The sequence below is a fragment of the Ylistrum balloti genome, unplaced genomic scaffold (genome assembly GCF_031769215.1).
Source record: "Ylistrum balloti isolate Yb309-2 unplaced genomic scaffold, AGI_CSIRO_Ybal_v1 Utg370782, whole genome shotgun sequence".
Lineage (NCBI taxonomy): Eukaryota > Metazoa > Mollusca > Bivalvia > Pectinida > Pectinidae > Ylistrum > Ylistrum balloti.
Window position 1 is genome coordinate 121,385 of NW_026782457.1, and position 72,089 is coordinate 193,473.

The window sequence follows — 72,089 nt, forward strand, 5'->3', positions numbered from 1 at the left end:
AGGTACAGAGGTACATAAGTTGGTGGATGTTGGCGTGATTCATAAAATAAAAAAAAAATTAACAATGGTGTTCACGTGTGAAAAGACATTTGGAAACTGAAGGAGGGCTCGACTGTGTGAAAAGACATTGGGAAACTGAAGGAGGGTTCGACTGTGTGAAAAGACATTGGGAAACTGAAGGAGGGTTCGACTGTGTGAAAAGACATTTGGAAACTGAAGGAGGGGTCGACTGTGTATAAAGACATTGGGGAACTGAAGGAGGGTTCGACTGTGTGAAAAGACATTGGGAAACTGAAGGAGGGTTCGACTGTGTGAAAAGACATTGGGAAACTGAAGGAGGGGTCGACTGTGTATAAAGACATTGGGGAACTGAAGGAGGGTTCGACTGTGTGAAAAGACATTGGAAAACTGAAGGAGGGTTCTACTGTGTGAAAAGACATTAGGAAACTGAAGGAGGGGTCGACTGTGTATAAAGACATTGGGGAACCGAAGGAGGGTTCGACTGTGTGAAAAGACATTGGGAAACTGAAGGAGGGTTCGACTGTGTGAAAAGACATTGAGAAACTGAAGGAGGGGTCGACTGTGTATAAAGACATTGGTTAACTGGAGGAGGGGTCGACTGTGTATAAAGACATTGGGGAACTGGAGGATGGATCGACTGTGTGAAAAAAACATTGGGGAACTGGAGGAGGTTCGACTGTGTGAAAAAAACATTGGGAAACCGAAGGAGGTGACAACTGTGTGAAAAGACATTGGGAAACTGAAGGGGGGTTCGACTGTGAAAAGACAATGGGAAACTGAAAGAGGGGTCGACTGTGAAAAGACATTGGGTAACCGACGGAGGGGTCGACTGTGTGAAAAGACATTGGGGAACTGAAGAGAGATTGACTTTGTGAAAAACATTGGGAAACCGAAGAAATGGTCGACTGTGAAAAGATATTGGGTAACTGAAGGAGGGGTCGACTGTGAAAAGACATTGGGGATCTGAAGGAGGAGATAACTATGCGTAAAAAGGCATTGGAGAACTAAGTAGAGATATATTGTGTGGTCATATAGGGATTAGGGGACTGTAGGAGAGAACAGCTGTGTGAAAAGGAGGAACTGAAGGAGTGGTTGAGATAGATAACAAGGATTGGGAGAACTGAAGGAAGGGTTCAAGTTTATTACAAGTGACTGGAGAACAGAAAGACTGGGTAAAGTGTGCAACAAGGTTTGGGAGAACTATAGGATTAGGGATCTGAAGGGTGATGGAACATATGGGTTGTAACCAGTAATGACGTATCAAGCTGTTATCGGATATGGGAACTTATGAACAAACCGCGTGTTGAGAAACTGTGAGCGAGAATTGGTGTGGCTGTATTGTAATACGTTACAGCAGTTACATGGGCAATAGAAAGTCTTCGAGCACTGAAATGTGAAAGTTAGAGACTTGTCTGTAGAGTGTGACTCATCTCAACACATTCCTGACACCAGTATTACGGGAGCAGTATGTTCTATGTATATGATGGTTTGTTTGGCTGCTAATCAGGTTTCTGTTTATATCCAATAGCAACACATCCAGCATCCCGGCTATACAAGTAACACACAGACTACCAGGCGTCGCAATCTTTCTAACCAATATACACATTGGATCTGGGTTCATAATGTACGACATACATGAACAAGGATTCTCAATCTTACACCATACGGTGATTTTTTTCAACATTTCAGTGTTTGAAGTTTAAATATAATATTCATGATGATATCTGCTGGAATTCATTGTCGTTTCTGCTGCCAAACGAGTGGTCCTAAGTACAGGATACTAGCTGATTACTACGCAGCTTCAGAGCTCAGGACAGCTTCCTTTCCCAATTCAACCTTGGATTTCACAGAAAATCGAGCAACACAACAAACCCTGTGATATCGTATTTCTCAACATCTAACATCAATGGACAAAATCACTTGTTCAGTGTTAGGATATAATTACCCAAGAGGAAGTGTTATGGAGGAAATGGTGTGTTAGAAATCGTCAGTGAAATGGCAAAATCCAAAAGTGGATTTCAGTTTTTTACAAAACTTTAATGAAGTCAGTGTCTTAAAGTCACTGAATACTGATTAAATAGTGATCACAGCGGATTTCAAATAACTCCATAGAATTAATGCTTACTAAAAGACAACAAATACATGTTGATTGCCTGTAGGCACTACAATTAGGTGGAATCATGTGTTGAAATCATTTGAAATCTGTCATTATCTCTTGAAAACCATATTGTACCATTGTTGTCGGATAAGTGATATACTACATTACAATGGGCCGTTCAGCGGGTCGTAAAGACTCCAGGAGACATGATCACAAATCGCCGGGTGCTTCCCATTTCTCATCACAAGACGTGTGGTGTGTTTTCAGACTGAGGGGCGGGGATCGCCATTCAGACAAGCAACGAAGATCGTGTTGTGACAAAGCTACGGGTGTGTGCGAGAAGGATTTGTCACCGCGGCGTTGTCGGCAGAGAAAAAGAAAACATATCGAAGACAAACTGGGCGAATTTTCTGATGACAAAGAGGACATCTACATAACTGCTGGGGAATTGTCTGATATGGATGACAGTTCGGAAGATAACAGTTACACCTCATATACCAGTGATGGTAAGTACAGGATCTTTTAATCTACCAGCAAGAGATGGTATCATGGTTAAAGTGTTACGCTGTGACAACTGTCTGGTGTAATTGTTACATTGTCTCTAATGTCTGTTGTAATTGTTACAGTGTATAAGTTTTTTTACGTTTTTTGTTACACAGTGAAAACTGTGTGGTGAAATTATTATTTGGTGCAATTGTTAAACCGTAAAAAATATATATGGTTTAATTATTACACTGTGACAGCTGTCTGGTGTAATTGTTACACTCTATTAGTGTCTGGTGTAATTGTTACACTGTAACAGTGTCTGGTGTAATTGTTACACTGTAACAGTGTCTGGTGTAATTGTTACACTGTCACAACTGTCTGGTGTAATTGTTACACTGTATCAACTGTCTGGTGTAATTATTACACTGTAACAGTGTCTGGTGTAATTGTAACACTGTAACAGTGTCTGGTGTAATTGGTACACTGTGACAGCTGTCTGGTGTAATTGTAACACTGTAACAGTGTCTGGTGTAATTATTACACTGTAACAACTGTCCAGTATTATTGTTACACTCTAACAACTGTCTGGTGTAATTGTTACACTGTAACAGTGTCTGGTGTAATTGTAACACTGTAACAGTGTCTGGTGTAATTGTTACACTCACAACTGTCGAGTATTATTGTTACACTGTATCAACTGTCTGGTGTAATTGTTACACTGTATCAACTGTCTGGTGTAATTGTTATACTGTATCAACTGTCTGGTGTAATTGTTACACTGTGACAGCTGTCTGGTGTAATTGTTACACTCCAACAGTGTCTGGTGTAATTGTTACACTCTAACAGTGTCTGGTGTAATTGGTACACTGTGACAGCTGTCTGGTGTAATTGTTACACTGTAACAACTGTCTGGTGTAATTGTGACACTATAATAATTGTCTGGTGTAATTGTTACACTGTAACAGTGTCTGGTGTAATTGTTACATTGTAACAGTGTCTGGTGTAATTGTTACACTGTAACAGTGTCTGGTGTAATTGTTACATTGTAACAGTGTCTGGTGTAATTGTGACACTATAATAATTGTCTGGTGTAATTGTTACACTGTAACAGTGTCTGGTGTAATTGTTACACTGTAACAGTGTCTGGTGTAATTGGTACACTGTGACAGCTGTCTGGTGTAATTTTTACACTGTCACAACTGTCGGGTATTATTGTTACACTGTATCAACTGTCTGGTGTAATTGTTACACTGTAACAGTGTCTGGTGTAATTGTTACACTGTATCAACTGTCTGGTGTAATTGTTACACTCTAACAGTGTCTGGTGTAATTGTTACACTATAACAACTGTCTGATGTAATTGTGACACTCTAACAGTGTCTGGTGTAATTGTTACACTGTATCAACTGTCTGGTGTAATTGTTACACTGTAACAACTGTCTGGTGTAATTTTGACATTGTAACAGTGTCTGGTGTAATTGTTACACTCTAACAGTGTCTGGTGTAATTGTTACACTGTCACAACTGTCGGGTATTATTGTTACACTGTATCAACTGTCTGGTGTAATTGGTACACTGTAACAGTGTCTGGTGTAATTGTTACACTGTATCAACTGTCTAGGATAATCGTTATATTGTAACCTATGTCATGTAGTAGTGTCACCATTTTTCAACTTTCTGGTAAGTGTCACGTGGAAATAACAAAAGGTGGTACAATTTTGTTTACTCGTTGATACTTTAACAATGATATTTTTTTCCAAAAGAAGTTAGATTTCATGGACTGACCAGTCGACTTGTGACGTAACCATGGCTCTTAATCAGGTTCTGTCGTCTCACATTACCTCGATAACCTTGATAAACCTGTACCTATCTTGGTATACCTAATACTCTCTCGTCCATTGTCCGGTAAAGTCTAGCCTGTGGTGGCATTAGTTTGTTACAAAGAGGTCGGGATAACGTAAAAAGGCTCGTTTGATTTATCGTGTTGAAATTTGTCTCGCTCAGAAATTGTTATAAGGATTGAGATATGGTCAATCTGACGTTGATAGCACGTCTTGTAATTGTTTATTTTGGACAGCGATAAAAGACAGTGACGTTGAAACGTAAACATTATGAGTGGAATAATACTGTTATAGGCCTATATTTTGTTCTATACCACTCCTGAAATGATCAATGTTGTTTGAAATCATGACTGATAAACAGAAAATGGTTCCATGATTGAAATAGTACTGAAATGACGATAGAGAGTGTGTTGTATATAATTCGATTTGACTAGTCATGTATTCAAATTATGTATTTAACTTAAACTGGTCTCTAGTTACGTAACTAGTTAGTGTAACTACCGGGAGGCGCTGTAATTCACGCCCTTCACAAGTTAAATCGTTCATGTGTATGGTGCTTTAGCACCAATAATGGATGATGTGTCGGGTGACGGGACTAAACATTTTTGATCGAGGTGTTGTGATAGGGAATATGATTTTATCATGTGTTAGGTAATTAAATGAGTGCATTAAAAAGATAGAAAATTGCAGTTCATTCCAGATGTCCGCGTACTTTGGGACAATAGTGAGCACTTGTGTGTTGTGAGAAGGGTCGGTTGTTGTAAGTGTGTGTGTGTGGGGGGGGGGGGCTGCGGTTGTTGTGAGAGGGGGCGGTTGTTGTGATGTTGTGAGTAGGGCAGTTGTTGGTGAGAGGGACGGTTGTTATGAGGGAGGCAGTTGTTGTGGGAGAGGGCGATTGTTGTGAGAGGGGAGACGTTGTTGTGAGAGGGATGGGTTGTTGTGAGAAGGAGTCGGTTTTTGTGAGAGGGGGCATTTGTTGTGGAAGGGGGCAGTTGTTATGGGAGAGTGGCGGCTGTTGTGAGATGGGCGATTGTTGTGAACGGGAACGCTGTTGTTGGAGAGGTGGTTGTTGTGAGAGGGGACGTTGTTGTGAGAAGGGATCTGTTGTTGTCAGAGGGATGGGTGTTGTGAGAGGGAAGTAGTTGTGAGAGGGAGTTGTGCGATGGGACGTTGTTGTTTGAGAGAACGTATTATCAGCTCCGTAACCTCTACTAGAAGCCTTGATGAGTCAGCGTACAGTGTACAGTCCCGGAACCCTTGAGGCCAGTTACAGACACCTGGTTATCTCAGTGTATTAAGCTGTTTGATATAGAATTGAACAGTCTCTTTATTCTACACTACTTCAAACTGAACTTGAGAAAATTGATAAAATGAAATCTTGGAGGGTGCTGTATAAGCTAACATCCTTGTTTTATTTTTTGACCAGACGGAAGCTTTTGGTGTGACACATTCGCTCAAGGTTACAACAACAATGTGCTTTAGTATAACACATCGCACTTTAAAAATGAGCACAAAACTGTGTCCAGTATGACCTTAAAACGGACATTTTTAACAAAAGAATACTAGACAGAGAGCTGTTACATTAATTTATTCTGCGCTTTTGTTTAAATTCTTTATCAGTAACTGTCTGGATTAATATGTTTTGTGGCTAATGTGCACCATTCTCCAATAATGAACAATGTCGTGAGTCATTACACCATTACAAGATCTAATAACTTGTGTTGCCCTGGTTGATAACACACAAGATCATAAGTAAAAAAAATGTGTAACTCTCATACACCATCAATTTCAGCTGATAACAAACAAGATCGCGAGCCAATAAATTTAATAACAAACAAGATCGAAAGTAAATAAATACCATCACTTTTGATAACAATCACGAGCGTAAGTCAATACCATACTCTATATACAACATCGTGTTAATAAGCAGTGTGTCTCTTGTGTACACGATTTGTTAAAAAAAAACCGAATAACTTCGGACAGCACATTGGCATATCATGTTTCTGTAATTCGCGTGGCTCTAACACACCATTGAAGTGATCAGCAATCATATAATTTTAGCACCCACGAGTACAATAGTGAAATATGACTTTAACTATTTAGCACTGAGCTCAGTGATTCTAGGTGGGAAATGTTTAGTACAAGCAAAATGTCCGTATCAAATTGAAGTTCTTACAAGAATAATGTTACACGCTATCGCATCACTGTAACATTTTGCAGTCTTTTGATGTTTTCAACATAGATTTATACCTAGTGGGATTTTGGTTGACAATAGTGATAAATTGCCATATGTTTGTAAGGTAGGATAAGGTTTCATCTGTTCCCAGTATTGTCAGCTTAAGTCGAGCTATCGCAGATCGTTTGATGCCGTAGTATTTCCGATAAACATTCGTGGTCATGAACACGTATCATTCAGCTGAAAACACAAAAAATATTTTAAGAAAATATAAGAATGTTACTTATTTTTTCTAACTAAGCCACGGGCTTACTTAAAGATTAATTTAAGCCCGTGATTGAGCTAACCAGGCATGTGATCAGGGACAGTGGAGAAAGAAGAACATTTGAGAACAACAATACATTTGACTTACTATTGGGATATCTCGGCGATCTAAAACCACCCTTTTGAATGCTGGCACGATATTTTCACCTATTAGGTCTCATTTACATATCATTGGACCATATACAGCCTCCCAACAAAACCTTATCTGTAACAGTGACGTCAGCAAATAATTGTAATTCCTTCAAGTTAACTGTGGGTTTAGTACATTAAAGTACTCGAGACGCATACCGATTACACTTTCCATAATAAAATTCAAACTCGTACGATCAAAGACCGTTTTCTACATATATGTACATATGTATATATATAAGTTTAAACTGGTGTGTATGAGACAGCACACACGCTGATATATATATACTGCATGCATGTGTCCTATAAGTATGAGTAGCTTGTAGGTCCCACTCAAAACCACATATTTGGGAGGCACTTGCCACGTGAATGGCTTCTAATGTTCAGAAGTGGCTCATAATATAAGTTTAAATATATATATATATGTACCTACACCGCAAGAGGACAACGTCTAAATTCCTTCTTCACTGAAAAGAGCCACATTAATACCTACAGCACTTCAATCGAAAAACCGCCTGGAATCTAATTCATTGAACGGACCTGTTTTAATACTTTTGATAAAGATGGATAATGTGTTTTAGGATCGACCAAGATTGTTGAACTGGTAAAGAAATCTGATCCGTGTATTAACTTTGTGCCGACTATTGTTCAACAATAACGCCTTGTTTACTTACTAAATACTTACTTAAAAAAGAATAAATACGTTGTAGGTGTGTGTGGAGTGGAAATTTAAACATCCACGGGAGTTATTAGTAAATATGGTCGACTGTTGTTGCAAGCTGTTGTCTGGTGTTGTAATGTAAGGGATCAGTCTGTGTGTTGTGATATAGACACAGTCGGTCCCTTGTGCCAGGGAATGTCTACTCCGAGTTAGACACAGTTGGTCAGAAGTCCCATGTATCGGGGTATGATCGAACACACCCCGTTATAAGTCAGGAATGTTGTGATTTTTTTTGTAACTACCTGGATTACACCACATGTCTTGAGAAGTATTCCACTAGGACAGTTTGGCCAGGCTATATGTGTCCACGATGATTTCATCGTATTCAGGAAATATGCAGGATGGACAGGCCTAGTTGAAGAAAGAATAAGGAAATACGGTCTGACTTACACACAGATGGAAATTAGCAACATTTGGTTTTCATATAATGTTTAAATTCAAGGCAATGTGTGTGGTTGGGGGATAAGTGTACGATATATAGACAGCATATATGTTCACAAAACCTTTGCGTACAGAGAGTTGATCACCGGTAGTATATACTGTTGCAATATAATCATCTGTTGCAATTCCATCTGTGTAATATTTGTTATTATGAACATGAAAAACAGTGTTTACATTCCGTGGTATGTGTGCTGTATGTGATCAATGCTGTGACACGGAGGGAAATTTAATCTGTGTTCAAGATATATAGGACCAGCTGATCAATAGAATGAGTGAATCAGACAGCATAAGTATTGTCACAGGTAAGTTGTAAGGTAATATATACCTAAAACACATTGTACTGCAAGTAAGATCTTAAATGATATATACCTAAAATACATTGTACAGCAGGTAATTTCTTGGGTAATATATACCTAAAATACATTGTACTGCAGGTAATTTCTAAAGTAAGGTATATTTGAAATACAATGTACTACAGATAAGATATTAAGTTTATTGTATAACTGTATTTTTTTTTATTATATTCTGAATGGTCAGTTACATCTCACAGGTTAATACATGGTCATTTTTTCATTCAAATTTCCTTGCTAGGTTAACACAATACAAGTTTCTATAGAAATGGAGCACGAGAGGTTCCAGAAATGATTTTTCAAATCTAGCTTGAGAATTCATTAATCTAGGTCTAAAAATAAACACTGGAATATGATGAGAGGCAAAAGAATGGAGGTGGTTATAGTAACTCTCATACAGTTAAATAATTATAGAATTTTTATCATTAGGTTATTACAAAGGTTAATCAACCCTTGGGAAAGTAATATTCACTGAGGGCGACTTCATATAGAATCAATAATTGTATAATCAGTAACATCTTAAGTGATATATACCTAAAATACATTGTACTAAAACTAGGTGTACTGTAGGTAGGATCTTGGGTGAGAAATATCAAAAATACAGTGTACTACAGGTAAGAACTGTTACAGGTACACATTGACATGTTACAGGTACACATGTTACAGGTACACATTGATATGTTACAGGTATATACTTACATGTTACAGGTACACATTGACATGTTACAGGTACACATTGATATGTTACAGGTACACATTGACATGTTACAGGTATATACTTACATGTTACAGGTACACATTGACATGTTACAGGTACACATTGACATGTTACAGGTATATACTTACATGTTACAGGTACACATTGACATGTTACAGGTACACATTGACATGTTACAGGTACACATTGACATGTTACAGGTACACATTGACATGTTACAGGTACACATTGACATGTTACAGGTACACATTGACATGGTACAGGTATACATTGACATGTTACAGGTATACATTGACATGTTACAGGTACACATTGACATGTTACAGGTACACATTGACATGTTACAGGTATACATTGACATGTTACAGGTATACATTGACATGTTACAGGTATACATTGACATGTTACAGGTATACATTGACATGTTACAGGTATACACATTGACAGGTAACAGGTACACATTGACATGTTACAGGTATACATTGACATGTTACAGGTACACATTGACATGTTACAGGTACACATTGACATGTTACAGGTACACATTGACATGTTACAGGTACACATTGACATGTTACAGGTACACATTGACATGTTACAGGTATATACTTACATGTTGACATGACATGTTACAGGTACACATTGATATGTTACAGGTATACATTGACATGTTACAGGTATACATTGACATGTTACAGGTATACATTGACATGTTACAGGTATATACTTACATGTTACAGGTACACATTGACATGTTACAGGTACACATTGACATGTTACAGGTACACATTGACATGTTACAGGTATATACTTACATGTTACAGGTACACATTGACATGTTACAGGTACACATTGATATGTTACAGGTACACATTGACATGTTACAGGTACACATTGACATGTTACAGGTACACATTGACATGTTACAGGTACACATTGACATGTTACAGGTATACACACTTATCGATAACATTTTTTTAATGACATGTCACATTTAATCTATAGGTATGGTGCTTTGTGTGTTACCAAACATTTAATAACAAATTTGTAGGGCATGTTTTTGTGTATTTTTTTCATCCTTAAGTTACTACTATCTAATTGTGTAGACAGTTTCGATATAATTGTTCTTAGTAGGTTTTACATCACGATCATTGTGATAGTAAGATATCTTCATGTGTAGTAACAGCCAATTTAGCGGTTTATATATAGATCAGATTAATCTGTCTCAAGTTTTAACTTTTTTAAAATAAAAGCTTTATTCAGCGACTGTATTGAAATGAAACATTATGTGAGGTGAAAAGTTAGACAAGATTGAGCTATTAATGTGTGACAGGTCTTGGTAGGTATGTTATTTGTTGGACCCTGTGGCACCAGGCCCCAGACTGTTTATCACATTTTTATTACAGTCAGTCAATGCTTGTTGAACCCATTTATTCTAACATATACACGTACGACTGTGAGATTCACTTTTAATTAACTTTTAATTGCTATGATAAGAGTTGTAATCATGCAGAAAGACCAAGGGATTTCTCACTCAATTTTCTTAATTCTTTTACCTGTTAAAAAACAAATCATTGTAATTTTGAAAATTTTGTGTAAAAGGACTTTACGATATCCTTCAAAATTATCTTAATGTGTCTATCAAATGGAGTAGTTGGATTAATATCTCTGTTGTTAGATAACATTGAAATACACAATTTGTCGTTAAGAGGGATTGCATTTGAGAATTACACCGTTTCACTACCCCATATATAGAATTATATGTTTGTTTTGACAGTAAGTAGGTATAGTTGGGATCCTGAGCCACATCTAATGAGGTGCTGGTCACCATTTATTTAGTCCTAATAGTTGTTAAAGAGGAAAGGACTTAAAACAAATTTAAGACTCATCTTGATTAATACTGAAATATTGTATTATTGCTGGACAGAACGCTTCCACTAAATGGCACATGTACTGTATACTACAGTTAACTAGAGCATGAAAGGATGGTTGAGGGGGTTGAAATTTCACGGGGAGGGAGCTAAAAAAATATATATACGCATTATCTGTAAAACTAAACATTACCAGTTCACTGTGTGCAGACACGGAGAATGGGGGTGGGACTTTAAATATAGGAAAACTCTGTCAACTGGTGATTTTAATACTTGTTACATATAAGGTATTGTTGATGGTCTGGAGACATATGGTAAGGAATGTTGGCCTGTGTGAACTAAATCTGGCCACTTATCTGACATTTGGTGGGAGCATTGTTTTGTAGTATTGTTGTCAGCACTAGCAGTCAAAAGGCTGGCTCATTGTCACAACGTTCCGCTACACAGGTGCAACACACACTGTTCTGGTGCTACTCAAATGTGGTAACCCTAAATGTTAGACTTACTAGTACTTTTGGGAAAGCTGTACATATATATGGAAGGATTATATTGATTTTGCTGACTTGACAGACATGTACGTATAAATGATAAACAGACATATAATTTTAGCCAGGAAATGAAAAGGTAATATTAAGCTGAACATAGGTGTGCTTACTTATTTAACAAACCTCCTGGAACGGCTTTGGTTACCACACTGATTGGTATATATACTTATATATCAAAGTAAGAGTATGAAATCTGACACCAAACGTAGGCTAGTAAAATCAGTTAAAGGCTGTAATTTAAATGTACAGTAATTTGTGTGGGATAAAACAGTTATTGGTTCCTTATCTGTACATACTGAGGTAGTACCACTTTTTATAAGCTAATTATTGATACCCTGTTAGTAGTTATAGAACTATTAATTTATATCCGGTCACCTTTGCTGTTGGGGAACTCATTTTAATATCCTGTCACATGTTTTAGATCTATATGTTATGATACTCTGTCACCAGTTGTAGATCTCAGTGTTGATATCTTGTCACCTGTTGTAGACCTCAGTATTGATATCTTGTCACCTGTTACAGACCTCAGTATTGATATTCTGTCACCTGTTGTAGACCTCAGTATTGATAATCTGTCACCTGTTGTAGACCACACTATTGATATCTTGTCACCTGTTGTAGACCTCAGTATTGATATTCTGTCACCTGTTGTAGACCTCAGTATCAATATCTTGTCACCTGTTGTAGACCTCAGTATTGATATCTTGTCACCTGTTGTAGAACTCAGTATTGATATCTTGTCACCTGTTGTAGACCTCAGTATTGATATCTTGTCACCTGTTGTAGACCTCAGTATCAATATCTTGTCACCTGTTGTAGACTATGTATTGATATCTTGTCACCTGTTGTAGACCTCAGAATTGATATCTTGTCACCTGTTGTAGACCTCAGTATTGATATCTTGTCACCTGTTGTAGACCTCAGTATCAATATCTTGTCACCTGTTGTAGACCTATGTATTGATATCTTGTCACCTGTTGTAGACCTCAGTATTGATATCTTGTCACCTGTTGTAGACCTCAGTATTGATATCTTGTCACCTGTTGTAGACCTCAGTATTGATATCTTGTCACCTGTTGTAGGTCTCAGTATTGATATCTTGTCACCTGTTGTAGACCTCAGTATTGATATCTTGTCACCTGTTGTAGACCTCAGTATTGATATTCTGTCACCTTTTGTGGGGTTGCAGATTTGTGTGTTGATGTTCAGCTGTCATTTTAAGGATTTTTTTGAGGAAAACCTTTCATCATCTCACACAAAGATAATATATATTAGACACTCACTGATTAGACTTTCTTTATAACACAAGTAATACGTACAAATAAGAAATATGACTTGTAATCTGACTGCATGATAACTGCTACCAGTCTTAGCCATCAAATCTAAAACCATTATGATTCAAAGCTTTATGTATAAATCCCAACAGTTGTCTGTTTGGCTTTGCCTAGTACAAACAGTATGACTGGTGTAGAGCACACAATGTAAATCACAAAGGGGAGATTATAAAGTCAATGATTAGATCCAGACATCTGAAGATTTACGGAGTCAGTCTCAAGTCTGTTGTAGCAGATATCAAGTATCAGGCTTAGAGTTGAGAAGCTACTGATCAGGAACCTTCAGGAACAAAAGTTCACAATCGAGGGCTGAACTTTTAAAATCTGATTCAGAGGAGGAATGTATGGGCTTATTACTGGGCGATTTTCTGATATAGATTTGGGCGGGCTTATTAACATACATTGGCTTATTGCTGGACTGTCAAAATCTTAAATAGGAACAGCTAAACAAAATGTTGGTTTGCAATGTTTCAAATTATCAAGAGCACAAAATTTGCCTTTTTGTAGAGAAAGTTTTTACAATTTGAACAAAACATCACCAACTTATTATGTTACAGTCCAAATTATGAGTTTTTATTTCAAATATTGTCAAGTATTATATAATTTCCTTGTTTCTGGTGATAAACTCGCCAATCTGTCATATTTAGGAGGGAGACGCCCGATTTTCAACTCCTGGTTTTGCTATTTTTAATTTTTTAATAAGCGAATTTGCTTAACAAATGCATATGCATGAAGAGCTCCAGCTTTCATTTGAATGTACAATTCGAAAGATGTCATTTTCAAATGTTGTTTCTTTACTGGAGGGTCTCTACATACATCTCATGCATGCTTTTATTTTTTAAGTGTGTAAAATCTCCCCCCATGAAAATTTTTAAAAGTTGGCAAGTGATACGTGTTTTTGAAAGTAACTAAGTCCATCTCGCTTGAATTAAATGTAGCTGAGGAAGATTTTACAAGTCTTTATTGGGTTGGATGAGGTATTGTCAGCATGATGACGACCAGCGATAGAGCTATATACACCAGTGACTGATCAGAACATGTTAGTTTATATGTTACTTGAGTCTGTAGGTCTGCTACTTTTTTTTATAACACTCAGCAGTAGGACAGTTGTCATTAGGGAAGACAAGCACCTGTCAGCCGCTTGATGTGTCACATCCTGGGTCCATTCTCCACGGCAAGTTTACTACTGTTGACTCGTACCTATGTAGTACAGTCGGGAATCAGATATTCGTGTAGAAGGTATTCAGTGGACTTGAATCAATTTAATGATTCTATGCACCTATAATGTTTGATAGAATTACCATACCATTGTATATATTGTCTATAATCATTTAAAGTTATTTCCACAATGCAGGCACAGAGGTTTAAAGTACATTTATACTGTACAATACATGTAACACATGCTGATATAAAAAGCTATTTCAAAACTCTATTATGTAAAATATTGTTCAACAGGGATATTATTATTGTTCTGCAAAACTGTATTTGTTTTGCGGATCTGATTGTCATATTTCTACAACTTTTGTCCCGTTTTCATTGCAGCCACCATGGACCAAATGGAGCTAGCAGAACAGTTAGCCCTGGTGAGTATCAAAGACTTTATCACTCATTCTGTACTACAAATAGTGTCTGTCCATCTGTCCATGTCCGTCTGCTCATCGGCCCATTTGTCAGACTGTCTGGTAGATGTAGCTCTCCTGAAAAGTTTATCAGTTTTGTTTGAATCGACAGTTAACATTTGATTAGGCAGACATGTTGAAGTAATGTTCAATTTAATTCGAAATGATGTGCTTATTTAAACATCAGATATGTGTTAGTACGCTGTTCAGCATCAAATAAATAGTTACCTAGGGTTTGTGGTGTATCACACAACTTAATTCTATACTTAATTAATACAACGCCAGAAGTGCATGTATATCTGTCAAACAGTAGAAATGGTTTAATGTTTGATACACATCGTAAATTTCTTTAAAATTATCATATCTAATACGAAATTGAAATTAAGTCATAAATCACGCAGGATTCTGTTAAATTTTTCGACTAAATGATTCACAAGTATACGCTCTGAAAAAGAAAAAATGATTTATGGGCAGTTGTGTGAATGGTTTGTGTTGTGTTTGATGTGCAGTTGGGATTGTTTTGCGTTACATATAAGATAAAATGTGTATATGCTAGATACATTGCTGTTCATGCAGAGAGTCAAACACCCAACACTCAAAGAGAAAGCAGAACAGCCATGAAAAAACTTGGCAGACTTTTCACATGCATGGATCAGGGAATAGTTAGATGTGATAAGGACTATGTTAGAAGTGTAAAGATGGACATAGACTAACTTATCTTAGTGTTACAACTATGACTGTGTTCAGTAATGATTGTACAGATGAACCTCAGACCTGTCTATAACCAAAGCTACAAGCAAGAAGAATTTAGAAGTTGAGATATTCAGAGGTAAACATATTCCATGGAATCTGTTACCATGGTAATGAATAAACGTGCTTGGTTGAGATTGCTCTAGAGATTCTAAGGTGACGGGCTGATGCATTTCTATGTTCAAACAGTATTTTCTTAGTACATTCCGCTGAGGTTGTAGAGGTCAGATTATGGAGTAAAGGTCAGATTATGGGGTGGAGGTCAGATTATGGAATAGAGATCAGATTATGAAGTACTGAGGTCAGATTATGGAGTAAAGGTCAGATTATGGGGTAGAGGTCAGATTATGGAGTAGAGGTCAGATTATTGAATAGAGGTCAGATTATGAAGTACTGAGGTCAGATTATGGAGTAAAGGTCAGATTATGGGGTAGAGGTCAGCTTATGGATTAAAGGTCAGATTATGGGATAGAGGTCAGATTATGGAGTAAAGGTCAAATTGTGGGGTAAAAGTCACATTTTGAGGCAGCGGTCAGATTATGAAGTAGAGATCAGTCTATGTGATGAAGGTCAAGCAGATACATGCAGCACTGGGTCCCTGTTGCTGACTTGTCAGTCAGTGTTACAGTCTTGATGCTTTGGGATTATCTATCAGATAGCACAAAAATATATCCTCATTCCCAGCTACTGTTGGAGGATAGATGTTGTGACGTCTCCATTACAAACACTTACAATCATACATCAGAGGTAGCACTCAAACACCATTCCTTATATAGATACTGAGCTACATACTAGAATTTCATTACTTCTTCTAGGTATCATGTTCATGTTTCATTTTATTTTGATTCTGTTCCAAAAACCTTTTACAAGTAAAACCTTGTGTGTATCAGTAATGCATATAAAGGGCTTAATGACTTTTATAAACATGCTGGATTTGTTACTGTCAGCCATAATGGAAACCGAATATTACATTCTCAAGCATTCTTCTCAAGTAAAAACTGTTAATGCATGTGCATCAACTGAACCAGAATGTCATTCCTGTTTCTGCCTGTTTGTATCATACAAACCTAGTCAAAACCGAGTCTGGCAGTCTAAATGTTGTGTGCTCTTTCACTGCTCGTCCGACTTGGTGATTGTCCAATTTCACTTCACCTTCTAATGTAATAACTTGTGTAATGTGAACAATGTCTTTGGAATGTTGCTCATTAGTCAAAAGGTGTTCAGTAAATATGACATCATAATATATAATGATATTCTTATAAAACCTGTAACACCCCGGTGTATTGCCACACATACAATAGTGTCTGTGAATGTGATTAAGGCCCCTGTAATAAGCTTTAAAACAAACCTAGCCCTATACCGTGGTCCTAAAGTTTGCAGAGATAGGATTTCATATGCACAATTTTCAGTCAAAGATTGACGAGCAGTAAATTACTCTCCTGCATGTTTGGAATACCACTTGTTCATGTATATATTGACAGGAAAAGTCATTAGTTTTTAGCTGTTGTTGTACTGTCAGTAAATGAAATTGGGATTTTAAAATGTATCGCCAGCTGGTTACTTTGCTTCAGGGTTTCAAAAGAAGGAAAACTCTATAATATTTCAACCTAAATCAATACTTGTATTAACTAACGATGACTGGAGCTTGACAATGAAAAAAAGTCGCTAGACATTTAATCATGAGGTTTTGTTTGAATCCTTAAGACCAAGAGACAAAACCTGACATAACAAGTTTCTATATACCTGGTAACTTATGGGCATTTTATGTTAGATTGTATCTGTTGTGTCAGTGAATACCATAGATAGTGTTAACATACAGTGTACATCTACCTAATTCTGTTATGTATATGCAATTGAGAAGGGGATATTAAATTCCTGTTAAGTGTCCCGGACAGGAATCAAACCACCTGTTGCTAGTATGATAATCATCAGATCTAACCAGCCATGCCAATGAAACATATTCTGTCAGCTGACTGAAGCTGTACAGTATGCACCTTACAGACCAACCAGCTTCCTTCTTATACATATACAATATGATATAAAAGATCAAAAATATCTTATTATATATTTTTTTTAGACACCACACCAGCCCCCTTCTTATACATATACATGATTTTGAAAATCAATATATTATATAACATGATATTTATGTTTAAAATATATAAGGATAACAGGTTGTTTATAAGTTCTTTTACAACATTAAAAATAATCAAAGTCAGTCAATCTAACCTGTCCGTTTTTCTGATGTCGTTGATTCTTTTTATATATGATACTGTAAAAAGATCAGATAAAAGTCTTACAATGCTCCGCGAAAAATCAATCTCGCATTCAGATCATACTTGTCCTGAGCTAGGATTTGCATGGATTATGCACGGCTGGTGTTTTATGGGGCTGTTGGTGTGCCAGGTGTTGTTGTTTTGCCCCAGTCAATTTCCCGATTTCCCACCCACCACTCATACATTCTGGTTTGTTTGTGGTACAGCAATGGCTCCTGTGTCCGATTTTCCATGTCCAGACCTCAGGTCGATTTCAGCACACTTATTTTTTTCCCCCATTATTTATAATTCTGAGTTACATACTAACCTTCAGGTCAAGGTGATATGATAAAATCAAAACACTGTGACCTACTTTCAGATTTATACATTTGTGCTATGGTGACCTACATGCCGACCTGATAATGTATAACAATGTCACAGTGACCTATTTTCACTGTGTTTCAGGTCCAGGAAATGGTACAGGAAATGAAGACAGGCTTTGCCACGGCCATGGAAGAGCTAGCCAACATCCAGTTTGGGGACCAAACCTTACAACAACAAATGGTCACAGATAGGTCAGAAAACAAGCAGAGGACCGTGGAACTGACCGAGGCAGTACAGTCTTTAAAGGTGAGTAGAGTACTATTGAGGAACACCTGGATGGATTATTGTTAAAAATTTTGAATATCTCACGTATCAGCACTTTGGGGTTGAATTAAACAAGGCAGAATTTGATCATTGTCAAACTCCAAAAAAACAAAACATCACAACACACTTAACACTGTAGTAAAGACTTTGGTGTTCTGACAAGTAAACAGCTGCTGGATGAAAAAAAAGACATTGCATGACCATGCAAGTCATTACTTTATAAAGATTACCATGGTAACAGGAAGCAGGCACCCAGAGAGTAATGTTTCAAAACTTATATAATTCAGAATGGTTAAGGTGTTGCAGAGTACAAAATTCAACCCAGATATCTTTTATCAAATACTTTCTCATTACATTCAACAATTATAGTCATTTTCCACCACAAATTCATGGTTGTGCTTGTATTTAGAAATGCCTATTGGGTCACTTAGTATGTGTAGAGATCCTGATTAAATCCTTGTTTGTACACACTGGTATTTGTCAATATGGCATGATTCATACACACTAAAGATAAAGATTTTTGTGGGCATGGATGCCCCCCAGGACCTCTCCCCTGGATCAGGTACTTGGGACTGATTGTTTGGCGGGTGACACATGGAAATGCTTTCAGTGTAAAAGGCTGGGCAATGATAACGAGGACAATTTGATCAGGTCTCCGCTAATTTGTGGCAACTACAATGAGACTGGAGATTCAAAAAGAGATGATAACTTTGTCGGTTCTAAGGAAATAAAGGATGCTACAAACAATAGGTTTAGTGTTTATTTGCTACAGTAGTACGTTTAGCAGTATGAATCGTAAGTTTACCTTATTTACTGGGTATAAGCCCAAATGATTTTGCTCTCTAATAAGCCCATTCCCATTCTACTTATACTGCAAAGGCTTATATTCAGATATAACCCCACGCTTTTAGGTAACATGCAGTATTTAAATATTGTGTTTATTTGGTTTTTTTTTTGTATTTTCAGCTAAAATCGGCGCATATCATCAATTTAAGTTTAAACAAAATGTTTTATTTTACTTGGGTTTAAATTCTAACCATAAACAAATGTTGGAGGGGAAATAGTAATTTTCCTTTATTCATGTTACACTTATCATTATAAGCATTCTAGCAGCTTATTTTTTTAATCAAACTTTCTAGCAAATAAACTATTATCTGTAACATCAAAGTTGATTTCATTCTGTATAAACTACCTGCCAGTTTAGGGAAATCAAAAGCAATTGCAATATGAAATAAAAATACTCAATTGCCTTCTAGGGAGACTTTACTGAGCCATGTGCTGAACAGAAATATGAGTTTGCAATTTACCCAAATTGATTTTTATCAAATCCAATCAACCGAAAGTGTTCAGGCGAAATTTGATGTCTTCATATTTGCCTGAATTTATAGAACAAACAGCGTGAAGTTTTTGTTGACCTGTTCGGGTTGACCTGTACAAGATACTCGTGAGTACCCGCCTTTGTTAAGGACGGAAACAAACTTGAGGTCTCCATTTACAATTGAGTAAATATAAATAAACCCATCCACATGTTCACTTGAATTTACAAAGGTACTTTAAACTGAGGATTTACAATACACAAACCCTAGTGCTGGGAAGTACAGCATCGTGTTTGTTAAACATATATATATATATATATATATACACACACGGAGAAGGAAGGTACGATGTTGACTTCAGAGGACAAGACAAATGACCTGAGTACAACCATAATTTCAAACCAATTACAAGATATAGCCATGATTGATAAAACATAGACTGATATGCTAGATAGATATATGTTTAGTGTCTCCGTCATTTTTTCAAGTCTGCACAATTGGGGCAAGATCGTCAAATAATTAAATCTTGTCTGCACCAAAACGTTTTAGCTTTATTATGAATTACTTAAGGTACATGTAAGTTAAGAACAAACATCGGTGAAGTGTGGGATTCGAGTCTCAATCCTACATTGTCATGTGCTCACACAGGCGTGGACTGTACTTTCTTAATAGGGGTTAATTTTTATAAAACCTCTGGTTATAATCTACATATATAGTCCATTACAGCTCAACAGTTATCATATACATTCAATTTCCTCGTATAAAGTTTTCTATGTTGAGTATGTAAGACATGTGATGAAAAAAAATTTTCAGACTTTGTTTTTTTGTTCTTTTGAAACAAAAAGAATCATTTAAGAGGCATTATCACATGTGACTGGTCATCATCATAATGATATGTCCCACCTAGATAGAGGTATGGCCTACCTAGATAGTGGTAGGTCCCATCTAGATAGTGGTATGTCCCACCTAGATAGTGGTATGTCCCACTTATATAGTGGTATGTCCCTCCTAGAGAGTGGTATGTCCCACCTATATAGTGGCATGTCCCACCTAGATAGTGGTATGTCCCACCTAGAGAGTGGCATATCCCACCTAGATAGTGGTATGTCCCACCTAGATAGTGGTATGTCCCACCTAGATAGTGGTAGGTCCCATCTAGATAGTGGTATGTCCCACCTACAAAGTGGTATGTCCCACCTAGATAGTGGCATGTCCCACCTAGAGAGTGGCATGTCCAACCTAGATAGTGGTATGTCCCACCTAGATAGTGATATGTCCCGCCTACATAGTGGTATGTCCCACCTAGATAGTGGTATGTCCCACTTACATAGTGGTATGTCCCACCTAGAGAGTGGTATGTCCGACCTAGAGAGTGGTATGTCAAACCTAGATAGTGGCATGTCCCACATAGAGAGTGATATGTCCCACCTAGATAGTGGTATGTCCCACGTAGATAGTGGTATATCCCACCTAGATAGTGATATGTCCCACCTAGAGAGTGGTATGTCCCACTTAGATAGTCCCACTTAGAGAGTGGTATGTCACACCTAGATAGTCCCACCTAGATAGTGTTATGTCCCTCCTAGATAGTGGCATGTCCAACCTAGATAGTGGTATGTCCCACCTAGATAGTGGTATGTCCCACCTAGATAGTGGCATGTCGCACCTAGATAGTGATATGACCTGCCTACATAGTGGTATGTCCCACCTATATAAAACATTGACATTCAGGTTTCTTAATATTCTGTATTCTGTTATCTCTATCACAGTATGTCATATATGTTTATCTATATTTACTTTATAGAACATGTTGAGGTCATGTGATAGATGAGCCAGGTACCTATAATTAGTATGTATCCTTACAATTTCATTGGTTGATTCTTGTCCAACTAATAATTTGTAAATACTTTATCCACTATTGCAAAACTTGAAAAGTTCAAGTTTGCTTGACCTTCTATTGATGACAAAATCCATTTCAAAAGTACTTTCAAAGAGGTATTCCTATGTTGAAATTATTTTTAGATTATAGAAAATAAAATTAAACATCTGTTTTTCTAGAATAGTAAAAGTTCATCGTTTTACTCTGATACAACAGTCAAAGCCTCCAAAAGTTATTACATTACAAAATGTTGAAATTCTTACTTTGGGCTTAAATAAAAAGATTAACAGCGCATATAGACAGTGTTTGCATATGATACATGTATTTTGTATGATAATATTCAAAATTTGTTCAAACTTTTATAGTCATTTTGATAGGCAGTAATTGATAGTGTGATTTATTTTTATACACATCTACCGTAGTAGTACAAGTGAGAAAAAAATTAAAAACTATTTGATTGATGTTTCTATAAATTATGCTCTGTGAAGCGTTCCATAATTTCTCCTTTGAAATGAATGATAACTGAGACTTGTAAAGGTGTGGTATGGCTTTAAAGGCACATACTTTCAGCACTTGGTCTTTAATATGTTCATTTCAGAATCAAATTGTTATCTACAATAACGTTTAAAACTATCTTAAAGAAATATTAAACCATAGCTCTCTTTGTATTTAATTTGTTCAGGTCATTAATGATAATGTTAAATACATGAAATTCTAATTATACAATTTTTGTCTTTTAATGAATGTACATACATATCTGTCAGAGTCAAGATTTAAAGTCCAGAAAATTTTGTCTTTATTCAACAACAAGTTTATTATATTTGCTTATCAGTCATTGACTTTAAACTTCCATACTTTCCCTTTTGATCAACTGGACCTAAAAACACATTTTAGATAATTAACTTCCTTCCTAGCTAGACAAATCCACTTTAAAAATTGATATGATATTGAGCATGACATATTATTTTTTGAGTGTTTAATGAATGTTGTAACAACCCACAGATATACGACAGGAACTTCCCTGGCGCTGACATGTATATGCTACATTAAACAGTATTTTATTTGTAGGTCTGTAGTTCAATAGGCACAGTAAGGTACTTTTGTCAACAAAATTGATATATACCTTGTGTTTCCTATCACAGTTAGATCTGAAGGCGTCGTCAGTAAGTTACAGGATTACAACACAGCAAATACATTAGAGTAGTAGATGTCAAGTAGGGTTCACCAACAGTTTATCTTGTGATTAATATCTTACGAAAACAACCAGTTTTGAAAAAAAAAAGAACTCTTTTGTCTTTTATTCTTTAATGTAAAAGTGTAACGTCAGAGATGTATGAGAAATGTGATTTTTCTCACACACCCTCAATATCAAGATACAATTTTATCTTTGGAAACCTATGAAATAGAGGAAATGTGATGACAAGCAGCCCTGTTCATATCTCTGAAGATTTTTGTTATTAAGATGTTAGGATATTCTGCGATTATAATCGATTTTACTACGGTAGCCACTTGAGTTAAAAAAGGTTTGTCCACAAACTGAGACTATATAGATATCAAACAGAGGAGGATATTTGACAAGTGGAATGTGAACCTGATTGAGACATAATGGTTTTTTTATCAAAATAGTTGTGTATATGAGTATTCGATGACACAACCTTCTCCGAACTTCACACTGACACTATGTACATTGTATGTATTACCAGGTGTATGTATACCCATAGGCATATTGAAATCAATTACATACATTTATCCTGCAACTGGCGCTGCCTTTGTTCCGGGTTGACGGAAAACTCCTGAACATTTTTGCACCTGCGTTAATTTGACAGAATTACTTTCTGAAGTTACTTAAAAATTACAAGAAAGCTGCATTTTGGCTCAGCAAAAAGTGTCTTGTCATTTTTGTCTTTCAACACCCTTGCCAAAATACAGTATACATTTTAAGACAGGGACCATGTATTCTTTAACACTGTCCTTGGTCAAGTTATGAGTGGACAAGGGGAGGGCGGCAGGTTGCTGTAGCCAAGATCATGATTCTAATGGATCAAAGCATAAAAAATATATATCTTTCACCACTTCGTGCATCCTTGTGCACGATATAAGTCCTACACCTTGTCACACCTGTTGGGAAGGACATCTGGAGGGCATCTTTGTTAGATCTTTCAAGACTGATTTGTTTTCTTTCCCTGTTCTGATTACGTGCTCCTATTTCACAGAAAGTGCTAGGTACGTGTTAAAAAAATCTATTTATAATGGCAAGAAAAAAAGAGCACAGTGTATCACTTCAAGGTTAAAAGTAAACAGGACAGTGAAGTGAAGGTTAAACTGTGTCGGATTCAATGAATTTTTAAAAACACCCGTATATAACTTTGAATTCTTAATCAGTTTTTCTCTGAATAGTTATTCTCTGTGTTCGACGTACAACAGAGTTCAGTTTTGTATCGAGGTTTAAATTTCCCCCAATCTTCTTATCCTGTTCCTTAAATACAAATATTTTAATACAGGTGAAATAGGTATGACATTTATACAATAGAAAAGTTTAAATAATGGATTATCTTGTTATTACTGTAGGTTAATGTAATGTTATACCCAGGTACCTGTTAATACTGATAGCCATCAACTCATGGCTCATAGTCTATATATTTACTATAATACTGCTTTATGGTCTGTATCTCTGTGTTCACACAAATATCACCATAAAATTGTCGGGAGAAGTCACAACCTGGGTGTATATGATGAGATGGCAGTAATTTTTTTGGAGTGAAATAGAGTGTAGAAAATGTCATTTCTAATATCGTTGTTATATTGCACTTGAAAATTGCGCTGGTGATATTCATCCTGTTTTTGTAAATATTTTTAATGCTAATATGTAAATCATTGCTGAGTCATGGTCTTGTATGGGTTTTCCCGTTGTCATTACTGGCACATGAGAAATGTCTGGTTCAGTCAGAATAATTTGTTGTAAAGAGTTTATCACAGAAGCTGTATCAGGTGCAGATTTTTTTTTTCTCATTTGCCCATCATTTACATCTTCACTTAAATATCAAAGGTAGCAATTGTTACCACGGCGATATGTTTTACACAAGTACAGTAGTTCTATGTCATCGGGTGTGGTCCCACATCCGCCAGTCCGTCTGTGAATAATGTCTTTTAATCAGTGCTTTTTAAAAATAACTAAAGATACAGAGAACTGACTTCTGATAATGAGTTATGTACGTCTACAAATGGTCCTAACTTAAATTGGACCTGTGTCACTTGCAAAATGGTAACCACTGATGGCTGCCATCTTCATAATCTTACCATGAGTAGTCAGCCCGAACAGAAAGTTATATAATAACAGGACTTGCAGCTTAAGATCTTGTGTGATCAAATAAACACTTTCTAGATGTAAATGAAACTTCTGAATATTTCAGTTTATCACATAATGACAGATATAAAAAAAACTACATGTTAAAGATCTTCGACATGATATAATTGAAATATTTTGATGTTCTGTATGAAATACATTCAGAGCTTAACCAGAAATTATTTAAAGTTCTCTAAATATTCAAGCACTTTGCTTGTCTGAAGATTTTGAATTTTTTTTTTTTTTCAGACTGAAATAGAGAATCTGTCTGGTCAGTTAAAGGGTGTGTCAGAAGCTCAAAGGTCACTGGAGGCCAAAGTGGACAATGTCAAACCGTTTGACAAAGAGGCATTCCTGGAGGAATTACAAAACATGGGAATCGTCACTGACCAGGCCAGGTATCTATAACTGAGTTACGGGTAACTGTGATAAAGGATATCAGTATTCTGTAGTCTCTTACTCTCGGTCTATACTGTAATGTATAAGATTCTCAATTCACACTAGAAGTATGAGATAAAGACATCCAAATCAGGCGATAACTTGATTCTATGTTTCCACATTGAGATATATTCATAAAACTTTGAAGTTAAAGAAATCAAATTATATATCATGTTGACTATTCAGACCTTTAATTAAAGAGTAATCTGACTTTGTTATTGTTAGATTTCACTGTGAATGGGGGGACATATATATACTTATAACAGTTACTTACAACTAGTCATGGTAAACTTGATAATTAATTCTCCATTTTTATTACAAAAAATCCTGTTGTTGGTTTAGATTTGTTCGAGTAGGGCAATTTTCAAATTTTTCCAGGGGTTTTTTCATGGGAAAGATTGAGAAATGAAAGACTTTAAATGGTTGATGATTGATGTATTAAGATGTTGATAACAAATATAAACAAATGATTTAAAAGGTTTATGATATTGATATAGAGAAGTTTTATTCTTTAGATACCAGGTACAGACAGATAAAAGGGGCAGTGATCTCCAACCCAAGGATGTGTCCCCTCTAGTCCACCCTTACCTCGCCAGCCTCACACAGGACAAAGGTAAGTAGTTATGTGCTCCCTCAGTCCACCCTCACCTCACCAGCCTCACCTCGCCAGCCTTACACAGGACAAAGGTAAGTAGTTATGTGTCCCCTCAGTCCACCCTTACCTCGCCAGCCTCACACAGGACATAGGTAAGTAGTTATGTGTCCCCTCAGTCCACCCTTACCTCGCCAGCCTCACACAGGACAAAGGTAAGTAGTTATGTGCCCCCTCAGTCCAACCTTACCTCGCCAGCCTCATACAGGACAAAGGTAAGTAATTGTGTGCCCCCTCAGTCCAACCTTACCTCGCCAGCCTCACACAGGACAAAGGTAAGTAGTTGTGTGCCCCCTCAGTCCAACCTTACCTCGCCAGCCTCACACAGGACAAAGATAAGTAGTTACGTGTCCCCCCCCCAAGTCCACCCTTACCTAGCCAGCCTCACACAAGACAATAGTAAGTACTAGGTAGTGATGTGTCCCCCCCTCTCCAGTCCACCCTTACTTCCTTGTATATGTAAATTATATGTTGTTTGTTGGTTTGTTTTCTCTAACATGTATTTGAAGCACTTGTTAAGTGTAAATAAAAAAAAGATTTAAGTAGTAAGTAAAGAAAGGAAATAAGGATAGGTATTCATTATAATGCTGTATACTGACATAAGGCTTTTGGCAAAGCAACATCATCCTTTTTTCAAAATTTCATTAAGGATTAATTTATCTGTTGATCTGCTTATCAGTTTTAAATTGTAGTAAATAATTTAGGCATGCCCCTGTGTAATCAAGAGGAAATAACTCACATAATTTAAAAAAAAAAAATTTTTTGGAGGTGTTTGACAGTGTTTTGTAATCCTTAGGTGAAGACTCCGATGCCCAGTCAGTGACGGCCCTGGCTTGTAAAAGTCTAAACCTGTCGCAGGCTTTACACGAGAAGTGCTTACATCTCGATTTGTCTGCCTCCAGTGATGATGACGACACAATACGCCATGCCCAGGTAAAACCTCAGGCTAATATATTAGATCTTGGTTCATACACACTGATGTATTGATTGCATTTTACAACCTGTTATATATTTGATATAACTCATTTCTGAGACCTGAGCTCTATTTCTGATAGGTTCACAATGCTTTCTAGTGCTATTCGAAGCTATAAAAAGCATTTAAATGTGGGACATTTTTCTTGAATTAGATATTCTATATAGGTTTATCACAGTGAAGGTAAAGAGAAGAAATAATCATGGTTGATGTATGTACGGTATAGCCTGTACAGAACAGTACAAGGGAGATAATTACAGAAAAAATTCTAATGAAAGTGTGTCACTCAGCTAAGAAACTGTGCAGTGTAAGGGAGATAATTACAGAAAAAAAACCAAATGAAAGAGCTCAGCTAAGAAACTCTGCAGTGTAAGGGAGATAATTACAGAAAATTCTAGAATTCACTGAAAGTCTGAAAGTACATTTTTATCTGATTTGTCGGAAATTTTATTCTCATTGGTTCTAAACCGATAAAATATTTTACATTTACAGAATGCAAGACTGGGGTTACTCACTGCAGACAATGGTCGTAAGTATTGGTTAATGATGTATAAATACCATCACTTTTCACACGGTATTTTCATTACATTTTCATGCACTTCAATAATATAAATATGGACTTCCCTAAATGATAAATGACCACATTTTATTTAATTAATTGTATCATTCAAGACACAAATGCGATTTACATAATGTATTACATTATATGCCTGTGGGATTCATATTTATCATTTTATTTGTTTTATTATGTTCCTTCTGTTGTTCAGCATTTTATTGCATGATGTATCATTTAATGTTTAATTTCACAAAATCTTTATCCTTTCACCAAAAAAAATTTTCTGAATTTCTTTGATTCTCAAAATCCAGACATTACTAATGCTAATGAAAGAGCAAAGATGTCTTATGTTAAAAATCCTATAAAGTGTTTTGAGATGTTCAATAAAACTTCAGTTTATCAAGACACTCCCACAATTCTAAAAGAGAAAAAAAGTTGTTCTTTCCAAACATAAAACATCAGCTCTCAAAGATTTCCACTTTTTAGGGGTAATTTTTTTTTTTTTTTTTTTTTCTAAAATAATACTTTTTATTAGATCCATATCTTCAGTTTCAAAAATTGTTTGATGCATCTGTAATCATAATCACTTTAATTGTAGAATTTATTTTTTTTGTCACAAGACTGTATTTGATACAGTAAATGTACAATAAATAAGTGTAAATTTTACTGAACGTGTCGGCTGTTTGTGTAAGTATTTGGTTATGTCTGGATTAGTGTTCCAAATTTTGTTATCATTTCATCCTTCTTGTTTAAATTTTCCCCCTATCCTTATTTTCCTCCTTTCTCACCAAGCAGACCTTTCCGAGGCCAAAGCACACTTTTCTAAGAAAATCCCTCCTCATGAAAAAGTGCTGGAAGAAGGTATGATGATACGATGGTTATATACATGCTAACTTGACACTGGTATGATGATATGATGGTTATATACATGCTAACTTGACACTGTGTACATGTTTATGTTCAGTTTGTAAAACCTTCAGATATGTTGACAATCTTGTGTTTATATATAATCAAATAAGTTATATCAGACAATTTTTTGATAGATAGCCTCCTAAGTAAACTAACGGTAAAAAAGGATAAACCCAACGTCCACGCTGAAATTGTTTTCCTCCGCAATCACATATAAGCTCAGTGGCTATCTTACACAATGTACTAAAATTTCTATAAAACAACTTTTGATAATTGAATCACCATCTTTCATACAACATCTTAAGATGTTTTTGCCCCTAGACAGAGCCTTCGGTGTCCATCAACTTAAAGGATTGCCTCAAAAATTCAACAATTCATTGTCGTTATTTCTTAGTTGATCGTATACAGATATATATGAGGCCAACTAATGGGGAAATCTGGTTATGACTATATATACACCATATCATAAAGAATGTGTAGGTGGGCATATGAGATTGAAATCCCAGCTGTCCATCTGTCTGTGTGGCTGTTTGTATGTAGATTGAAGTTTGTCAGGATTTTAAAGCTTGACTATATATACGCCTATATCAATACAACTAATGTTAGTGTTATGTTTAGTCAAGACTGAATGTATTAAAATGCTGTATGTATACGGCCATTAGGAGGAATTTCAGATTCTAGGAAAAGATGTAGAAATTTTTTTTTCATATATCTGGCTGGATGGGACAATCTAAAGGTTAATGATATGTGGAGTGAATTTTAGGTTTTGCTTCAGAAATCTATAATCTAAGTAAAAATATCGATTTTAAGAAATATGGGGACATTTTCGGTCTTATTGGACTTGTTTCAGTGTACAAGATTCTTCCAGATGTGAAACCTATAACGGTGTCACCGTCTAGTATACCATCAGTGCAGAAACATTAGTCTTAATTTAGGAATTCAAACAAATGAATTGTTAATGCTATCATCTGCAGTTTGCAATACCACATATCAGTAAACATGAGGCCTGTAACATTTGTAACCAACCATTTGTAGTTCAGAGGGAGAAGTGTGCCCAGGAGGCCATTAGTGCCGAGAGGTCGTACTGCTCACAGTTATGGACCCTAATTGATGCCGTTATCAGGCCCATCCGCCAGGAGGAGCTCATGACACAGAGAGATCTCAGCACCGTCTTTCCATCCTACCTTCCACATCTCTACGAACAGCACTGCATCATGCTTCGAAAGATGGAGGAACGGATGCTCAAGTGGAAATACACAGGCCTTATCGGGGATGTGTTTGTAAAGTTTACAGATGCACAAGAGGTAAGATGATCTCCTTGTATATGTAACACTGATGTTTCTTCAGTTGGTCATATTCTGTTCTTAATCCTGTTATATGTATTAATTACTAATTATTAATTAATTTAGATCTAGCATATATAGTTTTTTTAATTGAATTTTTTTAGATGTAAATTTAAAATTTAAAAACATTTTCTTGTACAGATTTGAGTTTTTTCGATGATTGTACAGCCTCTTTGTGAGTTATTCTGTTTATGTGATTAAAGTGCCAGTTTATCTTTACAGGGGGAGGGTCTGTCTGTCTACAAGGACTACATCAATGATTTCCCAACCGTGATCAGTAACATCAACTACTGGTTCACACAGTCGACTCGCTTCAGAGATATCATGGGGGTCAGTACAATTACCTGTTCTCGATAAATTTCTTGCTAGACAACAAAATGTCACATAGGTGACAAGAAAATATCGTTTCAGGAATGGCAGAGTTAGTTCTAGAAACAGGACAGATTTAGATATAGTAGCTTACTGTAGTACTAGTTCATTAATTACCATTAATTTTGGTTACATGCAGAAATTCCTTCACACAGTACTTTATGCAGATACATACTTGCAACATACTTGATTTGGCGCAGCGAAATTTTACGGCATTACAACTTTTTAACATATACTGATAGGAGCATTGATTAATTCGCACATACAGGATAATTACAGTTTAGCAGCAAAAAGAAACATAAATTAGCACAATCATATTTTAGCACAATATTTCGTCCAGTAGGAAGAACAGTTCGGTGTGATCTATATTCCACATCTTTCTACACAAAGGAAACATACAGAAGTCTAGTATTTTGGTTTCCAGTCTGTTCATCTGTCTGACTGTCACAGTCTGTGCCGTCCTTGAATATAGTTCAGTTTTACAGAGGATGAATTTGAAGTCTTAAATACTACTATCTGTAGTGGTTGATAAACTATTGTTACTTGTTACAGAGCTCCAGCTTAGCTACCTCCAGTGTGATTCCTCTGCTGTTGGCTCCCCTTCAACAGATTCCAAAATACTCACTTCTCATCAAAGTAAGCAGAGTTATCTCCCTTTTATTTACATCTGAAATATTCAAAATTTAAATTTGTCAGAGCCTCTTTGTCGTCGTCCACTTATTGTTCAGGCCAGAGTTTGGAGATGGTTGTTGAATAAAATCGAAGGACTTTTTAATTCAAGCGTGAAGTTTTAACACATTGATTATTAAGGTGATAACTTTGAATCTATTTTTCGTTATAAAATTTCAATAAGTTAAAAAAAATGACAGTAAGAAAAAAAAAATAAGTTGAATAAAAACCTTGTTGGGATCCAGATTTATATAAATGATCCTATTTTAAAAGACAACTTTGTGTCGGTGAGTTGTTGTGAGAGAATTCGTCTTTTCTGATCACAGAACATGCTCAAACACACTGGACCTGACCATCCAGACCGATATTACCTAGACACTGCTCTAACTCGGCTCAAGAGTTTCCTCGGCATGATGAACAATGACCTTGAGCATGCCATGCAGTTCATGAATGTCAACAAGGTTCCAATGGATCGGTATGACTTATATTTGTTAGTTACTAATATTCGTGTTTAGACTATCTTTATTTTTATACCTGGAGAGTTCGTTTAATCTGTACAGCAAGGCCTCCATGATTAATGTCAACTGAGTCTTTCTACTGCTGAAATGTCACGTCTGATGTCTCGTACAATATAATGAATGTTATTTCTGTACAAGAAAACACACACGTCATGATTCTAGGGAATAACGCAGTCATGCATAATATTGCATTATGATGCAATACATTTTTGTTTTTTATCAAATAACACTACCTTTGTCAGCCATGACTGTAGAGATTTATTATTATGATATTACATACATGCTGTAAATCATTTCAATACATTTCAGAAGATGTCAAGTTTCTTAAGTTATACTAAAAATAAATCAAGGAGGTCTTATCTGTTAATATATATATTTTTTTTTTTTGTGGTCTGAAATTCTCAGAAAGTTATTTGAGTCAGTCGTAGATCTGTGTAAAATTCTGAAATGATATTTGATTGAGTTACGGTAACCAGTTAGACTGCTTCAGTAGAGTTTTGCTCTTGTTTCTAGTGACAGATGTAAATCAGTATTTTACCCGGTAACTCGACTGTCTATAAAGATTATACCTCATGATACAGGAAAACATTGAACCAAGGGTTTATATTTGTCCTTTTATAAAACTCTTCATTTTAACCCAGTTTTAAACTTCATTTTAAATACTAAAAGTATATCTATCATCTTCAATCTGTCACCTTCCCTATATTTTTTTTGTATTTTTAAATGGTTAAATGTAGAAACAGGCATACTATGGTGCAAGTTTTCTCATACACCAAACTTATTTCTCCGCTCATGTACTTCCTATAATATATCATAAATAGACTTTATGATGTACACTGGTATTAGATGCCACATTACCTCCTCCATACAGTGTAAGGCTTTGTGAATTAATCTACAGGATAAGTTTAATCACTACATATATATTCTTCTCCATTCACACCGCCAAGGCAAAAAGTCTGATATGTAATTTTTGAGATTTTTATCATATGTACATGACAGGTCTCTTACCTACACAAGAAGTCTCATTATAATACATAAGAATTGGCAATTTAACTTTACAAACAGGTCCTGTTGATTTTAGAATTCCTATCAATTAATATTCAGGTCCCGTGACTATGGAAATTCCATACGATCTCGTTCGAGTGGCAGTAGTTGCGAAGCAAACCAAGTGTCCAGTGCTAGAGACAGTGGTATACATTCCAACGGGGAAGATAACTTACTCCGACAGCCTGCCTCTCCGAACACGACAAGGAGGTACTAGTACTATACACCAGAGAATTTAATATCAAGTTCTCCGGGACTGGTTTAAGGGAGATAACTCACTAGCATTCTGATTATTTGCTTTTTACATGCATGCTTTTGTATTTAAAATATTTCTGTAGTTGCATTATTGTCCTTAGTATACCTGTAGCTTCTTTCACTAATAACAAAGATATTGTTTCATATCAAGTGTAAAAAAAAACAAATATAACATTGTTGTTTATTGTATATTTAATCACATTTGGATGCTTTGTTTACATATTTTTTCCAATTATAAAAACATATTGCTAAATAGATATTTTTTGCATATAAGTTATTGTTTTAACTGCTGTTTGTACCGTGTTACTGGAGATATTTCTTTACTGATATTTGCTCTCATTTGTTTGACAGGTATGTCTTGCAGGTGTTACGAGATCGCCGTGAGAGAGAGGCTGCAGATAGTCTGAATGAAATAAGAGAGAGACCAAGATCGGCAATCCCTGTTCGTGCCCACACTTTAGGGTACGGAAGCCACCCTGACCTTACAACACATGAACTCACAGAGTTTGTGGGAGGAGGAACCCGAGACCTACCATCATATGCGCCATACCAATCTGCAAACAAAATGTACTCATCGATGACCAAAATTCAGCAGACACGAGATCCACCCAAAAGTCCCGAGAAACCTCCTCGTAAGATCAAGATCAGGAGGAGACCAGACAGTCAGAAAAGTTCTGTAAGCTCTAATTCAAACTACTTGAGGCCGTTGACACCTCACCTACCATATAACAGTACACCTAGACAGGACACTTTCAATGAAACTGACATTCCACGCTCTCATGCTGCAAGCAGAAGACTGCGAACAAATCGACCAGCTTCATCTATAGATTTCACTGGTGGTGAGTCAGAAAGAAGAAATAGAATGATGGAACAGGTCTCTTTTCATCCCCCACAGTTAAGTACCCCAAGGGAACACAAGAGTGATGGAAAAAGTCGCAGTGAACTTCATCTGTCCCTTCAACGTCTCATGGCAGAGCGAGATCGTTCCGATGCGCTGGAAAATGATCGGTATGATAGGTCTTCAAACCACTTTCAACCACTAGATGTCAGTTCTGTTCACTCATCTGAGGCAAGAGAAAGTTATCACCAACACAATCACAGGAACGCAAACTATGGGCAGGAAGTACAACAGCAAGAGGAGGATTATGGGATATTTGGGGATGACGATGAGGAGGAAAGCTATCAACAAAGTCCTCGTGACATTGTGACATCACAAAAGTCAAGGTCTCTAGACACAAATGCAATGAGAAATGATATGAACTTTGTTTCAACAGACAGTGGCCTACATTTATCCCGACAGAGGGATGTAGCTCCCAAGGGGATGAGTGGGGAACAACTGGCAGCATCGTTGGCCCTAAGTCTTGGTGATCAGATTTCTACAGAGGAGGAGGATTCTAACTCCAGTCATGACCATGTACACCTGGTCCCTCATGGTCGACAAGGATCAGTGAATATGTTATCAAACTCAGAAGTTAGCAGTAAGGAACAGTTAGATGAGACACCTCGGGCAGCAGAAAGGGTGGATATGTCAAACAGGAGTCAGCGACTAGAGCCAAGGAAACCTGCAAGGGGAGTTAACTCTGTAAAACTGGGTCAGGTACTGAATAGTTATGAGCAAGGGGAGTTGGTGGGCGACAGTGTAATCCATGTTATCAATGACAATAGTGATGACCCTCGCCACTCTCATCCCAGTGGTCTGCCAATCGACTTGCAGACTGATAGTATCAACACAAGTAGTAGTAATACATTAGATCGAGCTAGAAAATATGTTGTTCCTGCTGAAAAACCATCAGAGGATGACATACCAAAACAACAAATACCTACTAAGTTACGAACAAGTTTCTCAGATATAAACAGAAATGAATTGAAAGTAAGTAGTGTTGATAGCAATAATGCTGTAAAGCGAACCTCATTACCAGTGGCCCAACAGTCTCAACGAAACAGTCTGTCTCCTAATAATGCCGAGAACACTCACATTCCTACCATAAGAGGTCGTCGTGGGTCAGCCAGTGTGGAGAGAGCGCCCAAGAAGCTACCAGTGGTGTTGGGAAGACTCAGTCAGCCGAATCTCGAACAGATGACAGCGGGGACCAAGTTTCCGTCCCCTCCAGTTAGCCCCACAAAGATGACAGCTAAAGACACAAAGATTCCTCTTTATACGCCAAACCGGGTGAAGAAGGACAGGGCTCCAATGTCCCCAAGAGACCCTATGTCAAAATCAAGTGAGGACATTTCCAAGCTAAAGAAAAAGCCAGGTACTGCTTTCAAACAGTCCATCAAGAACTTCTTCGGGAGAAAGAGGTAAGAAAATTGATCAGCATATTTATTCATCTTTTGCCTCATTTACATATTAAGTTGAAGGTTTTAGAATACCAGCAGCCTAGTCTTTTGTTTAAGGTTGACTTTTGAGTTTAGTTAAGATATTTTGGTAAATGTGAGTCATACCTTCCATAATTTCAAAATGAAAGTAATTTAATATCAGCTTCATGGAATTAAGAATAATTTGCATGATTTCTTGTCCCTTGGTAAAAATATCAAAATTTGCTTCTTGGTGCATTCAGCATGCATTTTCATTTTCTGTCTTTGCCATAAATAGCTTCCTTTCCATACCCCTCCACTGATAAACGGCATTTTGTATTTATGATTAGCAATATGTCCATCTTCCTGGCAAATGTAAGTTGAAAAACTTGAGCTTTTATTGATTATTCTGTTATTTCATTTTGCGTCCTTTGTAAAGGCCTGCTGCTGAAGACTCCTCAAATGTTGAATTCGTATGTATTAGATGTAATAGAGATTTAATCAGTTTTTATATCAGTATTAATCTCCTGCCTGTGTAGACAAACGTCAGAAGGTCTTAATCTGTTACCTCACCATTTGAATCTCATATATCTCATAATACATCTAATATATCATTGACTGTCAACCTACCTATTTTTCAATCTGCAGAAAGAGAGCACTTATATATCAGAAGGAAATATTCTGTTTCAAAAAAAAAATAGTTTTTACTTCATCAATGATATATTTTGAATGGTGATGTATCAGATAATGAATGTCAACATATGCAGCAATATTAAACGGTGTGAATTTATTAAATAAGTCTGACCTTTGTAATAGTGAGGACATTGAATGAAAGGACTGTGTTGTGTGATGTATCCTGTAAGGGTTGTATATCCAGTGTATAACTATGGTGGTGTGTGATGTATCCTGTAAGGGTTGTATGTCCAGTGTGTAACTCTGGTGGTGTGTTGTGTGATGTATCCTGTAAGGGTTGTATGTCCAGTGTGTAACTCTGAAGGTGTGATATATCCTGTAAGGGTTGTATGTCCAGTGTGTAACTCTGGTGGTGTGTTGTGTGATGTATCCTGTAAGGGTTGTATGTCCTGTGTGTAACTCTGGTGGTATGTTGTGTGATGTATCCTGTAAGGGGTGTATGTCCAGTGTGTAACTCTGGTGGTGTGTTGTGTGATGTATCCTGTAAGGGTTGTATGTCCAGTGTGTAACTCTGGTGGTGTGTTGTGTGATGTATCCTGTAAGGGTTGTATGTCCAGTGTGTAACTCTGGTGGTGTGTTGTATCCTGTAAGGGGTGTATGTCCAGTGTGTAACTCTGGTGGTGTGTTGTGTGATGTATCCTGTAAGGGTTGTATGTCCAGTGTGTAACTCTGGTGGTGTGTTGTATCCTGTAAAGGTTGTATGTCCAGTGTGTAACTCTGGTGGTGTGTTGTGTGATATATCCTGTAAGGGTTGTATGTCCAGTGTGTAACTCTGGTGGTGTGTTGTGTGATATATCCTGTAAGGGTTGTATGTCCAGTGTGTAACTCTGGTGGTGTGTTGTGTGATGTATCCTGTAAGGGTTGTATGTCCAGTGTGTAACTCTGGTGGTGTGTTGTATCCTGTAAGGGGTGTATGTCCAGTGTGTAACTCTGGTGGTGTTTTGTGTGATATATCCTGTAAGGGTTGTATGTCCAGTGTGTAACTCTGGCGGTGTGGTGTGTGATGTATCCTGTAAGGGTTGTATGTCCAGTGTGTAACTCTGGTGGTGTGTTGTGTGATGTATCCTGTAAGGGTTGTATGTCCAGTGTGTAACTCTGGTGGTGTGTTGTGTGATGTATCCTGTAAGGGTTGTATGTCCAGTGTGTAACTCTGGTGGTGTGTTGTGTGATGTATCCTGTAAGGGTTGTATGTCCAGTGTGTAACTCTGGTGGTGTTTTGTGTGATATATCCTGTAAGGGTTGTATGTCCAGTGTGTAACTCTGGTGGTGTGTTGTGTGATGTATCCTGTAAGGGTTGTATGTCCAGTGTGTAACTCTGGTGGTGTGTTGTATCCTGTAAGGGTTGTATGTCCAGTGTGTAACTCTGGTGGTGTTTTGTGTGATATATCCTGTAAGGGTTGTATGTCCAGTGTGTAACTCTGGTGGTGTTTTGTGTGATATATCCTGTAAGGGTTGTATGTCCAGTGTGTAACTCTGGTGGTGTGTTGTGTGATGTATCCTGTAAGGGTTGTATGTCCAGTGTGTAACTCTGGTGGTGTTTTGTGTGATATATCCTGTAAGGGTTGTATGTCCAGTGTGTAACTCTGGTGGTGTGTTGTGTGATGTATCCTGTAAGGGGTGTATGTCCAGTGTGTAACTCTGGTGGTGTGTTGTGTGATGTATCCTGTAAGGGTTGTATGTCCAGTGTGTAACTCTGGTGGTGTGTTGTGTGATGTATCCTGTAAGGGTTGTATGTCCAGTGTGTAACTCTGGTGGTGTGTTGTGTGATGTATCCTGTAAGGGTTGTATGTCCAGTGTGTAACTCTGGTGGTGTGTTGTGTGATGTATCCTGTAAGGGTTGTATGTCCAGTGTGTAACTCTGGTGGTGTGTTGTGTGATGTATCCTGTAAGGGTTGTATGTCCAGTGTGTAACTCTGGTGGTGTGTTGTGTGATGTATCCTGTAAGGGTTGTATGTCCAGTGTGTAACTCTGAAGGTGTGTTGTGTGATGTATCCTGTAAGGGTTGTATGTCCAGTGTATAACTATGGCAGTGTGTGATGTATCCTGTAAGGGTTGTATGTCCAGTGTGTAACTCTGGTGGTGTGTTGTGTGATGTATCCTGTAAGGGTTGTATGTCCAGTGTGTAACTCTGGTGGTGTGTTGTGTGATGTATCCTGTAAGGGTTGTATGTCCAGTGTGTAACTCTGGCGGTGTGGTGTGTGATGTATCCTGTAAGGATTGTATGTCCAGTGTGTAACTCTGGTGGTGTGTTGTGTGATGTATCCTGTAAGGGTTGTATGTCCAGTGTGTAACTCTGGTGGTGTGTTGTGTGATGTATCCTGTAAGGGTTGTATGTCCAGTGTGTAACTCTGGTGGTGTGTTGTGTGTTGTATCCTGTAAGGGTTGTATGTCCAGTGTATAACTATGGCAGTGTGTGATGTATCCTGTAAGGGTTGTATGTCCAGTGTGTAACTCTGGTGGTGTGTTGTGTGATGTATCCTGTAAGGGTTGTATGCCCTGTGTGTAACTCTGGTGGTGTGTGATGTATCCTGTAAGGGTTGTATGTCCAGTGTGTAACTCTGGTGGTGTGTTGTATCCTGTAAGGGGTGTATGTCCAGTGTGTAACTCTGGTGGTGTGTTGTGTGATGTATCCTGTAAGGGTTGTATGTCCAGTGTGTAACTCTGGTGGTGTGTTGTATCCTGTAAGGGGTGTATGTCCAGTGCGTAACTCTGGTGGTGTGGTGTGTGATGTATCCTGTAAGGGTTGTATGTCCAGTGTGTAACTATGGTAGTGTGTGATGTATTCTGTAAGGATTGTATGTCTAGTGTGTTACTATAGTGGTGTGTTGTGATATTTTTCATGGAAGGGTTAGAGGTCCATTAGAATTTAGTGTGCTTTTTGAAAGCTTCAGATTTCTAGATATTGTGTGTTGGCTTCAGTAGTCTCGGCAGTCTGCTAGCATGTTGAGCGCTTTCACGTTTAGGTGAGATTTTGCTGCTTACTTCTTTTTCTTTGTTTTTCTGTGGTGTTAGCTTTCTCTGTCATTCTATGTTTTTTAGACTGGTTATATGGTATGTGTTTCGACCAGGTAGTTGGTACTTTTGCTTTTTATTCCCCTCTTTGGTGTTGAGTTAACGTGGAGAACGATTTCAGAATCTTTGTCTTTTAACTTCAAAAAAAATAGAAGTTTATAAAAAAGCATGCGCACTGATATGATTTCTTAATCAAACTTTGTACTGACAGTGACAATATTTATTTTATAATTTTAGTGATAGACTCAGGTAAAGATATTTTGCCAGTAACAATTTTTTTTCAGTCACATTTTGATTTTTAATGTTGTTGCACGTGTGATATTAATATCCAGAAAAAAATCTTAACAATTTGTTGCCCAAGTGCATGGGGATTTGTCTGTTTAATTTGTAATGTCGACAGCATAACTTACCCTGATTGCATGATCATTCTAGGACAATCTGCAGTATACCAAAGTCATGCCTTACAACCTCTAAATGCCCTATGTTACAATTTTGTATATGGAGCGTTACGTTGCTTGCATTTGAATTAGGATAGACTTATAAACCTTGGTGTAATCATTTTTCGTATTAAGGTTATGTGCTTTGTACCAAATAAAGAGGCTACAACCCCTTAATTGCAGAATTGCCGCAGTTGCCCTTTGTACAATTTTTGTTTCCAATAAAAAAAAATTTAATTTGATGAATCTAACGCTAAAATGAATGGAAGAAATATTAGACTACTTAAAAAGTACAATGGTAATAAGATGAGATTTCACAGAAGAGTAGGAGTCATATGCTTCATTGGTGACACCACCCATGTAAGTCCTAGTCTATCCAAGTAAATAGTGTCAATTGAAATCATCATGCTTATCATGCACTATGTTTGAAAGATGTCCCTGTTTGTTTCCTTGAAGGGAAACAGCGCGCAACTGATACAGACAGGTCTGTTGATTTCCAACCATGGCGGGTATATACGATGGAATCTCTCTATACATTTACAAAAAGACTTGACATCAATATTTCTGAAAATAAAATTGAAGAACTTCTCAAGATCTATGAAACTCGTTTTGATATGCTCTTTCATAAATTTAGTCTCGTATCGAAACAAAAACTAAGCCAGTCAAGAAGGAGCACAGTTTGTCCTCGCCTGTTCAGATCTTACCACCAAACTAGACAAAACAACTAAATTTTCACCATTTCTGAAGATCTTACCACCAAACTAGACAAAACAACTAAATTTTCACCATTTTTCAAGATCTTACCACCAAACTAGATAAAACAACTAAATTTTCACCATTTCTCAAGATCTAACCACCAAACTAGACAAAACAACTAAATTTTCACCGTTTCTCAAGATCTAACCACCAAACTAGACAAAACAACTAAATTTTCACCGTTTCTCAAGATCTTACCACCAAACTAGACAAAACAACTAAATTTTCACCGTTTCTCAAGATCTTACCACCAAACTAGATAAAACAACTAAATTTTCACCGTCAAGTTACCACCAAACTAGATAAAACAACTAAATTTTCACCATGGAAGATCTTACCACCAAACTAGACAGAACAACTAAATTTTCACCGTTTCTCAAGATCTAACCACCAAACTAGACAAAACAACTAAATTTTCACCGTTTCTCAAGATCTTACCACCAAACTAGATAAAACAACTAAATTTTCACCATTTCTCAAGATCTTACCACCAAACTAGACAGAACAACTAAATTTTCACCGTTTCTCAAGATCTTACCACCAAACCAGACAAAACAACTAAATTTTCACCAACTAAATTTTCACCGTTTCTCAAGATCTTACCACCAAACCAGACAAAACAACTAAATTTTCATGGTTTCTCGAGATCTTACCACCAAACCAGACAAAACAACTAAATTTTCACCGTTTCTCGAGATCTTACCACCAAACCAGACAAAACTAAATTTTCACCGTTTCTCAAGATCTTACCACCAAACTAGACAAAACAACTAAATTTTCACCTTTTCTCAAGATCTTACCACCAAATCAGACAAAACAACTAAATTTTCACCATTTCCCAAGATCTAACCAGCAAACTAGACAGAACAACTAAATTTTCACCATTTCCCAAGATCTAACCAGCAAACTAGACAGAACAACTAAATTTTCATCGTTTCTCAAGATCTTACCACCAAACTACACAAAACAACTAAATTTTCACCATTTCTCAAGATCTTACCACCAAACTAGACAAAACAACTAAATTTTCACTAGTCAGTTTTGAAGTCCCTGACCTCACTGGTTTATCAATTTTCATTTTATCTTAGAAGCTACTTTCTTACAAGTGATATATTCAGTACCACAAGTTTATGGTAAGGAAGGCGTGCACACTGAGCATTAATGTTCCTAAATAATTCCTCACAATAGAGATCTTACATGATTTACGTTTTGTTACTAAGATATATTCTTCAAAACAAGGGTTTTTGAAAGTAAAAAGATACCTTCTCAACAATTCTGAATTTTGACATATCTGCCCGTCAAAATGCACCCGTCTTGTAACTTAATAAATCCAGTGTTGAAAAGAATTCACGAAGGAATGCTTGGTCTTATTAGCAATATTTCATGTAATGATTAAACAATATTTCATGTACAAAGCTAGAATATAACAGTACATTAATTTCATTCTTAGTAGAAATGAGTTGCAATGATAATATTTAACTATTTTTCCTTATTCTTACATTCTTTATTGACAAGATTCGATTTCGTGAAGGCATAATGAACAATGACTGCCACCTTTCAGCTTGAATTCTCTTTTCCGTGTAAACTTAACATAGGTTAGATATTTACCTCCAGTTTTATACTCACTTACGTCTTATGTCAAAACAAATCTCGCATTGAAAACCATAGCCAGATAATATACAAGGTGACCTTGATCCCGAGTGTTGAGTAACACACGGATATATTGTGAATAATATTTTACAGTCATGATAATATTATTTGTTAGTGTTGTCCTTGAGAATAATACATGTATGTAGTTTACACGAAACCTGAGTCAATGTCCAGTGTCAGCAGAGGTTTGTTTTTGAAAATGATATTTCCACACAGGAATTGATTAATTTTGTATAAACTGAAATCTTTCTCATCAGGTTAACTAACAATATTTTATTTTTTTTTTATTGCAAAATCATTCTTTGTTCGTCTTTGAATTAGGAAATAATAGTTAAACATGAAGAAAATATGAATATTTCATTTTGAGAAATATTTCATAATTTAAATACCTATATCACCACAGAGTGGAACATTGTTGTTTGAGATATATTTTACCATGTATATTCGGGAAGTCCACGGCACCAGATCATCTTAATATTTGTACTCACAGTGTGTTTCATTTTTATCCACAGGAAGAAGGCCAAGTATGAGTTTCAGGACATTGACAATTTTACAGATATTAACACATGTCAGGATGACGAGGTTCAGATCCAGGTTATACGTGACGCAGATGAGGATGACGCTGAGTACAGCGAAGAGAACATTCAAATAGCAACAAATTTCTTCCCAGCAACATCATCATCGCATGATCCTGATCATTCCTACGACTTTGAAGAATCGACTAGTAGTACAGTCTGATGGAACAGTGTCAGAACAACGAGTTCTGTCAGTAGTCAGGTGTAATGGGATTAATATTCCTTGGCAGAGGAATTTCTGTATTTTGTAATGAACTTTGAACTGTTGAAGAATTGTGGTCAGAATTGATTTCCAAGGACTGTGTCTTGCGAGGATGTACATTTGTCTCTCATAGACCACAACCTAAACAAAGTGCTAGTCATACAGACTTTGTCCGACAAGGAGCACACTTTCGTATGGAAATACATTACCCATAAAAATATTCCTCAGGTACATTAAATTTCGCAGATAGTAATGCAAATATCATGAGATCGGTTTTCTCACTTTATGATATTATCTTACAGGTTTTCTAAAACTCAAAGATATAGATGTACCTTGAATATGGATGTGATGACCAGGCACCATTACTGCTTTTGTTAGGCTGAAATAATTATGATTATCAATCAGTCAAGAAACTTGGGTATGATTTAGAGTGTCTGTACTTGTTCACAAACACAGTGACTAACTTTTCTCCTATTGACCATTTTTACACAAAAGGCCAGTTTCATATCGTAAGTTATGGACCAGAAGTAACACAAAACAATGTGATTCTCTTCTTTTCTTTCTTGAAACTGATTTAAAAATCGATTTTTTATCAACAACTCAAATGATACAAATCATATATCATTTCTCATGTTTGAGCGCTCTACATTTAATGTTCATTAAATATTTGGATATTCGGAGCCGCTTATGCTATTCACCCACCCCCACCCCCATCCCCCAACCCCCACCCCCTCCTTTTTTGTCATATTAAATGCCTCTACAGACTAGTGTTAGTGAATCGACCGCCTGGCTGTGTACACTGTGTACAACTTTGGTTGACAATGTAACATGTTTTCGACATCACAATTCTATTGGTGATCATACCTAACATTACAATTCCGTAACAACAATATTATGACACGACTTTCGATCCTCCCAACCCACTGCTATTGGATTAAGCATCCCCATCTTTGAGTTTCGTAAACACTTGAGGAAATATCTTACTTTCAAGGATGGACATAGGGTAGCACTGCTTTTTTTCTCTGGTGCGTTTGGAAGGTATCAGTGTTAAAAATGCCACCTAGTGTTATTTTTAGGTTATTCAATTTTCCAAAGCCGAACAAAATAATGCATACTCTGTTATTTTATTAATGGAGCATTGTAACAAAATAGTTTGGATATGTTAACATGAGGTATTTAGCATAATTAGTATAATAAAACATATTTTTATGTAAAATGTGTAAACTACGTTCTTTATTATACAAGTGTACAAACGTAGCTGCTAATGCTCCGCAGTGACACGCTACACTCTTTCCCTTAATGACCGTACTTTTTCTCATAACACTGTCTAATAACAGTGTACGTGAGGGCATCGTCGCTTTATTGACTATATGATCATAGTCTTCCCTTTCCCAGTCGTTGTGATCTTTGAATGCGAGCTTGGTAATTGCATAATGTAATAAAACGTATATGATGTGGCATTGATATAATATGAAACTGCCCAAGGTTACCATGGTGAAACCATTAGCTTTGTTAATCTATTGTTAAGCCATCGTTTACCACCTCTAAACACCCAGGGTGAATGTCTCATCGCTATATAATTAATGACGGAATTCCATTTCAGCGTTACGCTTTCATTACTTTATTGAAGCTCCATCTGAAATACAACATATAACTTTTTATTGGCGATAGGTATTGCTGAAAAACACGCACTTGCATACTTGAATGTCTTTAATGACTATTTACCCTATGTTAGAAATTCTATTTCGAACCTTATCCTGTTTAAAAATCTGTTGAAACCCAAACTGTTGGTTGAAAGATATTGAATATTTAGACATATTTTCAGCGAACACATTTTTAATACATACTTGACTAGATAAAATTTACATATTTTCTGAAAATTATTTTATAATTTGTAGGGACCGTTTAAATCGTAAACATTAAAAACAACATTTATACAATGGTTACACATGTGTCTTTGTAATAGTTACATTATGTGCCTTATGATGAGACAAGGTCCGCACAAATGTCAAACTATCGCGAATTACACATTCTATATTTTATATTCCTTTTAATTTTTCTATACAGAGAAAACATGTTGGACCTGAATTGTAGTATATATATATTGTAATGTGTCATAAACACATTTTATTATGGAATAGATTGTTACTTTGGAACGAATATGGAGAAAACTGTTTGTGCCAACATTTTAATTTATCTTATATTGAATAAAATGATTAAGATAACAATAGCACTCTTGAGTTTTATCTGTTTTTATCATGTATTGTCTCATTATTGAGATATAAGGTTTAACCAAATATAGGAAACTGAAATCAGGTTGATGTAAAAACTAATAAGATGGTATGGCGAGTAATGTCAGCATTCAATAGAATATTTTATTAAGCCTGGACGATTGAAAGCATGTGATATCGAAAATTCGACCCCGATTACATACTGCATAACATGAAATATTTGTGGGCTCTTTCTTTCGTGGTTTAATCATAAGACATTATTTCTAGTATAAAATCTTTCGTGGATACCTCATTTCACGTTATTTCTTCGACTTATCATGAGATGTCATTAGTTAAAAAAACGTTTTTATTTTGTGGTTTGTAGCCACCATTCTACACAAGAAATATTATAAGTGTAGCTTTCTGGAAACAGAGGAACTGCCATTCTCTACAGTCTTTAAAAAAACATATTTAGTACCGTTGAGCAGTTTTGTATCTTTTCTGCTATGAACGCAATAGTAATCGTACTTCGCGTGTAGAAATTCGCGTGTATTTTCCTTGCCAACGGGTTCTGCATATTCTTGTTTTTGTTTATTATTTTTAAGCTTAACGAGCACAATTGAAAGCATAAATTTTTTTTTCAGGTATATAGGCATTAAGCTGAAGTTGGTATCATTATATGATCAAGTCATTGTTTTTCACAAGCAGCAAGAAAAAAAAGATACAAAATTGCATACATACATTTAGAGATTCGGATGACATTAAAAGAATCATTAAACAAACGGAAAAAGGCATGACAAACACGTATAATGACATTTTTTTCGAAAAGATGACCATAGACATTTTGTTAAATGACGACTATTGTTCAACATTCTTCACAGAATTACTCCTATGTCCCGTCTTTTCTTTGAAATTGCTTCATTGCTAAACTATATAATTCAACAGACCATCGGGTTTAATAAGTATACGATGTATCATGTTATATATTTTACAAAAAAACAACATATTTAATCATTAAAACGAATTTAGAAGTGGAAATTAAATGAAATTGTCATGACTGCCCTATAGGGATGCTCAACAATTGTTAAAAAAAGGACCGACGAGGTGCGTTTCTAAGAAGACAATAGTTAGACATATCATAACCAGAGATAGAGTATTTACGGCATTGTTGCCGCTGCTGAAGTGAGTATATTGTAAACAGCGTCATGACTTTTTTTATCAATAAGTTGAAGGGTATCTCGTCTCAGTTTCTATAACACGTTATATTTGGTCATTCTCTGACAGACAACAGTTATTATTTTATAAGTTTGAGTATAACCAAATACTATTCGATTCATATTTCCATGGTACATCTGCCACACTAGATAGATAATTTCAGTCCATTAAGTAGTTGTAAAACTTATATATCAATATGCCAGAAATGAAAAAAGAACAACTGTGCCAGGATACAGACCCAATGAAGGATATCTAGATTTCCATTTAGTTTCCAAAGACCAGCGATACTTGCATAAATGTTTCCGGTGTGAAAATGCTACTTTGTTTGCATTTCTGTGATATTCACACAAAACGCGATAAAAAGAGAGATACACATGTAGGTGATTTACAACGAAGAGAGTACGAGAACAAATGTAAAAATGCATTATTTTAACTTAACTATGTCAGGATGCTTCTGATAGAAATAGGTAATGACGGACTTAAATGTTTGAACAAATGAAATAATCTTACAACAATTTCCTGTGCATTAAAAAAAAGAAAGATGTTATCAAGTTGTCCTGCTTATAACTTATTCGCTGTTTTATTTTTGGCCGGACTGCTAGATATCTATTCTCGGGCGTATACTTATTTAAAGAGAGAACAAAACTCCGAGAGGAGTCTTCCAAATATAATGAATGGCACAATATATCACAATTGCTACACATGACTCGATGACATCATTGTAATCAGATGCACGTCAATGTAACTTATACTCGATAGTATTTTTTTTTCTACATTTGAAATATGAAATTATATATTTGTTTTTTTTTTCATATTAAACACAAAAATTTACATTTTGCTCCTTCTACAATACAATAAAGATTATTTTGAATTCTTCCATTGGATATCTGACTAAAGTTTATTTCCAGTGTAGGATCTAAGAAATCCGTCATTATCAGACCCAATTAACAACAATGATATTGTCTTTCATGTTCACTGTTCAGAAAACACCAACATGTCAACATAATCATGTCCAAATTTACATTCAATAAAACTAGGACAAAGAAATAAAATTTAATAAAAACAAAAATAAAAAGAGAAGATAAAACAAAAGGTAGACATCGATAAGTTCATCTATAGATAAGGGTGCTACTTCAACAAGAAGAAAATACCAACATGTCAACATAATCATAATCTAAACTAAAATGAAATTAAACTCTACCGCTGTTTTATGTTTTTAGAGAAGTGTTGATGACATTTGCCTTTGACCAGGTGATCTACAACTTGTGCATATATCAAGTGCTATGTTTGTTTTGAATCGGCTCGGCTGTTCTTGAGAAGAAGCTAAGAATGTGAACTGTAAATGGACGATGTACAACGCATAACGGACAAAAGGCTCATTAAACCTTACATGTCTATGTTGAGCGTCCTGGTGTTGTATTCACACCATGATGAAGTTCGGAAACACACCCATTACACTATCTTTATGTACTTGATTTCTATGCCAACATTACCACATTGCAATAGCGTAAGCAACTGTCAACGGATTAACAATATGTCATTGTAATATAATGAACACTTGATGCGTATATATCTGCTAATCTATAATGAGAGATACATCAATACAGTCGGTATTGTTTAATATGTTGTATTTCTTTAAAAAAAACATCAATCAAATACCATTATGACAACATAATCATAATCCAAACTCACATTCAATAAAACTATAACAAAATATTGACAATAGAATGATTTACACGGAGACTCCTGAAAAGTACAAGGAGAATATGACCAGGTGTTGTTGAAGAGTAAGCGTTTTCTGCTTCATCGACAACATCCGCCATATAAATCTTGGTCAATCCAAGTAAATAATGTCACGTTCTCAAATGAGAACATGGTATACAACAACAGAATCAACAGGTAAGCTAACGAGCATCAAACAAGTCCAGCTACATGTTGCACAAAGAAATAGATATCAATGAGATCACTATGGCGACCCATAATTTTTGTCAACCTCCATATTTTGAACCTCTGTGTTTGAAATTGAAGTATTGTGAAGTACCGATTTGCTAAGTTTCCTGCAAACACAATTTCAGCTACCTGTTAATTTCATCAAGTTTCCAATATCCTTAATTGAAGGAACGATCCCCGTTATAGCATCCTGGCCGGTATGAATATGACATGTAGTTTTGACGTATATTCATTAAGAGAACATCATCGTTATATTATTTGTTAATTAACAGCTATCTGCTTGGAATATCACCTGGGAAAATTTGTATCTTTACTTTGTTATCAAATCAATATCAGTACCGGTGATACACAATAGACCTTATCGAGCTTTTAAATAATAACAGATGAATAACGGTGTGGATTCTTGTCGATGAATACCCTGTGTACTGCAAGTACATCTAATATCGTTAGTACTGCTTGGATTGCCTCCTCGGTGATCGTGGTAAGTCTTGTTTGATATCACATAGGATAATGATATTCTTTCTTATCCATATCAAAATGTTTATTTTATTCGGGAACGACGAAATGAAATGACTTTTAAATTAATAACAAGACCATTTTGATAAAAAAGATATCAAATGTTTTATTATCAATTTATTGATATAATTATTTTGATATTGTTTTGTTTAAAATTGCTTTGAATTTATTATTGTTGTTTTCATGGTTGTTGTAAACTATCACTACGTTTGAAGATACAGTTAAACATTTGAAAAGGATTAAGCCATAACTGCAGTTTTGTTGCTTTGCATGCATGTTTAATGAATATTCATCAGATGTGCCAAGTACAGGAAGGATAAGTAAACAATCAAATTTATCAAACTGACGATAACATTATATCTTATTGAGAATTTTGTTTTATGATTTAAAACAAAACATGTGCTGCAAAAAAGGCGAATTGGCTTGAACGTTTTTCACGGTTACAATTCATGTGAAACAACGCGGGATGTTAGCTTATGAATATAAAATTAAAAGTTCAAGCAGGAATTTTATCCCATTTTAACCACCGTTACATCTTGTTATCTTACCGTTATCTCAATCAATGAATTAACCTTTAACAGAGATAACGAGGGAAAAAGAAAACTCAATTTCATCCACAACTAATGGTGATTTAACTGATCTCTAAGTTTAGCTTTTCGCTTGTGTAAATATTGCAAAGTGAATTTATTGATAAAATTGATTTTACACAATATCATATATACTAATACACATGTAACTAGGAATATATATGTTTGAATATATGAAGCAATAAAAATATACCTTGGTATTTGTAGTTAAAAATATAAACTTAACGTTATCTAGATTTTAATATGTATTTATATGTATGAAACTGTAAATATATGACTGGATATGTGCAACTTTGAATATGTACTTAAGTCCATGTAGCAGTAAATATAAACTTGAATATATGTAGCTGTAAATATGTACTCAGAGAATTGCAGCAATGAATATAAACTTACCTTAATATAGATGTCATAATCTATTCATATATATAAACAGGTAGATGTAAATGTAAATACATACGATGAGATATGCAGATGTTAATATCAACTAAGAAATATGTAGATTTAGATATATACTTAGAGGTTTGTAGGTGTAAATATATACTTGATAAATGTTGCTGTAAAACTGTACTTAGAAATATGTAGCTGTAAAAGTATACTTAGATATATGTAGTTAGAAATGTATATATATTCTAGTAAGTTATATCGACGGTATGGTCCAATATTGGCACTTGATCCTAACAAACAAATATCCGTTGGATGCGCATTACTGGAATAGATACATGATCAATGATGTAATAATGACAGTACGGACAAGTGAATTGTCGAATTCTCGAGGCAATCTGCTCCTTTACCAAGACAACAAACGAACATCTGTTCCTGTATCCACAGCCTTAATGTTTACATGTCGCAGTTGATTTGATTCCACCAACTGACAGAAAAATTCACAAGACATAGTTTCGATAAATACAGTTGATAAAGCGTTTGAAGGTCATCATAATGATCTCATGGGCAAATATTTTACGTCCTTGTGCGATACATCATTGGACGTGCTTCATGCTCGTTGGTATGCCTAATGGTTCTAATATCGTTTTTCTTATTGTCATCTGAGAAATTGCATCATTCACTATGACTGACCAAGGTTTACATGGCGGGGTCGTCGATGAAGCAGACGCTAACTTTTCCGGAACACCTGGTCTTATTCTCCTTGTACTTTTCCAGGAGTGCCTCCGTGTAAATCTTTCTTTGCTTCATATTTTGTACTAGTTGTATTTAATTTGGGTTTGGATTATGATTATGTTGACATAGAGGTATTTCTTGTTGTTGATGTAGTCACAATTTTCACTTGACGTTGTCTATATATGTAACTATCGAGGACTAAAATAACTCTTCATTTTATTAAAGATGTTCGTTACATTTTTTGTGTCTCCTTTTTTCTATTTTTTCTGTTGTCATGTCAGTTCCTTTTGTTTCCACTGTAAATTATGTCTTTTCCATTGTATTGAATTATCAACCCTTTTTCATTCATTAGAGGTTTTTTTTTCAGTCGTTTGTTCAGCGTGCCTTCTGTATTATATCTTCTGTTCATGTGGATAATGTTTATTGTGTTTCGCTTTTTATCATATTGATCTGTGTGCTGTAACGTTGTATGGTCCTTGGCATATTTACTGAGAAATACTTAACGTTATATTTCTTATACGTTTAACAATGGCCACTCCCAAGGAAAAATGCAATACGTCCCATTAATCGTGACGTGTTCTGTAGCTCGGATTTAATTTAACCATACCAAATATATCGTCACTCCTATACCAGAATGTCTATCACCAAGTCATGAACAAACTTCATAATTTTGGTATTTGATATCATTCATTTTACCCATATTATTTTCTGTTTGTGAATAAAATGGATAGTCTTCGCCTTTACATGATGGAATCAGTTGCATTTAATTAAGGAATTATTAGATTACATTTCTTATACCATTGCATTTCTTTTGACGTCATTCCCATAGCGTATCAGATGAAATTCATTTTTCTGTGAAGAGTATTGATTGATTTATAAAGGAATATGTGGAAGGAAGGTATCAAGGTAACACGCATCCAATCTTTCAGAAAAACAAATATCAAATTGCGATGCAATTTTAGTGAAGCATTCCTGATTCCTGTTGTTTCCAAAATAGATTAAATCATACAGAGTTCTGTTATTACAGAAAATACGAAAGTATGTTTCCCCTATTTTGAATTTGTTTTCCATTTAAACAGAAGTGGTCAACAGCTTAAGAACCTTTATTAGCAACTAGTCACCCAAGTATCACTTTGTAGATTTGTCGATTTTTACAGAGCCGATGAAGATGGAGATGATCAACTCTACATTTCCGAATTCCACTTATGACGTTGATACTGCACCGACATGGGTGATCGTGTCCGTGTTCACCGTCAGCACAGCGACTATCCTACTCAATATACCAGCAATGCTGGTCGTTATGGCGACAAAAATAAAGAATTCGAACTTTAGGAATATGCACCTGTTGAGTTTAAGTATAACTGATACAGCTGTTGCGATATGTATGTTTCCTATCCTTTGGACGTATATGTTTCCTGATGGCCACATGTCCTTCTGGATGTGCAATTCTTGTTTTATGTGTTTTGGTATCAGCTATCTCAATTCTATGTCCCAGGTGACCACTATTTGTGTACACAGACTTCTTCTGCTGTTGAGACCATCCATGCGATGTACAGTGAACTACGGTAGACGCATGTTTGGAATTATATTGCTGACATTGTTCATCACGTCCGCCATCACCATCACGCCTTTTGTGGTATTTGCTACACCAGAAGAGAGAATTATTTGTGAATTGGACAATTTGTTCTCTGTAAATCTTGGTTACTTCTGTCTTTACGTAGGAATTTTGTGCTGGAGCCTACAAATCATGATCATCGGATGCTGCCTGTCAATGGTGGCAATCCTACAGATGCGGCGGTTGTACAGGGGGCGTTACGACCCTGGTACAACAATGACCTCTGTGTCCACTATCAACACTGTACCATCGAGTACCAGGAACGTGAAAGAGGATCAACAACTGACGCTTGAAATGCGGGGCATCATCACCATATCCATCATTGTATCTTTGTATACAATTTGTGTTACGCCATTACATCTCGGATTTTTGCTGCAAGGTTTGTCTCTGTTAGGGAAAATTGGTAGAACTCCTCGACATGTTTTCATTATTCTCGGATGCCTGAATTCAGCTATCAATCCCATAATCTATTGTTTCAGAGTTAATGAAATGAAGAATTGGATTAAAGAAAGTTCACAAAAAGTAGTAAGTTTATTGCAGTCAAGAAGGTGTAAAACTTGCCTCTCTTTGTAAATAACAGCATCATGTACAGGTTAGATTTTCGGCAACGTAGGTTCAGTAGACCTTTACAGACACCTGTTGTAACGAAGACTGCAGGTGTTATTCGACTCAGAACCCATGTTACGGATCATAATAATAACTGGATGTCCAATGTCTTCACGATAATACGCATGTGTTATTCAATACAATTTAATCAAATTCGCACTATACAGTTATTTTTTAAAATCATCATCCTGCAGAAGACGTCTACCTTACCCTTAAATTTTCTTTTGTTCATGTTCTGACCTCGTTTCCTTATTAAGATTTTTTACGATTTTGTCAATATGTTGGTATTCTTGATTTTTTAACATTTTGGAAGGATGGTTAAAGGAAAATTATAGATAAATAAAAAGTGAAAACGATGATTGCCACAGGACTATTCATGAAATGATAAATAGTAGCAAGCAAGAAAGTGTGAGAACATTTGGCATTTGTTTTCTTTTTCCAGCATGTTAGAAAGGAAGTCTTTACCTGGCTCATATTAAAATATAAAATGTATGTCCACATTTTGAATTGATTTAATAAAGGGAAAAGCTGGTCATTCAAATTATATGTGCTTAATGTATAGGGTTGAAATAAAGCATGGATTTTCAGTGAATATACCTGTGTAATATTTTTGTGTATTACCTCACGGTATGGCATACCAGTCCTTTTTTTTCCATAAATGCATCCTGTATACTATACCTTCATGCAACATGTGGTGCCCCGAGCTCTCAATTTCCTCAAGAAAGAATGAGTTTAAAGTTCCCTTTAGCTTACGGTAGCGCCGATATCTCCTCGCGCTAGAATTATGTGGTAGAAAAGACATAATTAACATAATTATCAGATTGCCCTCTTTCTTATTTTTATTTCATTTTAACAACAAATTTTCTGTGCTTTATTTATCTATTTATTTTTTTTCTCTTACTTATTTATATTTATTCATTTATTAGACAGTACACATTTTTCTTTTTCGGAACAAAACGTCGGCATATTACAAAAATAATTTTAGATCAGACAGACTTATTAATTACTTTTGATATACTTAATGTTGACGTTCATTTAAATATCTAAATAAGCTTTACAAAAAATATATCATATATCATTGAAGGACATTTTTGACACAAATGACTCTTAGACAGGACAGGTAGCATAGACGTCCCTTCTCTACCTCACTTCTGTAACCTATTCTTCCCCATCGCTCCCTATTTTTCTATTTCTACTCATTCTCCTATCTCTTCTCGTCCGCCGTACACAAATAACTGGCATGGACTCATTATCACTTGGTCCCGGACTACAAGATAATATTATTATCTCAAGATCAAAATTATCAATACGCTTTTGATTTTTTTTCACGTTATATCTTTATATTTTTTTTATATCTTGAACCTAACACTGCATAACCATAAAATCATAACCATGTTTATTTTTCCTGACATCAACAAACGGCAAATACTCTACATGCACTCGTCGGAATATTTCACCGTTTTTTCGTCCTTTTTTCAAAAATGAACAAATTGATAACGGTAAAAATAGACAAAAATAGTGTTTAGTCCAATGAAAATTTTGAGAAACATTTGTATATCAATTTTGTCACAAATTCACGAAATATCGATAGATATTTCAACAACCTATTCTTGTGATTTGACGACATTGACCTAGGATTACTAATCGTGATTCCAAAACATCAAAGAATTGCAAGTAACATTAAGCACATAATTTAGCCGATGGCTCTTACAATGAATAGTTGATATGTTGTACATTTAAATATTGGTAGCACGCTTTTTGTTTTCCCTGCATCTTACATAAGAATTAGACTTTATTATAGACATGTGTAACATGCATGCAGGAACAGAGGAAACACTGTCACGAAATTCGTGTTTTTTTCTAAAGACTGTCTATTTGTTGTCAATTAAGTGTATTAAAGGCTATAATTTGTAGAATTATTTCTTAACGCCCTTCGAAATATAAAGAAGCCTAGTCTTATTAAGTTCTTCTATCAGTAATCCACACATTACACTTGCCATATATTTACAATTTAATAAATATGCATGTATCGTGCATACTTCATTTACTCATTGTTGGTACTGATGAAATAGAAAGCAAGGGTCAAGGATTTTTTTTCAGTATTACATTTTCATTCTGCGAAAAAAAATCCTTATTATTCATCATGTAAACCATGTACAGTAATGTAGATGTAAATATACGTCCATCCACAATCCAAATAAAAAGGAGATGTTCCTAGAAACTGCCTACAGTATGAACATCTTTGATCCCTTGTAGTTTTAGCACAGGATGATTGATAGAAAATCGTTGATATTGATTTGACATTGTTATCGTATTACTCAAAACAAGTAATGAATGAGTCAGTTATATGATTGTTATATTATCTTAATAAAGACTGTTTGGTGGCAAAAACAAAACCTTTCTGTGATCTTTGATAATGTCAAAATAAGAAAAGGCAGACAGTTCAAATCAAATCGACAGGTATTTTTCTCGGGGAAGCCGGGCTTCCTAAAAATTTTAACAGGAGAAACCATACATTGCCAGCATGTACCTATCGAAAAGTTGACGGTTTTCAAAAGCACTGGAATTTTATTGGTGTAGCAGTATTTTGGTTTCGTTTAGAAATAACTCCCTCGATGCTTAATGGTACACCAGGAGACTACAAATCTGATTATTTTGCTTGAGGTATTCTTTGACATCACAACCATATTAAGTACTTTTACATATTTTTTTCCTCAATGAGAGATATTTACAAGAAGATGTTTTCACTGCATATGAGCCTGACGTAAACCCCAGAGAATTAGCAGCGGGTATTGATGACAGTGACTACGTTTGGTTTTAATCGGCTCAGTGGTCATTGAGTAGAAAATAAAAATGTGAAAAGTCAATGAATGGTTGCAAACGAAAGGCTCAGTTAACCTACGACCTAGGGTTGTATTCATACTATGATCAGATCAGGTGACAAGAAAATAGACCCATTACACGTACTATGCTATAGACAAACTTGATACATATTTTCCACATAGTCATTCATATTACCTTGGTTAACTGTTTGTTATTTTAGCGCCACCAGCATCAAAATTGCACAGGTCTTCGCAAATGCCAAGATATTAACAGCATTTCATCTTTACGCTTTAATGAATATTTCATGAATATTCAAAATCCTTGTAACTCTTACATTTTTTTCTGTTTAAAACGATGTTTAAACTCTTTAGTTAGTACAACATTTACAGCGTATACAGCATTCATATCAATCATCTTTCTGCCGTCTGTGTCCTAAGTACTTTGGTGTGCATGTGTTTGTTAAATTTCTTGCCACTAAAATGTTGGAATTTATCAATTTGATGAAAAGTTATATCATCACTACAGTGGTGATAAAAGAAATCTTATATCATGATATGTAATGATATAATTATTCCAGTGATGATATAACTTTTCAAGTGATGATATAACTTTCTTTGGTTATACATATGGTCAGTTTTCAACCTCCCTGCATCCTTTACTGTTTACATTTACAGTTAATTCCATAGTCAAAGATCTGTTCCCAATATCACGATTTTTTGTTCAAGGCGTCGGCAACTGACAGGCAAACTCACAAGTTAGGGTTTCGATATGATATTCTATGTTCATAACGTGATGTTTTGCACTACCTAAGACTTACAACATACTTAAATCGCTGTTTCCTTTACCTTTTGGCAGAGTCATCTTTCTTCCCTTCCCGACTTTTAAAACATTTTTCACCGATTTATATGAACATTCGCCATTCATTTTGAAAATCAAGACCTTTTACCATCTTCTACATGGGCAAGATTCCTGATAATGGATTATTTTAAATTATCATACATATTTCCTTTTCGATTTTCTATGAACAATTTTATGTTACATAATTATCCAATAAATTGTTTGAACGATTTTTGAAAAAATGAGGAGTTTCATTAAAGGACATATCATTCATATGCAATACAGTTAATATTACTGATATGTACGGCATTAAAACGAATGATGTTGTTTAGCCATGAAAACTCGTTCTTAACTATAATGCTGTCCATTCTGTTAAGCTGTTAATTATCCGTCATTAATTACTTGGTACCTATTGAAGTGTGAAATTTAGAGAATAAACGTTGACTTGATGACACCTTCATTAACTGATAATCACCTTGTGTTTATTACACAGCCACTGTAACATTATATCGCATATAGGTTAAAGGTCAATCATTCGGTTATGTTAGACCCGTAACATTATATCGCATATAGGTTAAAGGCCAACCATTCAGTAATGTCAGACAGGTCCAGTATATTGTAAATCACGCAATAACAAAACACAAATTATCAGGTCTTGAATATATATATATATGTGTGTGTGTGTACAATACATTATTACAGGATTTACAATACAAATCACAGGATATTGAGTACAAATCATCACAGGATATTGAATAGTGGTATATGATTAGAGGTTTTACAAATCAAATCACAAGACATTTGAAAGATAATAAATAACATATAATTTAAGTTTTTACAAAAAAAGTACCAATCACAATCACAATCGCAAGATATTGAATAAGTATAACGTACATAATCACTGGTTTTTATATACAAATCATAAGATATTGTATATAAAATAAATTTTTGCATTATTAAACATTATTAGATGTAGAATTTAAAACATATTTTTTACAATATAAATCATAAGATTTTGTTCACAAATAGCATGCTTTATATAACATACACTTAGACGAGTTATCATCTCTTGGATAAAAACATTATGTACCCGTTAGGGATATACTTAGACAATCCTGCACCATAAAACCCCGAGCTACTTAGCTCCTGTTTGACATGACACATAAAATTTATCTTACAACTAGGTTTACACTCAACTCCTCAAGTTTGTTATAACATGATTTTAAAATGCAATTATCAGTGTTCAACAAGTAAAGTTAATATTTTATAACAGCAATCTTACGACTTATTATTAAAGGAAAGTGACTCAGCTCAGAGTAGACCATAGAAGAATTCACCGTCTTTTTAACATTTTAAGCACATTTAAAACAAAAACAAAAAAACCTATAAATCCACCTACTCTACCTAAGGTGGATGACCAAATTCAAAAACTTCCCACGCATAAATATGTAATATATGTATCAAATAGTGATAATTTAGTTTCGCAGCTTAACATGAATCTTAACTTTTCTGTTTAGGAAATAATCTTTCCTGCCTTGAGCAGCAAAGGTATTTAAAGCAACAGTACATTTGCCACTATAGTTAAAAACTTTACCAAGATAACAAATTCGATCAACCAGTTAAATTGGCATACTATTTTAAGTTCACCGTTCGTTAGGATACATGCGTGTATTTTTCCTGAATACAACAATCTTAGTTTTGTCCAGATAAATGTCTAAATTCCATTGTACATAATACGAGTTATAAAAATCTAGTATGTTTTGGAGACCGGTATCATCAGCATGCATTAGAGTGAACAAATTGATCAACTGTAACTGACAACTTTGGCAATAAGAGTTAATAAACATTGGGGATAAGGATTCCTCATTTAATAACCCGACATGGATGTCGTTCATTGTAGATACCGTACAATTTACTTTAACACAAGATTTATCATCATACTTAGATTTAATGATATCCAACAAACGACCCCTAACTCCAGCTTCCCATAATTTCAGCCATAGCATGTTTAGGGATATGATATTATATGCCTTTCAATAATCAACAAATACACAATACAGCCCCTTATTACTTTGTAAAGCTTTTGTTATGAAAAAATTTAAAACCAAAATGGCATCTTTAGAGCCACAGCTAAGCCGAAATCAAAACGGGGCGTCGGAAATGACATTTCGCTCCATGACAATAACCGCTTATTCAAAAGAGAAGTAAAAAGCTTTGCTACATGACTAATAATAGTAATACTTCTATAATTGTTAACATTGCTTTATCGACCTTCTTATATAAAGGTACTATGACTTCCTTCGCCCAATCTTTGGAAAAATATCCTACGGTAAGAATAGTGTTAAAAAAGTTCATGAACACCTTTGCTAACAATTCGCTGAAAAATACTGATTAAGTCGTTACCAGCAGACTTCCGTTTAGAGAGATCTTTGATAGCAAGAAGTGATTCATGGATACTAAATTCTGCATCAAGCTCTGGGTAAACATATGCATTATTATCAATATATACTGGCGTATCAACCGAATTATCAGCTGAACCTTTGAAATAATCGATAAAATCGTCAAGTAATAAGTCACCGATACCACCAGACTTCCGTTATGAAAAAATCCATGAAAAGCCTTCCGGTTATTACGCCTAAAGGCAACTCTTATATCACCCTCCATGTGAAGGTAATTGCGTTTCGTTTCGGCTTTCTAACATTGATACTGCTATTTCTATGTAATCAAATTAACTCTATGTTCTACTGTATTGCATTTATCAAACTGATAAAGTACAGTTTTATAGTTATTATTCAAATGTTTACATTCTACGTCAATCTATCTTCTATCTTGCTCTCAAGATTTATAAGAGGACTAGTGGCAAGAACAATTGCAGCTCATAACTATTCTGCTATAACAACACAAACGACCAAACAAAAAATTAACATTTTCTACAAAATTAGCAAAATAACTGTCGATACTCCTATATTTCAGCCGTTACAACAAAGACTACTATTAGACGTTAAGTTCACTGTAAGCAATAACGGTACGTGATCAGAAAATTCATTAAAGATACTTCAAAAGTAGCAACCATGTATACATTATTACAGAGGCATAATCAATCACACTGGTGCCCAAGGTGTCATAAAAATGTTATTTTACCATGTATATCGTCTTAAGTGCGGTCAATTAAGATACGATGACATGTTGTTTAATATAATTGCGAAAGACGACGAACCAGTGTGTTAACTTGAGAGTCTTCAGATATATGGCTATTTCTTCTCTGTCATAAGGAACAACATTGTCAATAAATGATGTATACTTTGACGAAGAACATCAGTCAGGTATAGTCGGGTATGTTTCCAAGTTCTACTGTTTAGATCACACATTACAATGACATGAACTTATGTAGTGAACTTTCAATACCATTTTAACCAGACCAAAAATATCTTCATCATACACTTCATAAAAAGATCACCTTTCAGGAGGTAAGTAAGTTCGTGCGATCAAGACATCTAAAGAGAGCTTACTGTGAATCATGTTCCAGTGAGTGACATTAGATTATATAGTCTCTTGTGTATTATAACCCTAACACCATTATTTAAATACACAAACTACGCCACCACCTTTGCACTTAGCTCTCTGAAAGTGCGTTATTCACTAACAGTAAAATTATCGACATCATCTAATTAACATTCTGTTAGACTCACAATTTGTTTTGATAGTTGTTGCTTTCATATCATCATATAAGTCATTGGTTACTTCCGCACTTTTCTCGAATTCAATGTTTTTCTCTTTCACTTTGTGAGTTTCATTTTCAAAGAATCTAATTCTGCTTGTCAGTGAATTCAGAGACTTTTTCGCTTATATTAATTGGGCATTTTACCATATTAGTGCAACAAGGGCAACTGGATAGATAGAATCGCTCGCCAGCAAACAACAATAAGACCAAAACATATTCAGTTCACCAAAGTGACCTCATAAATAGATTAAGAAATTCATAGGAAAATTATCTGTATATATTGTAAATGTTTCTTTACTGAACGCTGAAAAAGTACAACTGTAAAATCAGTTAAGTTTCATATCTCTCTTATCGCTTTTACCAAACCCATGACCTGTCACTTGATATGAATAGCTAAAATCGTAACATATAAAAAAATATTAGATATAACATCGTTGCATTACCTCTAAACTGACCTTACAACTGAACGATTATGTGAATATCTTTTTGGAAAAATCACAAAAGAAAAGGTAGAAAATGGGAGGAATTGTGGAGCAGGGAACACTATCAGGACACAGATGTCAACATAGTCGTTTAGAAATGTGTGCAAATGTGGAACAAAGAGACATTGGTACGACACGGATGTCAACATATTGGTGTAGTAATGGGAGTAAATGTGGAATAAGGAAACATTGGTACAACACAGATGACGACATTGTGATGTAGAAATGGGAATAACTGTGGAGCAAAGAAACATTGGTACAACACAGATGTCGACATTGTGATGTAGAAATGGGAGTAAATGTGGAGCAAAGAAACATTGGTACAACACAGATGTCGACATTGTGATGTAGAAATGGGAGTAAATGTGGAGCAAAGAAACATAGGTACAACACAGATGTCGACATTGTGATGTAGAAATGGGAGTAAATGTGGAGCAAAGAAACATTGGTACAACACAGATGTCGACATTGTGATGTAGAAATGGGAGTAAATGTGGAGCAAAGAAACATAGGTACAACACAGATGTCGACATTGTGATGTAGAAATGGGAGTAAATGTGGAGCAAAGAAACATTGGTACAACACAGATGTCGACATTGTGATGTAGAAATGGGAGTAAATGTGGAGCAAAGAAACATTGGTACAACACAGATGTCGACATTGTGATGTAGAAATGGGAGTAAATGTGGAGCAAAGAAACATTGGTACAACACAGATGTCGACATTGTGATGTAGAAATGGGAGTAAATGTGGAGCAAAGAAACATTGGTACAACACAGATGTCGACATTGTGATGTAGAAATGGGAGTAAATGTGGAGCAAAGAAACATAGGTACAACACAGATGTCGACATTGTGATGTAGAAATGGGAGTAAATGTGGAGCAAAGAAACATAGGTACAACACAGATGTTGACATTGTGGTATAGAAATGAGAGTTGATGAAGAACTTGTATGATACATTGTGCCATTATGCTAGGTACTCTACACATCTGCCTGTCGATCTCTAATGACGCACAACAATTGATATCGTTAACACGGTGCCGTTACGGCATTAACAATATAAGCTAGTGACAATAATCGGTGTGGATGTGCTGAGGAAGATAGGGCGGTCAGTCTTGCTCCTATTGTCAGGTTCGTACAACATTTTCTAACTGAATTTTATTTTATTTTTTTTAATGTTTTTGTTTACGTTTTAGCCGTCGTTTCGACTTTCATATTAACATACATCTTATCAAACGGAGCCCAGTATACCCGTTTACAGTGCGTATAAAAAAACTGTATTATTATTATACATGGCAGCAGATAGGGTGATAATAGAATATACAATGTACACAAAAGTGCCGGTTATATCATTTTTGAATAAGTATTTTAGACTCTATATTAGTTAGATTTGACCCAAGAAAGCACCAGTGCTACTGTAAATACTTAAGTAGATACCATATCACTATATATACATATAACAGCCACATTGTACCCATTGTAAATCGGTCTCACTGGGTGTTTCTCCCAATGCTGACCACGTTGCTCGGACTTGTGTAATAGTAACATTACTCACAAGGACTGACCTAGGGGGAGGAGTGGGGGTCATCGATAAATTAAGACACACTTACCTTTTTCGGGACTCCTGGTCTCTTTTTTTTCATGGGTCTCCAATTTTATCATTTATTACGTCATCTTTTACACTTGGTAATCGATTTAATGAGATATCGGTATCCTTTACAATCATGGGCTTAGCTTTTGCCAGTTTTCTTTAGTTACAATAAAATATATATTGTCATAGCCATCTAAGTCTATACTGTTATATCATTAGATTGTGTTACCTGTTAATATTGTGCTTTTCTTTAGGTGTTTTGACGGATCTGATGAATTCCTCCGTTAACCAGTCCAATGATATGCCTCCGGGTTCTCCAGTCCTGGAAATAGCACCGGGTTGGCTGACTATTTGTGTCCTGGTCATCAGTGGAGGGACCCTAATAGTAAATATCCCAGCTGCTGCTTTGGTCATTTTTGCCAAACAGAAATTCCCGCACTTTCGGAGTAGTCACCTTTTCTCACTGAGTCTCACCGATACATTTGTTGGTATTTCGTTGATCCCGATATTGTTGACCTATGTCTTTCCTGGCCACAGAATCTCCTACTGGGGATGTAATGCGGTATTCCTGTTTTTTGCAATGTCACACTGTAATTCGAAGACGCAAGTTACTGTAATCTGTTTTGATAGATTGTTACTACTGATCAGGCCAGATTGGAAATACGTAGGCAATTATCAGAATCGAATGCTTGCAATAAACATAGTAACTTTGGTAGTCATTTGTAGTATAATGACACTGCCGTTTTGGATATTTGCCAAACCAGGTGATCATGACTTTAAATGTGAACTGGACAATTTATTTCTTGAGGACATCACCAGCTTCTGCCTCTATACAGGGACAGTCGCGTTTGTCGTTCACACGCTTATTGTGGGAGTTTGTTTTGCAATGATTAAAATTCTGCAGAAAAGACTTCGTGCATTCCAGAAAATACAGCCTCAACAAGACCCGGATAGTATTACATCAGCAGGCCGAGACGAGCGTCGACAAAGGATGCGAAAAGAGGAAGCATTGAGGCTAGAGACTCGAGGTATTGTCACCATTCTAAGCATTGCGGCCATCTACACTGTCTGTGTTACTCCTCTAAACCTCGGACTGTTAGCCCAAGGTCTCGGACTCATTTCAAAGGTCAAACGAACAACACGCCACGTACTTATAACATTCAGCTGTTTGAACTCGGCAATCAATCCCCTGGTGTATTGTTTTAGGGTACCGCATGTTAGGCGAGCTGTGCAAATTCTTCTGCAGAAAATGTAACAGTTTTTCACTGTGTCTGTTGGAAAAATTTCTTTAAAAAATTGTATGAATAAATAATGTCTCCGTTGCGTTTATGCATTTGCATCACAAAATGTCACATGACATCTGAATTGTGCGTGTTTACTGTTCGATCGTTTAAAATGTTGTGAAGTAGGAAAAAAACAATGAATTTAATAAAACAGTGCTTTATGATCCGTCAGTTTTTTCTTCTTGTTCCTCTTTAGATTTAGACCCTCCCACTTTATAATGAATGGGGGAGTAAAAGGCAAACTTTTCGAATTGAAGGACTTCTTTTCTTACCGTGGATGGAATTGCTGTTTACCATTTACCGTTAACACACACAGTGTGTGCAGTTCCATGTTTTTCAATGTTATAAACAAAAACGGACCACAACAACCTTTCATATGGTCAAAGGGCATTAACATAAAACAATTATTACACTTTCACACAAAACAGTTAGGGCTGAATGTAACATTACATGAAAAACTTTGTGTCCGAAATACGACAACAGGTTGGGTTTCAATTTTTTATTTTTGTTTTGTTTGCCGTTTGATTTGATGCCGAAAAAATATTTTGTGATCACTGAATTAGATGAGATTCTAGCGGCAAGCAAATGTCAGCGACATCTTATTTGTTGTGTCAGGTTGCTCGTCGTTTACTCTCAAAAATCGCTTCTTTTCATATTCCGACAGAAGTCTTTTCGACAAGCGATGTGACTAAACAACTTATCATGTATCCTGTCGGCGCCCCTCCGTCCAGTGTCACGTATGTTACGTGTTTAAGTCATCTGTCACTCTAGTCTTAACTGATGGATCATTACAGGCTCTCTAACAACAAGATCACATTATCCGCTGGACGGATATATATTTTTTTATTCCATTAGCGTCCTTTTTTCTTTTTGAGGTGACGGGCCTTCATCTAAACGAACTTGAAATGATGGCGTTAATTCGCCGTTACTAATGTTATTAATTTACAGAATTTTTTTTTCAACGTTTTTTAAAATATATTTTAAGATTTAATGGAAATTCTATTTTTAGATTCGTCATGGCATAAAAACCTAATTGAAGCACGTATTCATTATTGTGTAAAGTCGCGGATGTTGGTGATATATGTAAGCCTTTAAACATTATTAAAGACTTTATCGTAACATTACGAGTGCAGAGAGTAGCTTAATGGTCCCAATAATAGCTGCTTCGGAATGAGAGTAGACGTTAACGACTGCAACATGTCTCTGACTGAAATCTAGTTATGCAGTCAAGATTTCCTGCAGAATAACTTGTACTTCAAATTGAGACGTCATTAGAAGTATTTAGATACATAAAAACTCTTTCCAAAGTTTATAATATTGTTGATTTTTATTCATGAAATACATCATCCATAATTTTTGTTTGGCTTCGTAAATTAATGTACAGTGTATGAATTATCTATCTTATAATCTACAGGTTTATTTCTTTAAGTTAATGTTCAGTAACCCTACAATCGGTAATATAAAAGGTAGGGATAGATTTTTAGAGCAAATTAAATTTCTTTAATTTCATTGCTTGGCAACCAAGCATAATATTTTCATATAGTCCTGCTTTTTTTCAAGTGTAACTTTTTTTCCTTAGACGGAAGAATGAATTACCAGCGGAGAAATAACATCTGAAACTTTACTTAATCTAGGGTGCTAAAGTTAAATTGTAAGTGTTGTACAAACATGTCTTATAGTGTACCTATATTATAGGAAGTAGATTAAGATCGACAATAAATGTTGCATGGTCAGAAATTGTTCTTTTCAAGTCATGTCTTATCCGATACGTTTTGAAATAATATTTTGGACTCTGCGATTTTTTTTGTTTTTTGTTTTTTTGGTTTTTTTTTTTTTTTTTTTTTTTTTTTTTTTTTTTTTTTTGTTTTTTGTTTGGCAATGTCAACAATGATTTAAAGAAAAAAACAGTTTCTCAAAGCCTTCTAAATTAAACTAATACTTAAAAGTAGTTGAATAGTATAAAGTATAAAGGCAAATAACGCAGGTGTTTTCTGAATAACTTGCTTATGATATTAGCCGCATGTTGTCCACCACTAGATATATCTACGACCAGTTTCAGGAAAATGTCTTTAAAATTTTATTGAGCTATAAATATGACCTAAACACGAAATCATATTTATCTGTTGTAATGATATGTTTATGGGAGAATTTCTATAGAAATGATTGGTTTTTAATATTTCTTGGTAGTACAGATTTGTCGAAGGGTCCATCCCATAACAATAGCAATGATATCGAGTTTCATCTGAGGAACAAAAATAAACGGTTGGCATGGCTACAAGCGCTGCTCTAAACGCCGTCTCAACATTTTTCAATACTGTTAACGTCGATTTAAGGACCGTATATCTATAGACATCTTCATTTTAAGGGGAAAAGGATCACGAATGTTTCATGACAATCACACCCCAACAGATTGCCATAAAACGATTCTTACGAGACCAATTCTGGAAACATCAACCGTTCTTAGAAAGTCTTGTTAGCCTGTACATAGATCGACTTATAGTTCAAATTGATGTAACCCTTATTTTGAAAGGTTTATGTATATTTCTATCACTGGGTTACTCATTTTGTTTAATTCTATTTCCGTCTGTTTCAAACAAAAGTTAGATATACTGTTTCCGATTACCAATCAGACTCCCAAGTTTAACAGATTCGAAAAGTCCAAAGGGTAATTACACCTGATATACTATCAAGATGAGTAAATCTTAGCTTATACGATTTATACGTTTGTGATAAAAAATGGCCGTATGAAGAAATAAATATTTCGCACTTATTTAACAAATTAAACGGAGGTGCTTTTTTAAATGCACAAACCTAATTGAATGTAACAAAGTTTGAACAAACTTTAAAACAAGGTGAAGCTTTCCTCTTATTTGTATAAATTACAATCCCGAAATGTAATGTATATACCGCATTTTACTGAGAAATGTTAATTTCCCAAAATAACTTCCATCTTTTTTTAAACAAATTTGGAATTTGTAGTATTTGAAATTTGAAACGTGGCATGTATTTTGAATTACGGGAACAAAAATAGAAAAACCATCACAATCCAAACTGAAATTCAATAAAACTGGGGCACCGAAAAAATTACAAGGGGAATAAGACCAGGTGTTCTGGAAGTGTAAGACGAGAGAAGACCCGACATTTTAATATTGGTCAATCCATTCAGGTAGTGACACGTTCTCACATGACAACAAGGTATATAAAAACGTAATCAACAGGCAAACTAACGAGCATAAAACGCGTACAGTTTAATATCGCACAAAGAAATCTGATCATTATGACGATAGTAAAACATCGCCATGATTTTCATCAATAGACATCGAATCCGAGAGAAGTGTGAGTATTTCGTAAATGACCAGGTATAGAGAAAATACCTGAACATTTAGTGAGAGATTGTTAGGAATGAAAATGGTAACCAACATCTTATGAGTTACCAGGAACTAGGAATATTACCCATGAAAAATGTTTTAATTTTGGCTTAAAGGTAGAAATTCGTGGTATTTTGCATGCGTGTTGTCACAAAATGATTGAAAATTGGAGAGAGTTGTGTTATTGAGAAGGGAATGAATTATACAGAATTGGATCATGGTATATATATATGTAACTACCGTGTAAGTAACAAAAAGCTATTATATATTTCAACAAGATTGTAAAGAAGATGTAGTCACATACAAAGCGTTCGTTAGATATGTATAGAAGTTTTATTCAAAGAAATTTCACTAAAAGTTTCGTTGTCCATTTAAAAATATTAGAAATAAATTTATGGAGAAATATTGTTTAAAATATCCTCGCATATTTAAATATATTCAGTTAATAATTACAGATAACAAAACGTATCTTTAATCATTCAGTAAAAACAGGAGAAAGAGTATTTATAATGGAAGCCTTGCAGACTTGCGAGTCCAACAAAATATGTAATACAATGCATAGAAAACATTTAAGGTATATAGTAAGATTAAAAACGTGAAAACACATAAACTGCATAATTTTAGTGTGGAAATCTTGGACGAATGTAAAGAGCGAATTGATAAATGTACTGTGACATTTGTGGATAAAGGTATCGTGAGAGCTATTGATAAATAAATTGTGAAATTTGTTGATAGATTTGATGTGATGGTTTTAGATAAATGTACTGTGAGAGGTTTTGCTAACTGTACTGTGAGAGTTGTTGATAAAGATGTTGTGAGAGGTTTTGCTAACTGTACTGTGAGAGTTGTTGATAAAGATACTGTGAGAGGTTTTGCTAACTGTACTGTGAGAGTTGTTGATAAAGATACTGTGAGAGGTTTTGCTAACTGTACTGTGAGAGTTGTTGATAAAGATACTGTGAGAGGTTTTGCTAACTGTACTGTGAGAGTTGTTGATAAAGATAATGTGAGAGGTTTTGCTAACTGTACTGTGAGAGTTGTTGATAAAGATACTGTGAGAGGTTTTGCTAACTGTACTGTGAGAGTTGTTGATAAAGATACTGTGAGAGGTTTTGCTAACTGTACTGTGTGAGTTGTTGATAAAGATACTGTGAGAGGTTTTGCTAACTGTACTGTGACAGTTGTTGATAAAGATACTGTGAGAGGTTTTGCTAACTGTACTGTGTGAGATGTTGATAAAGATACTGTGAGAGGTTTTGCTAACTGTACTGTGAGAGTTGTTGATAAAGATACTGAGAGGTTTTGCGAACTGTACTGTGAGAGTTGTTGATAAAGATACTGTGAGATACTGTGAGAGATAAAGATACTGTGAGAGGTTTTCTCTCTTGCTAACTTTATATAATAAACTGTGGTTTATGTGAATACACTAAAATTAATAAGGAACTTAACTGATTCCTTAGAACAAAGAAATCCTTGTTAATTTTTACGTCACAATAACAAGAACTTATTGATTGATAATTGTTAATTGATTAATTTTACTAAATCAAGCAGAGGAAGTTATTCCTTCGTGACTCGTCCATGATTCAACCTTTGGGTAAATAACTTGAATCTTGCGTGATGAGTGCTCTAGACATTTGAGCGTTTTTTTACAGCCTTGTATCACATTCAAACTGCGGGATGACGTCACATTCAGATGACGGAGAGTTGACATCAGACGCTGGCAAATCCACTTTTGTCTCTACTACATCATAGCTATCCCCATTTGTATCCAGTTGATCCTCTTTCCATTTCAGAAATCTAATATCAAATATAGGTCCTTCCATTTTATGGATGATTGTATCCATGAAACACCCAGACGTAAGATAGCTTCTTGAAGAAAAAAGAATTATGAGTCCTGCACTTCCGACTATGTGCGACACCCAGACACTGAGCACTTTGTTTTCTGGGAAGAGGAATCCATTCTGGAGTAGCCATGCCCCCCTCCAATGACAGACAGATAGTGTGCCAGCAACAACAAGAAATACAGCCTCGAGAAGGATCTGTAACAAGAACATCCTCTTGTGGAGGTACTGCGACAAGCGTTGGACGCCATGTTGACTGAGAAGAACCGGTATGGCCAGGCTGAAGCTGATGATGAATGAGTACGCCCCGGAAACAATGACCGAGTCTGGAACGAGGTAAAGATCTAGTAGGGTCCAGATTCCACGCCAGAAAAATACTACCAGATTGTTGATGAAAATTACAGTCAAAGCGACGTCCATCGGAAATTTGATACCTGGAACAACCTGTGGGTGTAAATTACGGCTAAATGTTATCTCTGATAGTTATAGGGGTTTTTTTTCATCTTATGTAAACCGTTGGAAAAATCATCGCGAATATATTCATATCTTTTTCCGGCAGCAAATGAAAAAAAACAAGTGCAAAGTTACCTATAGTCTTAACAATATATAACTAATCGTTAGCATCTTATAAATGTTAGTAAATATTTGATAAAGCTTATTGTTTATAAATATAATAAAAAAAATTACCAAAATTAGATATCGTTGACTCAGTCAGAGACCTTCAGTGCCTGGTCAAAAATATGACGTAACTCATCAGTCAGACAGAGGTCACACAACTCGTGGTTGTTGTTTATGGTATTTATTTCACTCTCGTTAATTATTTTTCAAACTTTTGAAATAACCATAAGTTAGTGTGACTGGTTTCTACCACAAGCAAAACTATTGGCTTTGTTTACGAACGTTGATTGCAGCGCAATAATATGACTTGAAATAAAATGCCAGAATGTTTTAGAAATATGATAATTTATAACAACTTATAAGAAATCTTATAAATATATAGTATTTTAAAGTCCATTATACGGTAGAAATTTGTATGAAAATTATATAACAAGAACAATAAAGAACTATTTTATTTCGCGCTTGAATTTCTGTGAGTGCGTGAAACGCCGTTTTGGTCAAAGTTCATTCTGTCAGTCAAACGGAACATGCGAAATTGTTAAACCACACATAGTTTAACATATATGTTTATACAAATTATGCTAAGCTTCTTTTGATATGCTTTTGGATAAGTTAATTGCAGTTGTCCCGTGATTTCACATGATATCAATATTGCAACAAAAATATATTCCTCTGAGCTATAATTACATATGTTATTGTGACAAAACGTTTCTTTTTAAAATAACTTATTTCAATGTTGAGAAATAGAAATTCTGAGAAATGTTAGATATTGTCCGTCATGTTAGCGAAAAGGGAAAAAAGAAAATCTGCCAAACCACGATAGGGAAAGATTGACAAGTCAAAATTACCTTTCACTTCTTCTTTGAGTGTCAAACTTTCAGAAATGAAAGACGCACTTCGTTTCATAATCTGGCTGAATTAGAAGTAGATTTGAATTTAGAGCTTTTGTTTGGTAGTATTGATCTTCCTGAGGACCTAAACTTTTTTCTCTTTACACATGTGCAAAATTTCATTAAATCCAGCAAAATGTTTTAAAGATCCTGACACAATGATGTATTTATGTCTGTGTGTGAATGCTTAATATGTATAATTTATGTTTAAGCCTATATCTTTATTAGCATGTCTTTGTAAATGTATGATGGGAGATGGCTCCAATAAGATGTGCCCGATTTCCTTGTTCAAATTTATTTTGGCAATAAAATATGTTTAAACTAAAAAAAAAACAAAATCGTCAGCAGTTCTATATTTGACATATGCTAAGCATGTATGTATTTTATTGGGTAGCTTAAGTATGAAGCACGGAGTGTATTTTGGACAAACTACACTGTGAGATTACACCAAAAAGGTGGCAACCCTTAAAAGGTGTCAGTTAACATCGAATCACTTTACACCAGAATCGGTGTTAACTGGATAATATAGCTTTACATCCAATGAAGATCAATGTAACACGACTAACTGCTAACATTATTGGTAGTAATGGGACCAACAGGTGTTAACCAGGTAACGCAATTTAGTAATTAATTCGATATCCATTTCAATCCCGTAACCCACTCGCCTCGTGCAGCATAATCGAGGTCACAATATCGTGATAGGATTTGGTGGGATCACAAAATTTGCTTGGGTAACAAAATTTGCTAGGTTTGAAATTACGCTAATTGGTGGGGTTTCACTATTAGAAAGGGGTTACACTATTAGAAAGGGGTTTCACTATTAGAAAGGGGTTACACTATATGAATGGGGTTTCACTATTAGAAAGGGGTTACACTATTAGAAAGGGGTAACACTATTTGAAAGGGGTTTCACTATTAGAAAGGGGTTACACTATTTGAAAGGGGTTTCACTATTTGAAAGGGGTTTCACTATTAGAAAGGGGTTACACTATTAGAAAGGGGTTTCACTATTAGAAAGGGGTTACACTATATGAATGGGGTTTCACTATTAGAAAGGGGTTACACTATTAGAAAGGGGTAACACTATTTGAAAGGGGTTGCACTATTAGAAAGGGGTTACACTATTAGAAAGGGGTAACACTGTTTGAAAGGGGTTGCACTATTAGAAAGGGGTAACACTATTTGAAAGGGGTTTCACTATTTGAAAGGGGTTTCACTATTAGAAAGGGGTTTCACTATTTGAAAGGGGTTTCACTATTTGAAAGGGGTTTCACTATTAGAAAGGGGTTACACTATATGAATGGGGTTACACTATTTGAAAGGGGTTACACTATATGAAAGGGGTTTCACTATTAGAAAGGGGTTTCACTATTAGAAAGGGGTTACACTATTTGAAAGGGGTTTCACTATTTGAAAGGAGTTTCACTATTAGAAAGGGGTTACACTATTAGAAAGGGGTTTCACTATTAGAAAGGGGTTACACTATATGAATGGGGTTTCACTATTAGAAAGGGGTTACACTATTAGAAAGGGGTTACACTATTTGAAAGGGGTTACACTATATGAAAGGGGTTTCACTATATGAAAGGGGTTTCACTATTAGAAAGGGGTAACACTATTTGAAAGGGGTTGCACTATTAGAAAGGGGTAACACTATTTGAAAGGGGTTACACTATATGAAAGGGGTTTCACTATTAGAAGGGGTTACACTATTTGAAAGGGGTTACACTATTAGAAAGGGGTTTCACTATTAGAAAGGGGTTTCACTATTTGAAAGGAGTTTCACTATTAGAAAGGGGTTTCACTATTAGAAAGGGGTTACACTATTAGAAAGGGGTTACACTATATGAATGGGGTTTCACTATTAGAAAGGGGTTACACTATTAGAAAGGGGTAACACTATTTGAAAGGGGTTGCACTATTAGAAAGGGGTAACACTATTTGAAAGGGGTTGCACTATTTGAAAGGGGTTACACTATTTGAAAGGGGTAACACTATTTGAAAGGGGTTACACTATATGAAAGGGGTTTCACTATTAGAAAGGGGTAACACTATTTGAAAGGGGTTGCACTATTTGAAAGGGGTTACACTATATGAAAGGGGTTTCACTATTAGAAAGGGGTTACACTATTTGAAAGGGGTTGCACTATTTGAAAGGGGTTACACTATATGAAAGGGGTTTCACTATTAGAAAGGGGTTACACTATTTGAAAGGGGTTACACTATTAGAAAGGGGTTTCACTATTAGAAAGGGGTTTCACTATTTGAAAGGGGTTACACTATTAGAAAGGGGTTACACTATTTGAAAGGGGTTACACTATTAGAAAGGGGTTTCTCTATTAGAAAGGGGTTGCACTATTTGAAAGGGTTTTCACTATTTGAAAGGGGGTTACACTATTTGAAATGGGTTACAGTATTGGCTTCGCGCTATTTGGTTGAGGTTACCGTAGTTTGCTGGGACTTTATTATTTCGTGGGGTTACAATATTTGGTGGTGTCTACAATATTTAGTGCGCGTACAGTAGTTGACGGGGATTACAATATTTGGTGGTGTCTACAATATTTAGTGCGCGTACAGTAGTTGACGGGGATTACAATATTTGGTG

General features: G+C 35.6%; 4 protein-coding genes across 5 annotated transcripts in view; 3 read left to right on the plus strand and 1 right to left on the minus strand.

Annotated features, from left to right (window-relative positions):
- Window positions 1-1,540: 1,540 nt before the first annotated feature.
- Window positions 1,541-44,442, plus strand: LOC132558371 (uncharacterized). 2 transcript variants are annotated; one of them, XM_060222917.1, is made up of 15 exons: window positions 1,541-2,625; window positions 14,598-14,638; window positions 18,145-18,309; window positions 25,115-25,263; window positions 25,819-25,916; window positions 26,752-26,888; window positions 27,421-27,457; window positions 28,280-28,345; window positions 29,429-29,697; window positions 29,959-30,066; window positions 30,658-30,741; window positions 31,101-31,249; window positions 32,397-32,546; window positions 32,943-34,892; window positions 41,950-44,442. In XM_060222917.1, exons 1-15 carry the CDS (start codon window positions 2,289-2,291, stop codon window positions 42,173-42,175), a joined length of 3,966 nt encoding a protein of 1,321 aa, XP_060078900.1. In that variant the 5' UTR covers window positions 1,541-2,288; the 3' UTR covers window positions 42,176-44,442. The 2 variants fall into 2 exon arrangements, with proteins under 2 accessions (XP_060078900.1, XP_060078901.1); XM_060222918.1 differs by lacking the exon at window positions 28,280-28,345.
- Window positions 44,443-50,976: 6,534 nt separating this feature from the next.
- LOC132558360 (octopamine receptor beta-1R-like) lies at window positions 50,977-51,996 on the plus strand. Its single transcript, XM_060222906.1, has one exon. The coding sequence runs from the start codon at window positions 50,977-50,979 to the stop codon at window positions 51,994-51,996; it is 1,020 nt and encodes a 339-aa protein (XP_060078889.1).
- A 7,930-nt stretch (window positions 51,997-59,926) lies between these two features.
- On the plus strand, window positions 59,927-62,739 carry LOC132558361 (uncharacterized). The gene is made up of 2 exons (XM_060222907.1): window positions 59,927-60,020; window positions 61,739-62,739. The coding sequence occupies exons 1-2, from the start codon at window positions 59,927-59,929 to the stop codon at window positions 62,737-62,739; spliced, it is 1,095 nt and encodes a 364-aa protein (XP_060078890.1).
- A 5,042-nt stretch (window positions 62,740-67,781) lies between these two features.
- LOC132558362 (uncharacterized) overlaps window positions 67,782-72,089 on the minus strand; it is a 6,202-nt gene continuing 1,894 nt past the window's right edge. The window contains exon 2 of the mRNA XM_060222908.1: window positions 67,782-68,420. Coding sequence (XP_060078891.1) covers window positions 67,782-68,420 — 639 coding nt within the window. The remainder of the gene's footprint in view (window positions 68,421-72,089) is intronic.

What these genes read in the sequence shown, in the direction of transcription:
- LOC132558371 (XM_060222917.1), top strand. Translation starts at nt 2,289, where the DNA reads ATGGGCCGTTCAGCGGGTCGTAAAGACTCCAGGAGACATGATCACAAA. An exon ending in ACTCACTGCAGACAATGGTC is followed by an intron (nt 27,458 to 28,279) that starts GTAAGTATTGGT and finishes CTCACCAAGCAG; the next exon opens with ACCTTTCCGAGGCCAAAGCA. An exon ending in AACTTCTTCGGGAGAAAGAG is followed by an intron (nt 34,893 to 41,949) that starts GTAAGAAAATTG and finishes TTTTATCCACAG; the next exon opens with GAAGAAGGCCAAGTATGAGT.
- LOC132558360 (XM_060222906.1), top strand. Translation starts at nt 50,977, where the DNA reads ATGGAGATGATCAACTCTACATTTCCGAATTCCACTTATGACGTTGAT.
- LOC132558361 (XM_060222907.1), top strand. Translation starts at nt 59,927, where the DNA reads ATGGGAGGAATTGTGGAGCAGGGAACACTATCAGGACACAGATGTCAA. An exon ending in TGTGGAACAAAGAGACATTG is followed by an intron (nt 60,021 to 61,738) that starts GTACGACACGGA and finishes GCTTTTCTTTAG; the next exon opens with GTGTTTTGACGGATCTGATG.